At 43.5% G+C, this 72089-nt stretch overlaps 1 protein-coding gene across 1 annotated transcript; it reads right to left on the reverse strand.

Moving 5' to 3' along the window:
* Positions 1 to 3468: 3468 nt before the first annotated feature.
* On the reverse strand, positions 3469 to 10544 carry zfp36l1b (zinc finger protein 36, C3H type-like 1b). Its single transcript, XM_080745376.1, has 2 exons — positions 10387 to 10544; positions 3469 to 7804 (listed from the first exon to the last, which is right to left on the reverse strand). Exons 1-2 carry the CDS (start codon positions 10438 to 10440, stop codon positions 6716 to 6718), a joined length of 1143 nt encoding a protein of 380 aa, XP_080601502.1. The 5' UTR covers positions 10441 to 10544; the 3' UTR covers positions 3469 to 6715.
* Positions 10545 to 72089: the final 61545 nt, after the last annotated feature.

Raw genomic sequence — 72089 nt, forward strand, 5'->3', positions numbered from 1 at the left:
TCATTCGTTGGCCAAATTGTCAAATAATATAAGAGAGGAAAATAATTAGAAAATAGACGATCTACTATACAAGGTCACAAGATCTGAGCTTGTAAATTTGCTATTTTCTCGATATTAGTCAGTGAAACAGAGTCAAACTAAATGTAAAGCCTCAACTCCTACATTCCAAGTGCTTGTCAGAGTGTGTGTAGGGTGGGTCCCACAGTTCATGATTATTTTGGGGGGTCACAGCCTGAAAAGGTTGAGAACCACTGCAGCAGTTGATTAAATATACTTAGTTACGTTCCACCACTAGGAGAGCAGCAGTCATCAGTGAGTGAGAGAGGATTGCTCAACAGTAGGGCTCTCCTCTCCTCTCCTCTCCTCTCTTCTCCTCCCATCCCCTCCCCTCCCCTCTTCTCTCCCTTACGGCTGTACTTAAAGCGACGGCAACCCGCAATAATCCTCCAGTCCCAAATCACTGACGTGCACTCCCTCCCTAAGAGTGGAGACTTTAAACTCTGCCATATCTCACACCCTGCCTCTCAGCAACCTGTAAAAAACCCCACCTGTCAGGACAGGTTTCTTTCTTTCTTTCAGCAGATTTCATTTGGCCTCTGGTGTTTTGTTTTTCCCAAGTCATTACAAGCAGCCCGGGCTTACAGCCTACGGTACCTCCTAAAGCATTCTACCAAGGGGTTAAAGAACGAATAAGCAGGGAGGGAGTCTGGGGGGAAGTAGGGATGGGACGATAAGCGATATTATCATTTATCGTGATTTAAAACACTCACGATAATCGTATCGCGGAGATTTACTTTATCGTGATATCGTCCTCCGTCATGCACTGGGATCAATTCACCTTTTATTTGCCGAGCTGCATATCCGGTACCACATAAACCCTCTATAATTGGTAAAAGGTACTTATAATATATGTTCTTGATACTGTCTTTTTTTTCACTCTACCAAATCTCTTTGACAAAAAAATAGCCGATCTACAAGCTCACAACGCGTCGCAACGTGAGCTTGTAGATCTGCTATTTTTGGCCAATGTTCCGCCCCAGAATATTTGGAGATATTTTGATTATCGTGATAATATTGTAAATCGCGATTTCTTTTGTCACAATAATCGTGATATGAAATGTTCATATCGTCCCACCCCTAGGGGGAAGTGAACCAACATGGTCTTAGCTGGATCATGAGGCAGCCAGTAAAGTGAAGCAAAAGAAGTTGCTCCTTGGTTCAGCGGGCCAACAATGGGAGGAAGAACTCCCCTGCTCTTGAGTTTATGTTTATTTAGCAGTAGAGAACCTCCATTCGGCCTGCTTTTCAAAGAGGAAGTTAAGGGGACTTGAACATTCGGGTCATCATAGGTTGGTTGATTGTCCACCTGTGGGTCGGGTGGATCTTTTGGAGGGGTCCCCAGAATGACAGTAAAGGGACAGTTTAATGACTTTTGAATACCTAAAAAGAAAGAAAGAAATTAAATGAAACGGGAAAAAAGACCATTGCTGGTCAAAAGGTCAAACATTGGCCAAATTGTCAAATAATATAAGAAAGAGTAAAACATTGTGAAAATAGCTGATCTACAAGCTCACAACGACTCGAATTTTTTTTTCGGGGTCGCGGCCTGGTTGAGGTCTACAGCAGTGATTGATTCTCACCTTTTATGAAGGACCCCCAGGCTCATATGCATCAGGACATGGAGACCTCCATTTGATAATCTGTTTTTATCTCTGGGACCCCTGTCAGTGTTTAATTTAAGGGTCCATTTGGTTCCAAATCCTAGCTATCAATCATTAAGATGTGGACCCACTCAAGGGCCCCACGGGGGACCTCACATTGAGAACAAATTATGTTTTAGCAAAAAGGGTGTAGGTTTGATCCCTGCTGGTGACAAGGTGCTTTTCAGCTGGGAGTTGGTGCCCTGAGGGTGGATGGTATTATGTGTTTGTCCGCAATGTTCTCCAGCAGGAAACTGAACCCTGTTGAGCTCCAGGGCCAGTGCACTGTGTTCTGACCTCTGAAGAATGTGTAAGGGGGGCTGTATGGCTCTATCTGTACCTACAGTATGAACATAATCTCATATCTCCATATTTCAACTCTGTATGTATCTTTTTGCAGTGTGTCGCACAAAGAGCAGATCTACATGCTCACAACACATCGCAATTTTCACTATTTAAAATATAAGAAACATAATAAAAAGGAACCATTTGGACATGCAAGGTTTCCACCCGACAGCGACGATAAGACAAATTCCAGGCATCTTACGCAAGTTAAAACCATATTAACCCTGACAGCCTTATTTTGGGCCGATTTTCCAAAACAAAATGCACCATTTCCGTATAACAGTCTCTAGCAGATCTACACACACAGAGCTCACAATGTATTACATGCGGTGGTTTGTGAGATTGTAGATCAGCTATTTATCTCTATTCATCAAATGATATACAGTAGATAGGTTGTGTATTCTTTAGTTTATATCCTGTTTAAGCTGTTATTTTTATTATAGTGGAGCTAATGAGCTTTTCGTGTGTGTACCTGACCAGTGCATCCAATTCAGTGGTGGGGGAAGTACTCACATTTTTAAAGAAAGTAAATGTACCAATACCACAATATATAAATACTCTGTTACAAGTAAAAGTTCTGTATTCACATTTTACTTAAAGTACCAAAAGTATAAGTACTCATTAAGCAGAAAGTACCATTTCAGTTTTCCAGATGTATTAAACATCTTTTGAAAATAGCAGATCTAGGGTGTCCGAGGCTAAATACATATTACCGTAATCTGGGGGTCCTTGACATTTGGGGAAACACTGCTCCAAAGGTGAAATTACAAACGAACAAATTACATTTGATCTTGCATTCATGTGATGAAATCAGGCCCTTCCTCAAAGACAAGTGCAGAGAAAAGGAACAGGGAGAAAGTCAACACTGTAGCCTGGCAGTAACCATGGTGATAGCCTGTGAAGGGTCTAGAATTTCAGGCAAAGGATAAGCAAGTTCCAGTGGCTCTCCTTGACGCGATAGAAAGAGAAGCAGCAAGCCACCCCAGAGGAGAAAGCTACATTTACTCGAGTACTGTACTTAGAGGAAAACTTCACCCTTTTTCAACCCAGATAAGAGTAAAGGCCTATTCCCACTGGGCCAGATAACAGATAAAAAAAAATCTCTTTCTCCAGATATTTTTTCATTCAAAGTGGATGGTAGATACAGATAAAAAAATATATCTGCCAGATATTTCTTTAATCTGTGGCAGATATTTGCTTTAATTTTAGGACCCACTTGCAAGATCCTCCCGGCCTACCAGTGGGTCCCAGCCCACAGGTTTGTAATCGCTGCCCTAGAAATAAATGCTAGCGGTTAATGGGTTGGATGGCAGTTTGACCCTCTGGCTGTTTTCATACAGTTTAGACAGGGATAGCTGAGTCTGCAAAACGGAGCTGATAATCAGCATCCCGCTCTTCGCTAAACAAGAAACCACACGTTCAATAGAAATATGGGTTTTATTGGTTTTAACTGCAATCTGTCATTACAAAAAAACGAAACAAAAAAGTAATTACTGTAGTGAACAGCAACGGCTGCTAGAGGAGAATACATTCAACAGTTGCTTTTTCGTGTGTCAATCCTGTTAACCTTTTAAATTCTGCACTACAAGAATATGCTTTAGGCTTTTATTCTCTGTGTTATACAAAAATATGAAAGGCACTACATTTTTGGGGGTACCTGGAATGTATTGGTAGGCACTTCATGGGAAAAGTGGTCACAAAGGAAAAACAAAATAACCCTAATGCATCATCTACAATAGATGACTAAAAGTGCTAGTAAGTGTGTGCGTGGTCTCGCTGAACAGGCAAGCTTCCATAATCAATTCAAATAAGAGCTTAAAATGTTTTTTTCTTTTTTTTTTAGATTTTGTTTTTTTCCATTTACAGCAAAGAACTGCTATTAAAAAGGTGACTTGGGTGATCAAATAAGGGAGTTAATCCCCGGCAAGAAGGAACCGAAACCAATGAGAACAGGACTGTTACACAAGCCAGTCTACATTCTGGATGGTAGAAACCTGCAGCTTAGAACTGGAACAGGCATTAAGCCCCTGTGTCCATTGGGAACCTCTTTTATTTTAGCTAGCAATGCTAAACAGATGCTTGAGGACAAGAACTGGGTCACGGGCCTCGCTGCCAAACAACCAATCAAAGGCCATTTGAAGCACAGTGCCCTTTTATCTAAAAGCTTAACCACTTAAACCCCTCTTAGACTTTAGTAAACTTGGACCCCGAGTTGGTTCTGTAGTACTTGGGACACCTTTTTTTACCGGCGTCTTAACACCGAATCTCTCCTCTCCTGCAAAAACAGCCAATCTACAAGGCTTGTCGATCGTTTATTTTTGGCTAATGTCCCCTTCCGGGAATATGGATGCTGGGGCTCAAGTGGTTAAATAGACTTCACTTCTAGCATTTGGCACCACTTGACGCTCTAAGGCATGCAACAACAGTGCATTCTTTTCCAATGAAAAGACGAAAAACACAAAAACAGAAGAGAGAGGTTCCCAGTGGAGACACAAACTAACACAGCAACACAGAACCTGAAACCGCTGTCCAACATGAGGGAGAGGAAAAATAAATTAAGAAAAAAGAAAACCCTTTTGCATGTCGTTTTAAATTAAGATTCACTTTCAAAATAAATCAAGTGTAGTTACCAAAAAAAGAAAAAAAAGGAGAAAATGTCATTGCAGTATAATATATTAACTGTGAAAAACAAAACAAAAACAAGGTCTTCACAATCTTGCGATTAATACGGAAGATCATAATTTAACATAAAAGAAAATATATTCTATTGTTTCATTATCCAGATAAATACAAAATAAAAATGCTTAAGATCAGCAATAAATACATTTTGATAAGTTAAATAAGCAGTGACAAGCAAAACCCTTACTTTGAAGAGCTTTTTTTTCTCAAAATAAACTAAACAATAATAATAATAATAATAATAATAATATAACAACAATAATAGAATATTTTAACAAGGTGGAACTGACATGAGAGAACATTTCAGCTCAGTTGACTAAGTAGTCATCTCAGCCAAACAATTAAATTGTGGGAATTTATAGCATGAGTATGGTAAGGGTGGGGGGGCTGGGAATAGCTTACCTATTACCGTATTAATTACCAACATTTTACATACAAACTGGTTCCCCTAAAACTAACCAGCTTAGATATTAACACCAGACAAAAGTCAAATTCTGGCAGATGACTAATAAAAATGTGTCAATTCAACAGCCAAATCAAAATGAGTGGATAACATTTTTAGATGCATCAGCCAGATAAAAATTGAGTGGTGACATTTTTAGATTCACAAACACTGGCAAGTAGACAAAAAAAATCAAGACTTGACTAAATCAGTTTATCACCCTGTTGATATCCAACATAAATGACCAGCAAGCCCCTTAGACTCTTGGGACTGTGATGGTCCAAGGCACATAGCACCAAGGGAAATCTATCACTCATTCCATACCACCCCAACTATAAAGCAAACTGATCCGTGTTATCCCCTTATTTAAAAACAAACCCATAAAAATAAAAAATAAATCCATTCCACAATGGTTGGAGCAGGAATTTCAGTATGATTACAAGTGGAAAAACGAACATTGTGGTCCACCAGTCTTGGCTTCTCGTGGGAAAGACACCAAGGCACTTTACAACTCAACCCCATTGTCCATAATGATTTTATATTGTTCAATTCAAAACATAAAATGGTGGTGACCCTTTTAAAACAGAGCACTGATTTGTCACAAGCCTTTGACATCGCAAAGGCCAAGAGGTGTTAAGGCTGTGGCACGAGGCAAGTAATGAATGGCAGTCTGCTGATGTGCAACACACCAACAAACCAAGCACAGAGTCGTCCTTATTTGGTAGACACTCTTAAACTGCCTGTCCTATTGCCCAGAATAGATAATACTAACTACATTTTCATCTGATACACGAGCTACTTCACAACCTGCCTCTCATTCATTCATTCACCCATGGCACTGGTGCACCGTGACACAGAATACGACTCTGAACTGGTTCTCGTGGTTTAGAGATGGACTGGGAGGAGGAGAAGGAGTCTTATGCCCAAATGCTCCGTCGCATGACGGTGTTGTGTGCCAAACATAGCCGATCAAGCTTATGGATCAGTTATTTTTGGCATCACAGCGTACAGGTTTATGATGTGCAGTGTGGGAAGGTGAGGGTGTTTTAAAGGTTAATCAGCTGATATGGGACCGCATCTGAAGGCCCAGATAGACCCGTCTGAGATGCACTCGGTTACCAGTGATTCAGAGAAGAAAATGTGTGTATTTGACTATGAAACAGGAGAGTGTGGCCACGTCGTATGGAGAGAGATCATCACAATCCTTGAAGTTCACTGAAGACTGACAAAAATAGCCAATCCATAAGCTCACTTATTGAGCTTCTAGATCTGCTATTTTCGGCACTTGACACCGTCGAGCGACAGAGTATAAATTGGGCTTAAGGGGGTAAAGGGAAGAAGGGCTGAAGAAGATCCTCGACAGAGAAACCAATCCGTGTTAATTTTTCTCTTTTCTGATTTGACTCAGTGGCTACAACAATGCACAGAGCTGTCCGCTTCTGTTGTAAACAAGGCCAAGAGAGGAGGATGGTGACATTGGCAGGGGAGGAAGAGTAATCCCTCTTCCTCCCCGTGTCCCTCCATCTGAGGCCCAGGATCCGGCCTTCCCTCAGTCATCGGAGATGGAGAGCCGGCTGAAGATGGGGAGGCGCCGCGAGGCGTCTAGGAGAGGGGACTCCGAGCCACTCTGGCTGCCCAGGCTGCTTTGGTAGCCCTCCTGGTCAGACAGAGAGTCCGGGGGGCTGGACGAGGTCTCAGACGCCGGCCGTAAGAAGCATGGAGGCGGGGCGGGGATGGCAGTCGGAGAAGGAGGAGCCTGGCCCTGCTGGGACTCTGTGATGATGGTGATGCTGCCGCCGAGGCTGGGGCCGAACAGGTTGGCCAGCTCCTGGCTGGAGTAGGTGAAGGGGTTGCTCTGCCACTCTGCCAACTCCTCCTCGGCGCAGAACAGGGGTGGGGGCGTGACCGAGGTGGGGCTGTCCCGCAGGCCCCCAGAGCTTGGGAACCCGGCAAAGCTGAAGCTGTGCTGGAGCCGTGGCCGCTCCAGCTTGTTGAAGGCGGAGAGGGGCAAGGCGTTGGGGGGAGGGGGTCCCCGGCGCTCCTCCGCGTTGTGGATGAAGTGGCAGCGCGGCCCGTACGGGCAGAAGCCGATGGTGTGGAAGGTGCGGCACAGCTCCGTCTTGTACTTGGGGTGGCGGCTGAGGCTGCGCAGCTCATGCATCCCGTGGGCGAACTGACACTTGTCGCCGTACTTGCAGGCGCCATTCTCCTCAAACGGGCGGCACAGCTCCGTCTTGTATCGGCTGGAGTTGACCTGACTCCCTCCACCGCCGCCTCCACCCATGCCGAGCACCGTCTGGCCGCCAGGCCGCAGCCGCTCGCCCGTCTCGGAGTACGAGCGGTCCCGGAAGAAGCGGTTCTCCTTGTTGCTGCTGCCGTTGCCATTCGCCGCCAGCAGGATCGAGGCGTCCGTTTTCAGGCTGTTGATGAATTGGTTCTGGTTGAATTTGGCGTTGGGGAGGGTGACCGAGTGGCGGCGCTGGAAGAGGCCTCCTGCCGAGGGGGCCCCCACCACCTTCCTGTCCAGCAGGGACCCTGTGGGGGGGCAGCAAGAGGAAGAGGGGCTGGCACCGGAGCAGGGGACAACAGACGTGCAGTGAGGTCCACCCAGTATGTTGTTGTAGTTCAACATCTTGTTCTGCGAAAATAGGAGACATTTTTTAACTGTTGAGACACTGCTGAGGGAAAGCAATGCAGTTTGCTGACTACTTCAGGTCTTCCGTGACCACAATGGAAAATGTCCATGTGTTACAAAGTTAAGGGTAGGGTAAGTGATTTAATTAAATTCAAATTATTTCATTAAATTCACATAACAAAATGGGTTAGGGTTAGTCTCTATCCTGATTGGAGGGAAGGCCCCCACTCCATACTGATTGGAGGAAGGCCCCCACTCCATCCTGAATGGAGGAAGGCAGTCACCTACAGGGAAAACTGAAACTGCTTTTATTTCTCCTCACAAGGGATAGGGCGGAAGTCCTTATAAATTATATGGACCAAACACTCTATAGTAACTAGTACTATCAGAACATAGAAACCATTTAGGGTCTAACCTGGTGTCCCCCATTTTGGGCATATGATTATAGGCTAAACTTTTACAAGAGTACAACATTTAGAAAAAGATAGATGCACAAGCTCACAACTTGTCGCAATGTGACACATTGGGAGCTTGCGGATCTACCATTTTCACTAGTACTATGGAAGTACACTACACAGTACAGTACAGAGCTTAAGGGGTTAAACTGTTCAGAGACTTGCTCTGGTTTCCAGCTCAGGGCAGGCCAAAAGTATGAGCAACATCAAAGTGTAAACAACTTGGGAGCCTTTGTGTATCCTAATGCACTGAATGAATGGAATTATTACATTAACCAGTAGCCCAGTACCAGTTTGCGCCGTCGTTGCTTCACAGCACATACAGGTACAAACTGGTACAGGTTCCATGTTACATAAAAGTTAGACCATTTGTAACATGGGTCACTATCAAATTCATCCGTTTCCCTACTCCACCCCCATGCTGAGAGCAATGCACTTGGCAAAACTCCATGGCCTGCGTGAACCCTGGTATCTGCTGGGGGGGAAACTACACATGCTGCATTGCTGCTGCGGATGTGTGATGGCCATCCAGGATGCATTTTTTGCAATGGCAGCAAATATTTAACAATCCAAAACAAAACTGCTACCCACCCCTTCACTTGTTAAAAGTCAGCTCCACATAACATTTTCACACTTTTCTGCGCGAGGCATGCCCGTGCGAGCAGACCATTAAGTTAACCACCACCAACAGATTGTATTCGAAATACCATAGGTCCAGTTTAGACATTACTCTATAAATAGAAACAGGTTCGGAAAAACAAGTTTGCTGAAGTCCTTCAGTAAAGTGTTAGCAGGTGTGACACACCTGACATAATCTGGCTTTTGGCAATAGCTTCTTGCAATATTAAGTATTTTGACTGATCTGGCACTTCAGGTTGCCTGACATCATGGTTAAGCCACTTATACGGTTATACCCTCAATTATCATCTTAATTAGCTTTTGCATAAAGTTATGCTGGCGGAATTAAAAGGGTAAGGGTGCCTAGCCTACCGTTGATTTCACACAAAGATACAACAGCCAAATTATACTCCTTATTGGGGGTTGTTTGTAGATCAGTGCAGATTTTGTTTTCAGCAAGCGACACTATCGTACAACGTTGTAAGTTAACCCAGCTGAAGGTAATGTTGGCGCTTATACTTGGTTGCGTGCTGCTGTGCTGTTACATGCAGTAAATGGCAGATGATCTACAAGTTCAACACGAATGTGATGACCGGTGGTGAGCTTGTAGATCTGCCATTTACCGAGCACGACACCAGCACGCAACTATTGTGCTAGTGCAGTGCTACACGTCAAGTTCTGGCAGGCGAGGTTGTAGTCGCTGCATCGCGTCGTTGGACAAGGACTGTCACTTTACACAGAAAAAGTGGCGACGTCACTCACGTCGACACTCATTTCAGCAGAAGAAACGTACTTTTCGAGAGAGACGCGTTCTAAATTAAAGGTATTAGCCCACGAGAAGCAGCAACTTAACAGCAGCGCCTTTTATTGCATGTTATCAAAACGTGCCACGTGAGATCCAACAGCAGTGTGTCGTGTTTTCTTTTCTTTTTTTTTAATCAACGGCGACTTTTTGAATCGATGCATGCTGGTATTGCTTTAGAACATCTTAACGGCTTCGATCAGAAGTTTTATTATATGGATATTAGATGGACCGTTGTTGGGTCGGTCCACAAGTGGCCGAAATCATAGCACTTTTTTTCCGCCACCAGCGTGTCGGTCTAGGGGGGTTGGATCAACAGTTAGCCAAAGAAGTGAACACAGTTGCAGCTGAACGTTAGCAGTTTCAAAAAAAAAAAAAAACCTAAACATTCTCATTAAAAAAAGACGATATACGTCACTTTCTGTTCTTTCTTTACGCAAAAACCCATGGTCGGCCAAGTTGTGTAAAAACAAGCAAGCAATCCACGGGGTTAAAAACTAAAACCCCAGACGAGCTCAAACGTGATTTGAATGAAAAACAGCAAGACTTGCTCCTGCTTAGTAGGTCTAACTGTCAGCAGCAGATCCATTTGAAAATAACAACGCGTTGTGAGCTTGTAGTTGTAGATCAGCTAATTTCAGCAGCAGCAGCAGCAGCATATCCATTTTATAACCAAAAGAGAAAAATAAAGTTTGGTCGTTTTCTTTTACCTTGTTGGAGATTTCACTGTATTCGAAGAAAGGAGAGAGGACGGTCGCCGTCATGTCTGTAGGTTGGCTTGTAGAAGCTGTGTGTGATTGTTTCAGTTATTATGGTTTATAGAATCCAGATCCCTCCTGACTCGGTGTTGTGTTCTGTGCCCTGCAGAGCCCCCTCTGTCCCGCGGCGCGTGTGCGCACTTCCTTTTCACCACGCAGAAGACGCGCGCGCACGCACGCACGCACTGTTCGGTCGGGGGCGGCGACGCGCACAGCGTGCGCGAAAGGCGTGCGTGTGGGAGGAGCTCTCTCTCTCTCTCTTCAGATAACCTCGCCTCACCAGGCTTTCTCTTCAGAAGCCCGCGCGTCTAAATACTTCGCCACACGACGGTGTCGCTTGCAAAAGAAAAAGGGAAAAAAGAACAGATCTACAAGCTCACAGCGCGTCGCGATTGGACGCCTTGTGAGCTTGTAGATCTGTCCTTTTTTCTTACTTTTTTTCACTAGCTAATGTACACTGGTGGTGGTGTATAAATGATTGACTGAAATGACGTGAATCCCCTTGTGCATGGCCCAGGACTCTGCAATCTGACAGATACCACATATCTGTGCAAGCAAAAACATCAAAGTAGTAGGCTAGTAGTGTAGCGTTATGTTGTGACTGACTCACTGTATATATGGGTATTGACCGTCTTGTTACTCTTGTATAGATTACGTGGTTGTATATTGACTAATTTGACTCACTCCAACTACACTTTCAGGCGCAGAAAGTCACAGACAGTAGGCCTATACTATTTTAGGCAGTGGTGAAAAGCAACAAGTACATTTAGAAAGTAGGCCTTAGAAAACTAGCCCTAGGCTAGTTTTAGGGTTAGTATGCTAACCCTAACCCTAACCCTGAAAAGGTAGCCTGATTTCAGACTCTGCGCTGAGCTTGAGTCTGACATTGTCCCATTGACAAGAGATTTCAAACGGAGGGGATTTGAAATTCCCAATCACAAGAGATCTGGTGGGAGGGGTTGGGTTTGACTTGTGTGTACACAAAAAACATTCCCCCCTCCCTCACCCCTCTATGACAGGCATCAGACAGGTCGTTGTCTTTGATGCTAACGAGGTGTGCACAACCCCCCTTTGAAGTTCAAAGGGAGCAATTAAGAGCTTTGGCTGAGCTCCCCCCTCCACTGTTTCTGTTGATTTTCAAAAGTTAGACCCACCCCCTCCTCCGTCTTGCATTGATTTCATTGGCTGGTACGCCAAGATACCATGTATATCAAGTTAAGCGTCATATGACAACACCAGACCAAGAGAACCAGTCCGCTCAGAGAGTGGGCGGGTCTATGGGCTGGAGCCAGGCAAGGCCTACGGTACTTAAGCAAATTTTGAGCAGTGCTCCTGGAAAAGGAGCTATAGCTCTAACATCTGGCTTTGTCCGGCCAAAAACAGGGGGAAAGCGTTTTAAAAAATGTCCGGGGCTTAGTAAACTGAATCGTAGCCAGTAGCCTACATGTGGCATAGATGTGGCCTACATCTTGCCTCAAACGGCTCATTGGCCCTGTGATTGGCTAGTGGGACACTTGATGAAATTAACTCACTTCACACTGGGTGTGATCTTTTTTTCTTTCTTTAATAGAGTATTTCCATTTTTCAATACTTTTACTTCTACTCGACTACATCTCAGAGGAAAATATTGTACTTTCACTCCACTACAATTAATCTGAAACTTGTAGATTCGTATTATTACAAAACAAGTAACCACTTCATCCATATATATATATATATATATATATATATATATATATATATATATATATGCCATGCCTATTTGAAAATAGCTGATCTACTACATCGTGCTTTGTGACACGCTGTGAGCGTGTGGATCTGTTATTTCTAATTTCTAACATATCTAATATTTTTTAGCGTTGGTCACTCCATCTCCTAAGAGTGACTTTGTCATTATGTTACTGTTTGTTTGTTTGTCCGTAGCATGAGCTGCAATACCGCTGGTGACCAGTGGCAGGTCTGGGTGACCAAGGGGCGCTGTTGAGCAGGTCAGCACACTCTCTCTCTCTGGCCGGCTACAGACCTAAAGGCACAAAAACGAGTGCGTTTCGTGGGGGGGAGGTGGGGGGCAGACACAGCACAATGCATTCCAGATGGAAGTCGAGTGGTTTGAAGTCGAGTGCGAGTCGTGTGGTGTTGTGTGGTTGCGTCCAACTTGCTCACGACTCGCACTAGACTTCAAACCACTCGACTTCCATCCGCAATGCATTGTGCTGTCTCTGCCCCCCGCCTCCCCCACACAACTCTCACTCAACTTGTGCGTTCCAGTCTGAGTGCAGCCTCTCACACACACACACACACACACACACACACACACACACACACACACACACACACACACACACACACACACACACACACACACACACAGGAAAGGTAACTTCTAAATGAACTGCTCACATCCACCACCGCTCACTTCAAACATGGATTAACATTTTCATACATTTTGAAAACATTTGAAATGGGACATTCTGCACATGTGTCTACTTTTACTTTTGGTACTCTAAGTATATATTGTTTAATGCCAATATATTTGTTCTTTTATGCAAGTAAATTCTGAATACCAGACTTTTACTTGTAACAGAGTATTTCCACATAGCGGCATTGATACAGTATGTGAGTAATTCTTCCATCATTGCTTTTATTAAGCCAGAATGTCTCCACCAGGGGGGATAACAGTCTGCAAGTGCCATGGCTGAGCCCTGATGCTTATTATTAGTGTCATGTCACTGATATACAACTGCTTGTTTTTTCTTCTCTGAAATTGGGTGCCGCTTTAATTAACCGACTGAAGATTGTTGTAGTTTGGAAAGGATCGATACAAATATGGTTTGCACTCTGTACACTTTACAAGGAAACACACTCAATGACATTCTCTAGGTGATGTCATTAAACAAACATTTCTGTTGCAGCCCCATTAACAAGATAGGCCTATCTGACTTTATGGATATAGCAGATTACACATGTAGGTTAATGCGATAATGCTATGACACTAACTTAAAAAAGTTGGAGAACAGCATCCTACTGTTGTTTTACCAAGTCCACTGATTGTTGAAAGAGTCTTGTATGTAATATCCTAAGAATTATTTCTCCTCTCTCCCTCTTGCTCTTTCTCATTGTTTGTCTTCAGTCATTGGGTTATTGGTTTGCGTCTTTGTATTATGCTGTGCAGTATGTACGAGAGGGCCATACTCTCCATGGTTCCCATAGTTCCGCTGACCAACTTCATTAAATTTACCGGAATATGGTTTTCTCTTGGATAGAGTTATTGCGTTATTCTGGTTATGAGGTTTGTTTCTATCCCTGTATTATCACCACCACATAACAATATCAGCTCATTTTTGAAATACTCTTGGAGAATATGCCTTGCAAACCTCAGCTGTTTTTGTGCACCCTGTATAATTAGTATTATTCAAGCTTTTGTATGATTGGTTGATTTGGTGCATGCATTTACATAGTGCCTTTATCCTGAAAGCACTTTATAATGTGCATCACATCATTCACCCATTCACACACACATTCACACACTGATTTCGGAGGAAACCATGCAGGGCACCAACCTGCTCATCGATCGGGAGCGTTTTGGGCTTCAGTGCCTTGCTGAAGGACACATCGACACTGCGCTTTGGATTAAAAGCGCTATATAAATGCACCATTTACCATTTACACTAACGGGGATCGAAACGAGGATCGAGCCACTATGGGATTTCATGCAAATCAGTCATAACGGTGCATGCATTTGCTGATGTTTGCATGGTATATTCTCCTATATACTGTGGGTATATACTATCTTGTTTGTCTGAACATATTTACTAAATTACTACTGTCTCTGTTGGCAACATAATATAGTATAAACCGATAACCAAAGAGACCAGCATCCCACAATGTCCCACCCACCAAACCCCTCTTTAGTTCAGTGAGGCTCTCCAAAGTGGTCATCATGTTTTCTTCATGAGAGAGATTTTCTCTTTCCTTGTGCTTCATTTATACTCTGTCACAATACACCAAAAAAATAGCAGATCTACAGGCTCACAACGAGTCCCATTGCAGCTTGTATACCTGCAATTTTCCGTACACGCTGCGTCGTATGATGAAGTATAAATCTGGCTTTCCGAGAGAAATGGGGTTCAAAGCGAACACAACCACTTGTATGCTTCCTTTGACCGGTGTCCCCCATGCAGGGGCCTATACCTGGTCCCCTCCTTTTTTCCCTGCTAGTCTACACAAAATCTCTTTGCGAAAAATTGCTGAGGGTGGGCTTGTAGATCTAATATTATTGCCGAATGTTTGCCTATTTTCACAGAATGTTCATGCCCAGAAATGGGACACTATAGGGTAATTTCATGTGGTTAAATCGATGATTGCGCCGCACTGATACTTACCTCCAAACTAAGTAATTGAGAACAATACATCATCAAAGAAATCCACTGAAGTGAAACTAGAATCAGGCTGATTGTACAATGTACCCCAAACGATAGTACTAGTGGACTAGTCAGTTCCCTACCACAAGCAATGGAGGAAGCTGTGTGTGGCTGTGTTTTTGCTTGAGGCCTACGGAAATATCTCATATAACATGTCCCTTCCTTTTTCCACTGACATTTGTCTCTCTCTCTCTCTCTCTCTCTCTCTCTCTCTCTCTCTCTCTCTCTCTCTCTCTCTCTCTCTCTCTCTGGGTAACTTCAGAGCGAGAGAGCTATGTGTGGTAATTTAGTGGAGGGTGGGACAGTGGGAAATTAATGCCAAGCCACAGGCCAAATGCCGCCAAATGTCGTCTGTGGCTGCTAGGTTGAGACCATTGGTTTTCAAAACTTTTTGGTCCCAAGCCACACCAAGTCAAAATCTCAAGGCACACCTGTATTCATAGTGAAAATAGCCGATTCACAAGCTGATGTTTTAGTTGGTTTTGAAAAAAGTAAGTGGTTAAAATATATTTGTAAAGGTATGGAATTGGTCTTTGTATTTGGAAATGTGTGTATATACTGTAGTAAATATAATTCTAATTCAAAACGTTTTGTCACACCAGCAGGGACGTGCAGAGAATGTTAGAGAGGCAGGGCCTGAAATTTCTAAAAGGGCCTCGAAAATAGCAGACCTCCAAGCTCACAACGGGTCGCACGGCTACTGTATGTTCCATGCTTGATACCACTCTGTACTAAGCAGAATCAAGTGAATACTGTAGTACAGCATGGATTTCTACACAGAGAGGACAATTATTTCTACATATGATGCTGCATTCAAGTTTAGGAGAGTTTGGACAATGCAATTCTCTTGAATGCTGCCTTCAGTAAAGGCAATGGGGGCATTTGCCTTTCTTTCACCATAGTGAAAACTGCATTCATGGAGGGCACTTTTTACAGACGGATAAAAGGCAGGGGCTCAAGCCCCCTTTGATATCTACTGTATGTTGCACGTGCCTGCACACCAATGTGCCTCACCTGTCTGTCGCCACACTGTTTGAGAACCACTGGTTAAGATACTTCGGCAGGTAAACCACCGCCATTATTTGGAGTTCAGATTCTGTTAATATAATCAGTAATATATAATAACGGAGTGTGATTCTTACCGTATGTTCAAGAGTCAGAAGAACTATACTCAGATGTGCTGCTCTCTGTACTATAGTATCTTATTAAGGTAATTCATACATTTTAGATATATGCTACCAAAGCTTTGCTTGGATGTGCATGAGGACCATATTAAATATTTTAAAATATTCAATATGATATTTCACACTGCTAACAATGATATCTAACTTTTTCCCCCGGTTTCTTTCTTTATCTCTTCCCACCTTTCTTGTGAGTGCAACGGTGGAGCTTTTTTTGTACACCTGTAAACCTGTGATGTGACAATAAAGCTGAGCTGAGCTGAGCTGAGCTGATTTAGCTACGGCAGCACTTAAACTCCCAGCACAATCACGCTGGTAGCCAGACTAAATAGTTTCATGTTTGTTCTTTGGGTGGACAGCCTATGGGGCTTGTTATGCTAGTGACTGTAGTTGCTGGCAGAGTGGGGCCTCTGCTTAGAACAACAGGCTGTCACAAAGGGAACTATTACCCAGCATGAGCTCCCAGGATTAATTGCACAAATTATGTTATTATGGTGTAAGAGCAGAACTTTCACCTTTTTGTGAGACTGGGGAAGGAGGACATTGTAGCAATTAGAGCGTTTACAGCCCTGGGATCCGTGATTCTTATCAAGAGACAACGACCAGCGGTAGCCTGAGATTATAAAAGTCATCCAGTTTGTTGTATTCAGTTAAATGCACTATTCAGTCATAATGAATAATAATGATAGGTTGTGAACATTGGTCGCCATAAAAGCTAAATTTAGATCCCCGGACCGCATTGTGATATTCGGGTTGTTTTTCATTTCCAGGGAGCCAGTAATTCAATCTTATAAAACCACATTGAGCGCCTCACTCAGCCCCCTCCCCTCTTTTACTGCTTATCCAGTCCCTGCTTCTTCCCTCACTCCTCCAATCTCCATGGATAGAGTCAATGTATAGGTACTCCTGCCAAATACTACTCAACTACAGCTGAAATAAGTTCTGTGAAATGTGTACTTTTTAAGGTCAATGCATTGCTATGCATTGCTGTATTCAGATTTAGACATTTTCCAAAAGAATGTTTAGCCTTAAAGGGATATTTCACTTTCAAAAAAACTTTTGGTCATTTTATTGTCTAATCAGGCTTTTATGAACAACCAGGACAGTTTTTAATTTGCTTGATTCAATATTTAGATATTTGATGTAAATGTTATCAGACCTCCTCCTCCTGGGCTTCTCCCCATACACACCCATTGTAACTTCAAACTCCATTTTAACCATAATAGATTCATTAAAAACACCCATTCTTTTTTCTGGTGACTCATACTACCGCGAGCAGGCCATGTTTTTTTGATAACTTTTTTCATTTACTTTTAATAATTATTTATTGTAATTTCTTTTTTTCATTTCCCCAAATTCAAAATAAATGAAAAAATATATTGAAAAAAACGGCCTGCTCACATATTAGGAGGGTAGTATGAGTCACCAGAAAAAAATAATGGGTGTTTTTAATGAATCTATCATCTATCTATAAATGCGAGAAGTCTCTGCGTGCGTGTGTGTGTGTTTGTAATCCGCGTATCTCGAGAACCGTTCGTCCCACCGGCTTCAGATTCGGCACGCGCGTTCCCCGCCGCGGCACGGAGTGCAGTGCCGGGTCTCGACCCGACCCGACGCGCGGTTTTCCCAACCGGCGCGAAACGTTCGGAATCTCCTTATGCGGAAATCGGCGCAAAATCGGCGCAAGCGCTGACTCATTGTGACATCACTGCAGTGCCGGGCGCAAGCGCTGAGTCATTGTGACATCACTGCAGGCAGATACAGGGGCCTAGCCTCAACCCGACAGACTGAGATCTCCATATATGGGCATATGGGCAGATACAGAGATCTCCATATATGGGCAATACAGGGGCCTTGCCTCGACCCGACAGATATCTCCGTATATGGGCATAAAAGGGACACAGACAGATATATCTCCGTATATGGGCATAAAAGGGACACAGACAGATATATGGGCATAAAAGGGACACAGACTGAGATCTCCATGACAGATATCTCCGTATATGGGCATAAAAGGGACACAGACTGATACAGAGAATGGGCATATGGGCAGATACAGAGATCTCCATATATGGGCATAAAAGGGACACAGACTGAGATCTCCATATATGGGCATATGGGCAGATACAGAGATCTCCATATATGGGCATATGGGCATAAAAGATGGACACAGATAGAGTATATGGGCATAAAAGGGACACAGACAGATACAGAGATCTCCATATAATGGGGTTTGCATCCGTATATGGGCATAAAAGGGACACAGACAGATATATGGGCATAAAAGGGACACAGACTGAGATCTCCATGACAGATATCTCCGTATATGGGCATAAAAGGGACACAGACTGATACAGAGAATGGGCATATGGGCAGATACAGAGATCTCCATATATGGGCATATGGGCATAAAATGGACGCAGATATTTGGGCATAAAAGGGACAGACTGAGATCTCCATATATGGGCATATGGGCAGATACAGAGATCTCCATATATGGGCATAAAAGATGGACACAGATAGAGTATATGGGCATAAAAGGGACACAGACAGATACAGAGATCTCCATAATAATGGGGTTTGCATTAAAGGGTGGGGCATTCATTCCCTATTTACATCGTTCCCGAGTTGGCCAGGTCGCAAACTCCATATATGGGCATAAATGGGCACAGGCAAACAGATGGTCAAACCAGGTCCTACAGAGATCTCCATATATGGGCAGAAAATAGACGTAGACAGACATATCTCTCCATATATGGGCATAAATGGACACACGCAAACAGATGGTCAAAACGGATCCTATGACAACAGGTATAATGGGGTTTGCATTAAAGGGCGGGGCATTCATTCCCTATTTACATTGTTCCCGAGTTGGCCAGGTCGCCGACTAGACGCTCGGCCGCCCGAAGGGCGGCCGAGCTTCTAGTGGTTAAAATGGAGTTTGAATTTACAATGGGTGTGTATGAGGAGAGGCCCTGGGCCGGGCCTGGAGGGCCTGATAACATTTACATCAAATATCTAAATGTTGAATCAAGCAAATTAAAAACTGTTCAAGGTGTTGAATTAGACGTTGAGTTAGATGATAAAATTACCAAAAGTTTTTTTGAAAGTGAAAGTATCCCTTTGACATTACTTTTTCCTTCCTAGAAATGTTGACTATCCAAATAATACGAATACTCAAGTAAAGTTACTGTCCACCACTGCCAATCTCCCACGGCGATCTCTACAACCCTGGGCTCTCTCACTCTCCAAGAGAGAGAAGCTGAGAATCCTCAGGCGTAGAATGTCGGACGCCCAACTGTCGACATGGCTTCGTTTTGCAACACAAAGTAGACCTGGGGTTTATTTTCTTTTTTAAATCTCTTTTTCTACCCATGCTGCTGCAACTTTATTTTTTCCCCTGGTCTGTTTGTTATTGTAATGCGGCAAGCTTAAGGCCTGTACGGGCCTTTTGATGGGGGGGGGGGGGGGGGGCAAAGGAGGCAGAAAGAGAGAGAGAGGACAGAGAGTGTGAGAGTGGAGGGGGTTATCTGTTAGAAGAGGCTCGTGTATGATTTATTTGAGTTCATACACTATGGTATGTTATTTCACAAGGGGCCCGTGGCAAGATAAGCCCCCCTCCGCTCAATTGCATGATTGATTGAGGCACTTGGCTGGTGTTTACTGAATTGGATGCAATCTTTTTTCCTTGTCTTTTTTAGCTCGGTCCTCCTTTGCGTGCAGGGTGTTTTCTCTTTTCCCATAAATGAAGGGGAGATGATTGAAAGGCAGGAAAGAGGCTTTTAAGTTATTATGCAAGGAAGTTTTTCTTGGTGTTGGATCCCGAGAAGGCGCCAAGATATCTTCCAGTGTCAGTCGAATAACATTGAAAAAGGGCCCAGTTACAAGTGCCATGTCAAGTCAAGTCAAGTCATGGAGTCTGACTTATTTATGAATCATATGAACCCACGCATCCTTATTCTGGGGTGAACATTTTTCGAAACTAGCCGATTTACACACTTAACAACGTGACACTGTGAGCTTGAGTAGATAGGAAAAAAGTAGGGGGCCTAGTATAGACCCCTGGGGTATTTATTATTTGTCAATCAAGTACAGTATATAGGGTTTAAGTTAACAAACGGGCTTGAAGCATTTGTTTTGCAGAGAAATAGCACACAGATTCGATGTCAGGGTGGCCAAGAGGTTAGAAAGAACATGCCTCAGCCAAATGGTCACAAGATTGAGCCCCAGCGCGACTGCGTGTCCTTTTGAGCTCCAATGTTATTGTAAGCCGCTGTCTGCTAAATGTCTGTGACTATAGTGATGGATTCAAGCACAAGAAAGAACAAGCACATAAAAAAAGAAATTGCACAATATGGGGACTAGAGGTTGTGTGTTTGTGCAGGAACAGAGAGCTCCCACCACACACACGCATGCGCGCACACACACACGCACAGTCGCACACACACACACACACACACACACACACACACACACACACACACACACACACACACACACACACACACACACACACACACACACACACTCACGCATGCAGAACTGACAGAGACAGAGTGACGAGTGGAGACATCTGGAGATGTGTGGTCCATATCACTGCTAGTTCTGTTTGCTTTAGCTCAGACCACTCAACCAGAAACACAGACCCCCCATACCACCCCCCCCCCCCCCCACACACACACACACACACGCACGCACACACACACACGCACGCACGCACGCGCGCACGCACGCACGCACGCACGCACGCACGCACACGCACACACACACACACACACACACACACACACACACACACACACACACACACACACACACACAACCCCCGAGACTCATGCAACCATTCAAAGGACTTTGGGTACCAAAACTTCATTCTAACCAGCGCTATTAGTTCCATACAACAGGTTGTATATTTTCCACTGAGGAAGGTGTTTTTTTGTGGAGGCTAAATATGCGTGGCATGTCTTTTGACCGCTAATGTTTAGATACGCCTGCTACGCACACCACCCTGCGCCCCTATACACAAGCGCGCGCACAGTCACACACACACACACACACACACACACACACACACACACACACACACACACACACACACACACACACACACACACACACACACACACACACACACATACACACACACACATACACATACACGCGCACCATCAAGACCCATTCGTTCCAGTCAGTTCCACCGAACTACAGATGTTTCCCCTCTACACACACACACACACACACGCACGCGCACACACACACACACACACACACACACACACACACACACACACACACACACACACACACACACACACACACACACAATGGGGTATAATAAGGACTTACACACTGCAAGATCATGAGTCATAACTTAACCCTGAGAGTGTAAAAATGCACCCATAAACTCAGGATTTTGCAGTGCACGTACACACACACACACACACACACACACACAGACACACATAAGGACTTGTGTGCTCAAGCACAAACGCTTGAACACACAAGCCCTTGCACACACACACACACACACACACACACACACACACACACACACACACACACACACACACACACACACACACACACACACACACACACACACACACACACACACTGAGGCAGTGGGAGACAGGAGCAGTTGCATGAGGGCGTTTCATAACTTTGCCTAGAGGAATGTTAGTGATTTGGAGATATGAAACATATGACTAAAGCCAGAGGAGGAAACACAGCAGGAAAAGCCAGGGAGGTTTTTGTCCGAGTTCTGTAGAACAGACAGAAAGAAAACATTTTTAACAATCTGGTCGCTAGAGAGGTATTATAAGTATTTCATTTACAATCCAGTATTAAACTTATTATCTTGTGTATCGTCGTTGTCGGGTGGAAACCTTGTATGTCCAAAACCGTTCGTTTTGTATTTATCATTTTGAAAACAATTTAAACTTGTGAAAACAGCCGATCTACAAGCACACGCTTGTAGATCTGCTGTTTTCACTAGTCTTGTGTGACAGTCTTGTATGATGGAGCAGGGCTTTACTTTATTTTACACAGTCTTGAGGACCATGTCATATGTAAATTTCACAACTTCTACCAGTATGAGTGACAAATAAACCTGTTGATTCTTAATTGTCACTTAAATCCTACTTCATCATAAACAGTACAACAAATAACAAAAAATAGCTGATAGCTACAAGCTCACAGTACGTTGTGTTGTGTTATTTTCACTCGTTTTGAAAATGTTTGAACATTTTCGCCTGTAATAGCATGCCCAAAATTGGGGCGCCAGGGTTAATGTGATTAGATGAACACTCTGGATTTGTCTTCATAGGAAGGAAATTGTATGGAAAATTGCATTGAGGTGTGAGTTTGTGAGAAAGAGAGAGAGAGAGAGTTGGACGGGATTTCTTTTTTAAATACACTTGGCTCTGACTTTGGAACACCATTTGCAGAGAGAGCTGGAAAGAGTGGTAGTGAAACGGGCATAGAAAGACAGAAAGAATCGCGGAGGGAGGGAAGTGTACAGACACAGACTTGTATAGGAAGCAGAGAGGGAGAGAGAGAACGTGTGAGAGTTATGTGGAAAGAGAAAGAGCCGGAAAAAAATCAGTGACAGAGAGAGAATTGTGCAGACTAAGGAGAGAGAGAGAGAACTGCATGGAAAGAGACACAAATAAGGCCAAAGTAGAAAGAGAATGAAAGAAGTCGAAAAGAAGTAAGAGACAGGGCCCGGGAATGAGGGAGAGAGCCGTCCAGAGCTCTGGTGAAGGACTTGCAAACTTGCGTCCGCTGTGTACAGGATGTGGGGCAGAGAAAGTGCGCTGTCACGCCTGAGGAATGTTGAGGGGGCGCTCAGCTCACCCGGTGTGACTACACTGTTTTTCACTGCTGTAATCTGAGGAAGCTGTCCGTGTGTGTTGGCCGCATATCATGCTGGCCGGGGCCAGGGACAGGCCAGACTGGGCCAGGCCAGGCCACGAGGGAGAGAGAGGAGGGAGAGAGAATGGTGGAAGAAGTACTCTGATTTATTTCTTACTTAAATAAAAGTAGCAACACCACCACAATGTAAAAAAATACTCTTTTGCAATCTAAAAGGCCTCTATTCAAAATTCATAAAAGTACGAAAGTATATTGGCATCAAAATATGCTTAAAGTTCTAAAGTAAAAGTACTAAATGTTTTCAAAAAGGCTCATAGATCGGCATAATAATAATGATGATAATAATCTAAGGCCCAGTCTCTATAGAAAACGGCTGTAGTAGCAATAATCGCTGTAGTAGTTTAGTAAAAGTTTTAGTAATAGTAAAAAAGTACAATATTGGAGATACAGGTGAGCGAAGGTATTGAAAAATGGACACACTCTTACATACTTACGTAAAGGTGCCTCAAAACTGTACTTAAGTACAGTACTTAAGTAAAAGTACTTTGTTACTTTCCACCACTGGCCAGGCCAGACCAAAAGGGAGAGAGGGAGAGAGAGAGAGAGGGGAAGAGGAGAAGGGAGGGGTCATACTGTCACATAGTGTAGAGAGACAGACCTAGATTTCATTACTCCATCACTCCGAGGCGGAATTGTAAACAAGCCCCCTCAGCTCCTTAGAGGATTTACGGAGCTGCTGAAATGGAGCCCTGACCCCTGCATTCCACCAAGCGGTGCATTCTGGGTAGGGCTGCCCCTCAGGACTCTTGAGATTTACGTCCCCTCTGGCCAGCGATCTGTCTGCTTGTCTGGACTTTTCAGCCTCGCTAAGCCTGGTTTGTACTTTGCCATGCGAGTGTGTCACGCGCGTAAAATAGCCGATCCGCAAGCTTGTGGACTGGCGATTTTGTGGTGCACGACATTGTCGTACGACGGAGTGTGACTTAGGCATTCACCTGCAGGGTGGCAAAGTTACTGTACAATCAGTTATAAGGCATCAGGTTGTAGCTATGGGGGTGCCAGAGGGACCTTTCACCCTCATTTGCAAATCCTTCCCCCCTCAGTTTAAGTTTTATATATATACATTCTCTTACTATATATGAAAATTAGACGCCATTTTCAATTGCCCCCTCAGCCATTTCATCCTGCAGCCGAGCCTGCTATGGCCAGTTGTTTTGTCTGCACTTCAAGACACTTTAACCCAGGTGATTGTGGAGGTGCCATTCTATTCCAAACCTATGCTATGGGATGTACCGGTAGCAGCCAATGTATCAAAAAGTTAGATTTTAGGCTGGTCAAAACTAGCCCAAATTGCAAGCCCAACTTGTTCTCTTGATTTATTTTTAGTCTGAGTTATTTGTAATCTTATCTCTTTTTCACACTAGCTGTTGAACAAAGCTTGGCACAATAATGTGATCATGGATACCTGTTGACAATAAAGCACCTTGAACCCAAATGACATGGTAAAGGGGAGAAATGTACCAACCACAGCTCAGAATTCACCACCATATGTCTGGTGGCTGGCGTTAACTTCCAGGTTTGACAGTGATCATTACTTTGTACATTTCTAGCCCTGCTGCAACCCCGGTTAAGCAAACACTCCACGGCTGGGAACTGACGCAACTAGAGAGAGAGAGAGAGAGAGAGAGAGAGAGAGAGAGAGAGAGAGAGAGAGAAAAAACATATAGACGATGTAATGAAAATGAAAAACATTTAAACAATACCAGGGTCCTGGCCCTCTCCTTGCTCATTTTTTAGCAGCTAGCGCTAATAAATGTCTCTCAGACCCGCTGCGAGGGCAAATATCCAATAACCACAAATAGCCCTGGGTCAGGCAATAACCCTTTCCTGCATCACATTCTCCCGCGTTGCCTCAGATACCGAGCGGCGAGCAGTTTCATGGGGGTCAAAGGTTTTCAGGTCAGATACTTATGAAGGACTTGCTTGTGTGTACACGCGCACACATATGCTGATAAGGTATTTATAGAGCTGTTGAAAGTTAACAATTCCCCTTCGGAGCACACTGTCCCTCTCCTGCTGACAAAATTATTTTTACTTTGCACCGCAGCCGCCGTTCCCCCCTCCTCCATTTGTCAGAACTGCAGACTCAGTCCCCCCCATTGTTCGCCACTGTCTGAAAATTCACCTTGCACCTTGCCTCCCAAGCACTCTTGTATCCCTTCTTGTCACATGTTTTGATAGATTCTAGGTATACTATGCAGATACATTGGTTACTTGTTCACATCTGTGAACAAGTAATCAAGTAATTCTATCTCCATAGTTTGTGTTGAGAATTTTACATAGCATGTTGTTCAGAAAATATAGGTTTGATGTTTGACTGGCATCCTAGTTGACTTTGAATCACTACATTGCCCTCTTTGCGCTCTACTTATGTAACTATTTACCCTGGCATTTCTTGACATAGGGTTCATGCTCAGTGTGCTTACTGTGATTTTGCACTTGTAGTAAGTCACTCTGGATAGGAGTGCCCGCTAAAGGCCTCAATTGTAAATTGTAGAGCACCTTGAAAACTAAGTTATTTAATGTAGTCATCAGGTCATAGGTCACAAGTCTGGTTCACGGTTAACTTGCCTTGAATAGATGAATGTTAGGCTACGGACGGTATAGTATACAGTATTCATCAACACCATTCTAACTAAACATATTCCCTCATTTGGTGTTCTGATGATGGTGGTGGAAAGCGCTGTCTAACATGTTAGTCCAAAATCTAGTTCTCCAGCTGGGTTGAGATCGTTGACCGCGAAAGCCAACGCATATCGTTGCTGTCGGGCAGAAAACACCATCTCCATATTCTAACTTTTTGTGTTAATCGTAAATGAACGCCCTACTTGATCATACAAAAGCATCAAAGGTAGCAGATGTACAAAGCTCGAAACCGCGACGGGTTTTGAGCTTGTAGATCAGCTACTTTTTCTACATTTGATCCTGAAAAGTACGAATTTTGGACATGCAGGTATGTGGGTTTCCACCCGACAGCGACGATATGATTCACATTATGTTCATGCTTGTCGAACCATTCAGTGGCGCCTCGTGCCCTGTGGATGGGGGGCATTGTTATCCTGGAAGAGACCACTCCCACCAAGAGAAATGTTTCATCATACATAGGATAAAGATGACCACTCACAATAACTTTGTATTGTTTTGCAGTGACCCTTCCCTTCCTTCTAAGGGGACAAGTGGACCCAAGAGAGAATGCCCCCCCCCCCACCACCACATTAGTAGAGCCATGCACCTGACCCCTTCACTGTCGGGGTCAAGCATTCAGGTCTGTAGTACTGTTCTCTTGGTGTAAAACACACATGCACTCACCCACTTATATGGTGAAAGATGACTCAACTGCCCATCACTTCTTTCCTCATTTTTCTGTACGCGAGTGTCTATGGTTTTTGCAACACTAAACTCTCAACTGTGCATTTGTCTCTGTAATGAGGGGTTTATGCTCTGCAGCCCTACTATAACATCCATCTCTATGTAGTTGTCGAAAGACCGTTCCCGCTGACGCAGTCCGATCAGTCACCTGAGGAAGTCACTCTTCTGTTTTTTCTTTAAATATGTTACTAATGCACAAGCTTCACAGACAGTCATCGAAAGTGAGCTTCCGACCACAATTTCCAACCCTATTTATTTATTGATGTCTTTCCCATGGATTGAAATGCAGAAGTCATTTTTGCTATCGAAACGCTATCCAGTTGAGCGGTTTTGGTGGCTGAAGCAACTGCCATTCGTGCCAATAATAATGAACCCTTTTTCAGTCAACTGAGATCTTGAGCTATATTTTAGTCCATGCTTTACCCCTTATCCCTAAACTTCTTTAGAGATAAGGGGTCTTTGCCCTTTTTTTTACTATTAAAAAAAAGAAGAAAAAAAAGTTGTTCTAAAATAGCCTACTTCAAATAGATGATCTACATCGATACATTGTGAGCTTGTAGATCAGCTATTTGAAATATTTAAAACCCTTTTAAAAATAGTAAAAAAAAAAAAAATAGTTTAGGGATAATGGGTAAGGCATGGATGAAAATACGGCCCCTTACTCCCTATACCAGTAGTTCTCAAACTTCTTTATGCCAAGGACAACACTTTGAGAACCAATGCCAAAATTGAGGTCAACTGGGCCTGCAGAGTTTTTCTACATGCCACTGAGCAGTGGCGGAGTACGTACTTCAGTACTACAGAGGTACTTTAGTTTATTTTACATATCGTCGTTGTCGGGTGGAAAGCTTGTATGTCCAAAACTGTTTGTTTTGTATTTATCATTTTTAAAATGATTTAAACTAGTGAAAACAGCTGATCAACAACACCTCGCACCGCGAGGCGTTGTGTGCTTGTAGATCGGCCGTTTTCACTACTTTTGTGCGATGGCCTTGTATGATGAAGCAGTGCTTTGCTTTGCGAAAAGGTGTACAAATTTGAAACTTGGAGATACGAGGTTTAGGTTTCCATCCGACAGTTCCATTTTACAATACTTTATACTTCTACTCCCTTTGCATCTCTGAGGTAAATCGTGTACCTTTTACTCCACTACAATTATTTTACAGCTTTAATGACTAGTGACTTTGTATATTTAGATTATTTATACTATAACCAATTAAAAGTCGTATTCTATACTCAGGCTATTCGAAAATAGCTGATCTATAAGCTCAAGGCGGTCGCATTGCGACATGTCGTGTGCTTGTAGATCAGCCGCTTACTTGAGTAAAATGTTTGAATACAGGCCTTTTACTTGTAACAGCGTATTTTTATATTGTACTGTTACTTTTACTTGAGTAAAACGAAAATCTGAGTAGTTCTTCCACCACTGCCACAGAGCATGATGATGAGGTGTTAATTGCGTAATAGACGGCTAGCACGCAATGTTTGTACAGCCCTCTTTTCCTCCAGCATGGCTGACTAACCATTTTTCAAAAGAATATGCCTAATGTCTTTGCAGTGGTGGAGCAATTAAAGCATGGAAATGACTGTCCCACTGGGACTTGTTTACAAGATCCAGTAATCAGACACCAAATTATTATGTTTATGTTGATATATTATATGTCACACATCAACACTGAGCCACTGTTGTTCTCTTCTGACACGGAGGATGAATGGCCTTCGGAGCATTCGGTGTACAGTAAGGACTCTCCATTCCAGTGACTCAAAGGTGATGACACGAAGGAATGAGCGGACACAGGGGTGTCGCACCAAATTCTGGGTCCTTGGTACAAGGATTCACTGTGGGGCCCCTGTGCTTTAACTATTGAAAAATAGCAGATATTCAAGCTCACAGCGCGGCACCGAGTGCCGTGCTGCGAGCTTGTAGATCTGCTATTTTTGAAAAATCATGAAAATCTTTGAATGTTTCAAATCCTTCTAAGGTTTTTTTGAAAAACCTATGTTTCAATGTCAGTGGAGCTCAAACCTTTTTCATGTGCAGGACCCCCAAAATGGTATGTATTTGGCCACGGACCCCCATCTCAAAATATTTAGTTCCAGGGACCCCCCAGAAGCAAAATTTGAGTTACAAATGTTCGCTTAAAAAATACATATATTCAAAGATTTGCACACATTTTCACGACTTTTCAAAAATAGCAGATCTACAAGCTTGTATATCTGCTATTTTTCAATTGCTAAAGTATAAAATAATTAAGGCCCCTCCAACACCTTGGGCCCTAGTAACTCAGTCCCACTTTCTTACCCCTTGTGACGCCCCTGAGCGGACAAAATTGGCACCGCTCTCCTGATTGGCCGAAAGTTTGCCACCCACCTGAAAATGTATTTTCTGTTTATTAAAGAGCTGGTGAGACAGGGATAGCCGTGTTACTGAACAAACTATTGCAATGATTACGAGGTCGCAAAATTAAAACGAAAAAAAGGTTTTGATTATTTCACTGCATGCGCAGTGTATCTAGAATATATGAAAGTTAAAGTTTATATTTGAACTTTTACGCAATATGTCTTTAGATGGATCTGTATATGGAAGCATCTGTTGTCCATATGTTCCTCCACTCGTTTGTGCTTTAAGTTGAACCACTTTCAACCAGTCGTCGCTATTTTGAGCGTGTCATTATAAGCAATACTTTTCAGCAACGTACAAAAATGGCAGATCTTCATGTTCTCTCCACACATCTTGATGCAACACGTTGGCTTTTGGATGTTGGCTGTTTCTGAAAACGCTTGAATAGGGCTTAAGTGATTAATTCATCATCCACTTGTATGCGTGTGTGCGTGTGTGCGTGCGTTCGTGCGTGCGTGTATCTGTGTGTGTGTGTGTGTGTGTGTGTGTGTGTGTGTGTGTGTGTGTGTGTGTGTGTGTGTGTGTGTGTGTGTGTGTGTGTGTGTGCGTGTGTGGTGCATGCGTACATGCATGCATGCGTGCATGTGCATGTGTGTGCATGCGTGTGGGTGTAAGCCACCTTTTTCACCTCTGAGTACTTGGCATGAAATGGTTTCCTGGGCACACAGATGTGAAAGAATTCCTTCCATTGAATTCACCATGAGCTCAAAACCCCTCACTGAGCGCACGCACACACACACTACCAAGTAGGCTACTAGAGTAAGTACAAAAGTATTGGCATCAAAATGTACTTAAAGTACTGTCCCAAGTTGAAAATAGCCAAAGTAGGGCTGAAGTGGTATGTTTTCTAATAATCCAAATCTACCAAGTAACTATCAACTCAAAAAGCGGTGTAAAAAGTACAATATTTGCCTCTGAGATGTATTGGTGGAGTATAAGTAAAAGTATTGAAAATTGAAAATAAGTAAAAAGAAATACCTAAAAATTGTTCTTAAGTACAGTACCTGCGTACATGTACTTACTACTAGTTACTTTCCACCACTGATTTGGTGTATACACATTATGTATATAAGCAAAGTGCTTTCATTCAGGGTCTTTAAGGAAGTGAGGACTGATTTGTTTTCTAAGCCCTGTGGGCTAGTGATGATGATATCATAGTTGGCTCAGTTCCTCACTCGTTTCCTGTCATGTATGATATAATATAGTCGACCGCTATCAGATATCACTGTGTTTTGACTCAGCGCTGACCTTGGAACGCTGTGCAATTTCTTTATTTGTTCAAGATACACACGGTTGGAGCCATACAGTGTATTTTCTTAACGTTTCATTAGTCACCACCTTTAGTCACCACTAGCCTTCCTTTGTCCTCTGACTGAATGGGGATATGTGTGTGTTTTCTTTGAATTAATTTCACTTCTTTCTTTTCATTTGAGATATGAAGTTTATTATTTTTAAAAATAAGTTCTCAAATAAGTCCATGCGGGCGCGGCCAGTCGGTTCCACTATAGGCACCGCGCTTTATGAAGACACCTGTTTTTATCGTCGCGTTGGTTAAGTGATAGTTCAGCTAGGGGTTTTAAGCTCTGGGTGAATTCTATGGAAGGAATTCTGTCACATCTGTGTCTGTGTGTGTGCCCAGGAAATCATTTCGTGCCAAGTAAGAGTTTGAAAAAGGTGGCTTTGTCCGTTGCGTGATTCATCCGTTTCAGTGGTTTTCACTTTTTTTTGTCCAAGGTACACCAAAGGGCAAGTAAAAAATCTCAAGGCACACCTGTGTTCATATCAGTGCAAAATATAGTCTCTCTATAGATACAAGATTCAGGTTTTAACTCGCCAAACACATTTAACACGTGTAGCACGATAACACGTCTGATCACGTGTTTATCACTCTTATCACTCTGTAAATGTTCTTTATTTACCGATGCCAAATATAAAAGTTTAAACGTTTAAGCCCTTTTCCTGCTCAAACCCATAGTGAGAAACATGTAAAAGAGCTGATCAACAGCAAGTTGCCTCTCACCCACTAATTTGCCTACCAACAAAACAGATAAAATAGATGATGCCAAAGCCAACTTTAACCTTTAAATGTCTGAAAATACACATGAACAAAAATACATAATTCACACAAAACTGATGATAGTGGTGCCAGGATATCTATGAAATCTATAACACACTTTTATACAAAGTCCCTGCTTCATCTCTCTCTTTCTCTCTCTCTCTCAGCTAAGGGGTCCTTGGCCTGAAAAGCTCAGTAGACTATGGCACCATATAATACACTCCAGACTTGACACTGAGCTTAGAAACCCAGGGCTCAACCCCAGCCTGTGCAGCCCGATTCTGGACTTTCCGCCAGAATGACAAAGTGGTGAGGATGGGATCTTTATCCTCCTGAGCCCCCTTCTCTACCCCAGAACGGGTACACATTATTGTGTATCATTATTTTATTCTCTAACTGTTGAAAAATAGCAGATATACAAGCTCACAGCGCGGCACCGAGTGCCGCGCTGCGAGCTTGTAGATCTGCTATTTTTGAAAAATCGTGAAAATTTGAATTTTGACCCAATTCTATAAGTGTCTTTTGAATCCTTCTAAGACTTTTTTAAAAACCTGTTTCTATGTCAGCAATCTGGCTAGCCATCGTCAAAGAAAAGGTCCTTTTCACTTAAATGGAGCTCAGTTAGTCTGTTCTTGAGAGACTACTATGTCAGTCGTTCTCAAACCTTTTCATGTGAAGGACCCCCAAAATTATATTTATTGGCCACGGACCCGCATCTCAAAATATTTAGTTCCAGGGACCCCCCAGAAGCAAAATTTGAGTTACAAACGTTCGCTTTGAAAATACATATAGTCAAAGATTTGCACACATTTTCCCGACTTTTTCAAAAATTGCAGATCTACAAGCTTGCAGCGCGGCACTCAGTGCCGCGCTGTGAGCTTGTATATCTGCTATTTTTCACTGGTTAAAGCATTCAATAATTCTAGGCCTAAATGGGTTAAGCCTCATTCCCACCGGACGTGATAAAGATAACGATAACGATATGTCGGCGTTCACATCAATTATGACGGCTTTATCGTTGTGGTGTGGACGCTGCCATCCACTTCAATTGAAAACAATATTTTTTATCGTTATCTTTATCATTATGGCACCCAGTGGGAAAGGGCCTTAGCACCTATACGACTGCATGGCCATACACAGTTCCAACGAGTGATGAAGTTCGCTGACGACGCGACAGGCCTGATGATGAGACAGCCTACAGGACAGAGGGTGGAGAACTTGACACACTGGTGCCAGGAGGACAACCTGGCTCTCAACAACGACGAAACCAAAGAGCTGATTGTGGACTATACAGGATATAGAGCACAATCCCATGTACTGTAGACGGCATTGCAGCGGGGAGAGTCAGCGACGTCACATTCCTGTGACTCCTCATCACTGAGAAACGACTGGGATGTGCACCTTCAACGGCTGTGAAGAAGCCACAACAATGCCTCTACTTTCTCTCAGGTGACTGAAAAGGGTTTGGCATAGGTCAGCGGTTCCCAAACTTTTGGGAAATGTTAACACTGCCTCCTTTGCTATTGTTTTTATTAATATTACTATTACTAATGCTGCTGCAATGTCTGAGGAGCTGAAGAAAAACAAGACTGACATGAAATGTCATTTACAGCTTGGCTACCAATGTAAAGAAAACAAGTGCATCTGTGTCTGTCTGTGTCTGTGTGCTTTTGTGTGTGTGTGTGTGTGTGTGTGTGTGTGTGTGTGTGTGTGTGTGTGTGTGTGTGTGTGTGTGTGTGTGTGTGCTAGGCGGGGCACACTACGTAGGGTTTCAGGTGATAGAAGCACGTGCACTGGTGTTATAAAAGCGGAAGTCTTGCAATCCCAGATTTGACCACCAGGCAGCTTCACCGTTCTATCGCGGTTCTGGGGACTTGGTTCAGACTATGGGAAGCCTTTGGCAATAGGGATAACCAATAGGGAGAAAAGGGGGAAAGTGACGACTAGTTTTTAACCCATTTTTTCACCCAGTGCCAATTGCTAAGTGTAATCCTGGGCACAACAAACTGTGCTCATGCTTCCTTCAATGCACGAGGAGTCCAAGCCGCTTCTTTTCACCTGACAGGGGGTAGTTTCCCTGGTGGGATGGCATGCAGTATAGATCACTGTGGCCCCACTGGGTCTGTTTATTAACAGCGTTGCCAAGCTGTATTTTTTTATTATTTTTTTACTCTTGTGTGCCTGTACACAAGATGTAACAATAAAAAACTAATTGTGACCCCCACCCCCGACCCCACTTAAGAACCAATGCTTTATATCACAATTTTGTCCCAAACAAGACGTGTTTTTATTGTAATGGTGGGTGGCATTGTGGTGGGCATGGTACAAAGGGAGCAGCACATATGACAGAGGATGACGACTCTTCAGTCTGGAGGCACTTGAGGATTAATTAATGTGTCAAGTCTCTCCTCCTCTCTCTGATCCTGTCTTTTTGTGTTCTCTCTATAGTCTGTGTGTGTACAGACTAGAAATACCGGTATGTCTCTCCCTATGCCTCAGTCGGACCTGGTGGTCGGTGTTGCGTCCACCTCAGCAATCCATCTCCCAGGGGTCTAACTTACTGCAAAGCAAAACGGGTAGATAGACTCCCGTGCTCCGGGTGATACCGTGTGGAGAGTGGACATTGTGTGTTAGTTAGAGTAGTTGTGTGGAGAGTGGACATTGTGTGATAGTTGTGTGGAGAGGGGACATTGTGTGTTAGTTAGAGTAGTTGTGTGGAGAGTGGACATTGTGTGTTAGTTAGAGTAGTTGTGTGGAGAGTGGACATTGTGTGTTAGTTAGAGTAGTTGTGTGGAGAGTGGACATTGTGTGTTAGTTAGAGTAGTTGTGTGGAGAGTGGACATTGTGTGTTAGTTAGAGTAGTTGTGTGGAGAGTGGACATTGTGTGTTAGTTAGAGTAGTTGTGTGGAGAGTGGACATTGTGTGTTAGTTAGAGTAGTTGTGTGGAGAGTGGACATTGTGTGTTAGTTAGAGTAGTTGTGTGGAGAGTGGACATTGTGTGTTAGTTAGAGTAGTTGTGTGGAGAGTGGACATTGTGTGTTAGTTAGAGTAGTTGTGTGGAGAGTGGACATTGTGTGTTAGTTAGAGTAGTTGTGTGGAGAGTGGACATAATGTGTGTTAGTTAGAGTAGTTGTTTGGAGAGTGGACATTGTGTGATAGTTAGAGTTGTTTGGAGAGTGGACATTGTGTGTTAGTTAGAGTTGTGTGGATAGTGGACATTGTGTGTTAGTTAGAGTAGTTGTGTGGAGAGTGGACATTGTCCTCTTGTCCAGAGAGGCCAAACAGTACGTCCACCCCAACATTTCACAACAGTTTGCCTCTCTTTCCTTTCTGTTAGCTGATAAAACACAACCGCTCACTATCACAACTCTTAACAAGAGTGTGAATTGGAATTGAAAGAATGTTGTTATAATACTCCTCATGGCTCCAGTGCTGTCGTAGTGTCTTTGGTGCTCTGTTGAATGGCTGTGTGTGTGTGTGTGTGTGTGTGTGTGTGTGTGTGTGTGTGTGTGTGTGTGTGTGTGTGTGTGTGTGTGTGTGTGTGGCGCGTGCGTGCGTGCGTGCGTGCGTGCGTGCGTGCGTGCGTGCGTGCGTGCGTGCGTGCGTGCGTGCGCGTGCGTGCGTGGATCACACTCAAATCCAGTTATTCGACTTTATACTTTACTTTCAAATAGGCTACCAGTAAGACGCCTAAGGGCTGATGTATATCGGACCAGTTACCCATATATGGAGATATATATGGAGACCCTGGTCTGACATCTGACATCATCCTTTTGTCTTGGCCATCTTTCTTGACCATATATGGATTCTGTTAATGTGGTATGTGGCCGGTGTAGCCTCCATATATGGGCATTCCCATATGAAGTCCTGTTATATATGGGCTTAACTCATTTTGTGCTCCAGAAATGAACGGATTAAAATGTCCAGCGTGCCTCTCGCTGGCTCCATAAGCGGCCAGTCTCTTATTTTGAAGCCCAGAAGTCGATTGCGTAAAGCCGTAAACACTTCCGGTTTGACGTCATCACGTCATTCACCGGAATCGCTCGTCGTCAACATGCCGTTGTGTAATGGCGGATCGTTGCTTTTCAACATGTGTTTTATTAGCGAGAATCTACTGCCATCCTCCCCTTTGAAAGTGTTCTTTGGAGATAATGGACATTAAAGATGAGATTCCCCGTCTGCCTCCATGTTATGGGATTACTATTTTGTGCACGTGGATCCGTGATGATGATGAATCGGCGAGGGCGATTGTGCCAGGACCTTCCGCGCAGCTACAGGGTAGGAGAACCTCCGTTACAGTAATAGAGTACTTTTCACGAGTATACTCGGGATCTGCACCATATGATACTCAAGTATTTTTCACGAGTATTCTCGGGATTGGCTACAAATGAGTTAATATTGATGACATCAGGGATCTCCATAAATGGGCATAAAAGGAATTCTGTTAGTGTGGTTCCCCTGACATCACAGTGATGTCAGAGCGTGATGTAATCACATATACTGAGTTAGTTGCACATGCTATAGTTAATTGTATACACTGAGTTGCACATGGTATAGTTAATTGTATACACTGTTAGTTGCACATGCTGACTGGGGTCAGTGTGGATGGTGTTCCTTCCACCTCCAGCTTGCATGACAGAATCAGTGCATATTCTTCCCTTCACTGTGGAACGAGGTCACAGCTCTACCCCAGGCAAGACAAACAGCATGGGCCTGCTTTGTTTGTTTTAAAAAGTTCAAGTTCTAATGTCAACAATGGGGGGGGGGGGGGGGGGGGGTTGATTTCATATCGCAAAGAAATTACACATGTTATACTGTACCGACTTCACTGCTTCTCTCTGCCAGCAACATTTCTGCAGGGACAGGAGATAAACGTTAGTTCTGCTGGTCATGCACTTACTCTGCACACCGTGCTCTGAGTCAGTGGTTCTCTATCTGTGGGTCGGGGTTAGGGTTAGGGTTAGTTAGAGTAGTTGTGTGGAGAGTGGACATTGTGTGTTAGTTAGAGTAGTTGTGTGGAGAGTGGACATTGTGTGTTAGTTAGAGTAGTTGTGTGGAGAGTGGACATTGTGTGTTAGTTAGAGTAGTTGTGTGGAGAGTGGACATTGTGTGTTAGTTAGAGTAGTTGTGTGGAGAGTGGACATAATGTGTGTTAGTTAGAGTAGTTGTTTGGAGAGTGGACATTGTGTGATAGTTAGAGTTGTTTGGAGAGTGGACATTGTGTGTTAGTTAGAGTTGTGTGGATAGTGGACATTGTGTGTTAGTTAGAGTAGTTGTGTGGAGAGTGGACATTGTCCTCTTGTCCAGAGAGGCCAAACAGTACGTCCACCCCAACATTTCACAACAGTTTGCCTCTCTTTCCTTTCTGTTAGCTGATAAAACACAACCGCTCACTATCACAACTCTTAACAAGAGTGTGAATTGGAATTGAAAGAATGTTGTTATAATACTCCTCATGGCTCCAGTGCTGTCGTAGTGTCTTTGGTGCTCTGTTGAATGGCTGTGTGTGTGTGTGTGTGTGTGTGTGTGTGTGTGTGTGTGTGTGTGTGTGTGTGTGTGTGTGTGTGTGTGTGTGTGTGCGCGTGCGTGCGTGCGTGCGTGCGTGCGTGCGTGCGTGCGTGCGTGCGTGCGTGCGTGCGTGCGTGCGCGTGCGTGCGTGGATCACACTCAAATCCAGTTATTCGACTTTATACTTTACTTTCAAATAGGCTACCAGTAAGACGCCTAAGGGCTGATGTATATCGGACCAGTTACCCATATATGGAGATATATATGGAGACCCTGGTCTGACATCTGACATCATCCTTTTGTCTTGGCCATCTTTCTTGACCATATATGGATTCTGTTAATGTGGTATGTGGCCGGTGTAGCCTCCATATATGGGCATTCCCATATGAAGTCCTGTTATATATGGGCTTAACTCATTTTGTGCTCCAGAAATGAACGGATTAAAATGTCCAGCGTGCCTCTCGCTGGCTCCATAAGCGGCCAGTCTCTTATTTTGAAGCCCAGAAGTCGATTGCGTAAAGCCGTAAACACTTCCGGTTTGACGTCATCACGTCATTCACCGGAATCGCTCGTCGTCAACATGCCGTTGTGTAATGGCGGATCGTTGCTTTTCAACATGTGTTTTATTAGCGAGAATCTACTGCCATCCTCCCCTTTGAAAGTGTTCTTTGGAGATAATGGACATTAAAGATGAGATTCCCCGTCTGCCTCCATGTTATGGGATTACTATTTTGTGCACGTGGATCCGTGATGATGATGAATCGGCGAGGGCGATTGTGCCAGGACCTTCCGCGCAGCTACAGGGTAGGAGAACCTCCGTTACAGTAATAGAGTACTTTTCACGAGTATACTCGGGATCTGCACCATATGATACTCAAGTATTTTTCACGAGTATTCTCGGGATTGGCTACAAATGAGTTAATATTGATGACATCAGGGATCTCCATAAATGGGCATAAAAGGAATTCTGTTAGTGTGGTTCCCCTGACATCACAGTGATGTCAGAGCGTGATGTAATCACATATACTGAGTTAGTTGCACATGCTATAGTTAATTGTATACACTGAGTTGCACATGGTATAGTTAATTGTATACACTGTTAGTTGCACATGCTGACTGGGGTCAGTGTGGATGGTGTTCCTTCCACCTCCAGCTTGCATGACAGAATCAGTGCATATTCTTCCCTTCACTGTGGAACGAGGTCACAGCTCTACCCCAGGCAAGACAAACAGCATGGGCCTGCTTTGTTTGTTTTAAAAAGTTCAAGTTCTAATGTCAACAATGGGGGGGGGGGGGGGGGGGGTTGATTTCATATCGCAAAGAAATTACACATGTTATACTGTACCGACTTCACTGCTTCTCTCTGCCAGCAACATTTCTGCAGGGACAGGAGATAAACGTTAGTTCTGCTGGTCATGCACTTACTCTGCACACCGTGCTCTGAGTCAGTGGTTCTCTATCTGTGGGTCGGGACCCCGAGGCGCGTCCCCCACATCATGATTTTAGGTGGGGCTCCAGATAGTGAAGTGACAATTTATGGACTTTCAAGACCTTTTTAATACCTAAAAAAAAGTGCCATTAGTATTACGGGCGAGTAACTTACGGGCGTCCTTGAAATCCAAACGTTTGATAACCACGGCTGTATGGGAATGAAGGCATGAGAGGATAAAGCAACCAAATGGTTTCCCCTCCCTTCTCCCGCTTCCTTGTGACTGGCTGGCTGGCTGGCTGTGCATGGGTGCGTGCGTGCATGCGTGCGTGCGTAGTGTACGTGTGTTAGTGTGTGTGTTATCAGTGGGGAGGACAGGGGGAGTTTTGCTGGGAATGCTTGTTGCTCTAAATCACATTGCAGACTATTTCTCTAAGGGCATTACAGAGACATGTGTTTCACTGTCTGGGTGTCGGAGTGTTTCCTGCTCTGCTCTGTGTGTCCACTCACTGTGTGAATAATGACCACTGCCTGACTGCTTAACGTTCAGCCCTGGCTCTGCATTAAGTGTGTCAGGCGAACCCTTAGCAGTGTTTAAACCGTGTGTGTGCGACTGTGCGTGTGTGTGTGCGTGCGTGCGTGCGTGGGAGAGAGCATAGGTGAACCTTGGACTATAATAAGCTAGCAGATCTATGAACTCACAATGCGTTGCAGCATGACTTGTAGATCTTCTGTTTTCTGCAAAGGGATTTGGTGTTGAGGTGTACTGTAAGTGGTTTAGTCTCTCTCTGTGTGTGTGTGTGTGTGTGTGTGTGTGTGTGTGTGTGTGTGTGTGTGTGTGTGTGTGTGTGTGTGTGTGTGTGTGTGTGTGTGTGTGTGTGTGTGTGTGTGTGTGTGTGTGTGTGTGTGTGTGTGTGTGCGTGCGTGCGTGCGTGCATGTACCGTATGTGTGTGTGTGTGTGTGTGTGTGTGTGTGTGTGTGTGTGTGTGTGTGTGTGTGTGTGTGTGTGTGTGTGTGTGTGTGTGTGTGCGTTCGCCTATTGTACTGTACCTGTGAGTACTAGTGCAATCCCATTAACAGCAAACACAGTTTTATCACTGATTCAGTTGTTGCTCTGTCTGTGTACCTTTGTGCACTTCTGTTATACCTTTGCATTAGTACCCATGCATGGACACACACATACACACACATGCACATGACGTCAACATTTTCAGACAGCATTGAAAATAGTAAAAAACTAATATATATATATATATATATATATATATATTATAGACGATCGATGTGTTGTGAGCTTTTGGAATGTGTATTTTTGGTGAATGCTTGTGTATGTTGTGGCGTGCAACTAAGTATGAATCAGGCATAACTCTAACCCTATAATAGGTTTGGTGTAGAGGTAAAAAAAGAGCAGACCAAGTACAGAGTGAAAGGTCAAGTTTACTAAGTATCGACAATTTAAGATTTCAAGTGGTTAAGTGTCAAACAAGTCTATGAATCTATCTGTGAAATCGATGAGAATCTCCATCACAACATTTTTGTGTCTCACAATGTCTATTTCTCAAATTATACTACTTTCGGGGACATTTGGCCGTCACATAGTAGTAGAAGCACACACACACACACACACACACACACACACACACACACACACACACACACACACACACACACACACACACACACACACACACACACACACACACACACACACACATGCTCAGCCCGTCCATGAGAAAAAAGAAAAGATTTAAATAGTTATCTTGGCGGTGGCGGGCTTCCAGGTTACGCAAACACGTGAAGATTACGAGCCAACAACACAACAAACTGTGGGAAAGGATGATAAATCGCTGCGCTTGTTACCACACCTCAGACACACACACACACACACACACACACACACACACACACACACACACACACACACACACACACACACACACACACACTCCCCTGATTACAAAGGGCTGTAAATGATAGTGGGAGAGTGGCTGCTAAAAGCACAGCTCCCTGCAATAACACACAACGGCGCTACATGGCTTCTCATTTACTCGTTTACCTCCATAGCCCATAGGGCTGGGGATGCAATCACTGCGGGAAGAAGTACTCGGATTTCTTTATACTTAAGTAGAAGTAGCGATACCTACTGTACCACAAGTAAAAGGCCTGTGTTCAAAAATGTTAGTTGAGTAAATGTACTAAAGTGTTGGTGTCAAAATGTAGTTACAGTACCAAAGTAAAGTTTCTGAATTTGTCAGATATAGCAGATCTACAAGCTCACAACGCAACACATTGTGGATCGGCTATTTTTGCAAAGTATAACATATGGCGTATGGGCTAAATGCTAATGTTTTGTATACATTTGCAAAGTAATTAGATACTAAAGCTGCCAAATTATTGAAGTAAATGAGTACAATATTTGCATCTGAGAGGTAGAAGTTTAGAAGTACTGACAAATGGTAACAATCTGAACAACATCAAAACTGTACGGTAATTGAGTAAATGTACTTTAGATTACGTCCCGCCACTGCACACAATGGCGCTACACCGGCTTCTCATTTACCTCCTTAGCACCAGGCTGAGCTGCAATTAACCTCCCCTCTATGGCTTCGCTGACATCCTAGTGCATTATTCTGAGAACTGGGACAGCGAGAAGAATCATTAGCCTTGGCCTGGGGTAGGGCTATACTGTAGCCTTATCCAAAAAAGAACGGGGCTGAAGAGAGAAAAGGCATTGAGTGTCACGTAGCATTCGAGGAGTCTTAAACGGCCCGATTACAGTGAAGCCTGAGTCTCACCAGAGGCTGTGACCTGGTTGCCTTTGTTATAAGCGTGGGTCTCGTTTACCTGCCTCTCGCTGCAGAGCTTATGGCTTTTATGCCTGATTTGTAATGAAAATAGTAGACCTACAAGCCCGCAACATGCCGTGGTGTGACACGTCGCAAGCTTTGTAGATCAGCTATTTCCGGGGGCGCGGCACGGCCAGGTCTATCTGGTCTATACCAGATAGACCTGGTATAGACCCGATATGAATGTTTGTAAACAAACGTGTAGGGCGGTATTTCCGGGAAGAATGTCTATGGATGGCCTAGCGGTCCAGGCGCATATGTACCACATAGGCTCTGATGCGTGACAGCATGTCGAGGGTTTGAGTCCCGTTCCCGACGACCTTTGCTGCGTGTTACTCCCCATTTCCTGTCAGTCTACTACTGTCCTATCAATAAAGGCATGAAAGCCCAAAAACTAATCTTAAAAAAGGAATGTCTATGGATGGATATACGGCGACACAATATAAAATAAAGTGTCCGGGACATTAGCTATGTCTAGTTTGTCAACCATTTTAACAAAAATAATGCATGTTGCAAGTGTCCTGTTCTACCTGAAATTAGGTTAATTACCGTTCTCTATACATTTTAGTTGTGGTGATGTCATGGTGATTTGGTCTACTGTATGAATCACGGTGTTCAAATTATCAGGGAGTCACAACGCTACAGTATACGAAATGGTGAACTGTGGCCACTGTCCAGCTACACTGCCGTCGAGCCACCATTAATGACGTTTTGCTCAAGCACTCGTCAACGAAAAGGGTTAAATAGCACAGAGAAGGGGCTAATGGCAAGAATACGATTTTCTTCCGTTTACGGAACAAAATTGCGGGAAGTTAGAAGGAGAGTGGAAATGGTTTGACAATGTCATTGGAATACTGAAAAACTTTACTGTAATTTGTAGCATGTGAGCTAAAGATGCTGTGGTTTAGGCCTGGTATCTGATTGATTGATTTATTCATATATTGATTTTGGTGATAGCACAGAAAAGAGCACATCGTGACATATGCTGTCACAACACCAAAGACTTATATCCATTGTGGTCCTCTGGACATATTGTTTTGAGTTTCAGCGTGGTCCCTGTGACACAGCAGCTTTGATACAGAATGTGGTCATCACCTAATGTACTTCTCTCTATCAAACATTTACATTTCAAGGACCTCCAGTTTGATATGCATCATGGACCCTCATTTCGTACAATGTTCTATTTCTGGGACCCCAGTCTACATTGTAAAATCCTAACTCTGAGAGTGTAGAAAATGGAACCAAGTACACTCTCAGAGTTACAGACCTGTGACTTCTCAAGGACCCCTGGTGGTCCACTTTGAGAACCGCTGATATAATGTATTAACCACCACCTTTAAATAAGAGACTGACTCCCTTTGCCTCTTCAATTTCCTTTTTAATACAGTATCTGGCTTAAAGTCCTGTTCGCAATTTGGTGTTAGGGGAGTTTCTCACCTGAACTGAGTCAGTGGGTCCCTAGACATGGAAAATCACCGAGGTGCTCGTCCGCCATAGTGCCACGAATGGCGCAATGGCCAAATCAAATATGGCTGCCATCGGCTATGATGAAAATCCAACTTTTCTGTTTCTGGGTGTATATGCACATGTAATACCTTCATTTGGACTAATTTGGCTATGGGGAATTCATTTCTGATATTGTTTTGACCATTTTGGGTGATTTGGACCTCAAAAGGTCATGGTCAAGGTCATTTTGCTATTCCGAAGACCGTGGGCCATAACTTGGCCATTGTTAGGAGTAAAAACAGGTGCAGTAGCTCTAAATCAACTAATGCTGACTTGTATAATTCATTTCTGACATTGTTTTGACCATTAAGGATCATCTTGTCTTTGAAATATCAATGTCAATGCCATTTTTCAAAAACGATTTTGTTCATTACTTGCACTTTTATAGTATTTTTTGTAAGTTTGTTACTATTTTATAGTAAGTTTGTTTTGTTTATAACAAAATACATACTAGTGAGAAATACAACAAGTAAACATCCACATTTAACTTTAAAGGGGGGTTTTAAATGGGTGTTTAAATGAGCAGATAAGACTATTTACGAATAAAAGTGACAAATAAAATTACACAACAAAATCACACACAACATTAAATAACAATTTCCCTCAAAGTGCACCATATTGTGATTGTGTGCATGCAAGTTAGTATGAGGTGTTTTTACAGGATGGATTTGTCATTGTTCCATGGCAAAATATGATGCACAGAACTCCATCAGTGTCGAGTGTCTTGCTTCAGACATGGCAGGAGTGTACTAAAGTCAAAGTGCTCCTTCCATCCATCAGAGCTTGACATTGACTTTTTGAGGCAGTTATCCTTTGGACAAGTATATTTCCCATTCACTTGTCCGGGGACAAAAGTCACTTGTCCGGATAAAAATGTCATACATTGAAATAATAACAAAAGGACGGCTAATGACCCCCCTTGCTCCCTCCACTCCATAGTATGGGCACTTGTCCTGGACAACAGGACAAGCCTTTATGTCATGCCCTGTTCCATTTTCCATTGGCTCTAGTCTTTCCTCAGGTTCCTTGGCTGTTGCAAGCAGGTGGCAAGAAACGCGCTAGAAAGGTGCCTTGTTGGTCTCAGCAGTTGTACTTCTCTGCTACCAATACTGTGTCTTGTTCTGTCAAGGTCTTTGCCTCTCCAAAGTTTGTTAGATATTGTACTCGGTCAGAAGCCATAACTACATGTTTAATCCTCACCTGGCCCATGCAGTCATCTCCTGTCTCCAAGGCATATGTGCCTTGATCACTGTCTTGGCTAGTGGTGCTCCAAGATGAGACTGCTTGATGCAGTAGAAGTGAGTCTCACCAGAGCCATGCTGCTGCCAGATCTCCTTCATCCCCAGTGCTTGGAAATATTGGGTGTAATATAGCAGTAATGTGAAGGAGACAACAACTCTCTGGGGTCCGCTCATAGTTCCGACATCCCATTATTCTGACCATTAAGGTTAGTGAAGGTTAGGGATAGGCTTAGTTATAATGGAGGCTGAACATGCACCAGGTGTCAGCCTCCTCAATCCTATTCAAGATGTCTGGGATCTCTTCTCCACTAGCGACATCATCAACAGAGACAACAGAGCTGATAATGGTAAATGGACTGCATTTACAGTATATAGCGCTCTTCTCCAAAGCACTGTACAATGTATTTCACATTCGCCCATTAACACACACATTCACACATACATTCACACCATGAAACCATGCAAGGTGCTCACCGGGAGCAGTTAGGGGTTCAGTGTCTTGCTTAAGGACACTTCGACAAATAAGCAGGAGGAGCCAGAAATCAACCCTGGAACCTTCAGATTCCAAGGCAGCCGTTCTACTTACATCGCCACAAGCTTGAATGGACACCATATTCCGAACACACAGCTGGAGAGCTGTGTGTTCTCCTCAGACACCCAGAATTTGTAAAGTTGATGAGGGATGGGTGCGTCTGTTATCTCTGATGATGATGAGTGGCTCCATGCAAAAGGGGCTGGAGGTGAAGAGATCCCAAAGATTGAACTAGATTGAGGAGGCTGTCACCAAGCTGCTGGTACATGTGGAGTCAACTGGCCCTATTATAACTAAACCTACCCATAACCCTAACCTAATGGAGGGAATAATGGGTCGCCAGGATTATGAGTGGACCCCAGAGAGTTGTCGTAGTGATACTTCCAAGCACTGGGGATTAAGTAGATCTGGTAGCAGTATGGCACTAGGTGTGCAGCGGGCCATGCTTCTACAGCATCAAGCAGTCTCTCCTCTTGGAGCACCACTAGCCAAGACAGTGATCAGGAGACATATGCCTTGGAAACTGGAGATGACTGCATGGGCCAGGTGGGGACTAAGCATGCAGCTATGGCTTCTGACCGAATACAATATCTACAGTAACAAACTTTGGAGAGGCAAAGACCTTGACAGAACAAGACACAAGCATTGGTAGCAGAGAAGTACAACTGCTGATACCAACAAGGCACCTTTCTAGTGCATGTCTTGCCACCTGCTTGCAACAGCCAAGGAACCTGAGGAAAGACTAGAACCAATGGAACATGGATGGATGCAAGGAACACTTCGACTCTCGAGGATATGGCTGCCTTGCTGATGGATATCGGTGCATCATATTTTGCCATGGAACAATGGCAAATCCATCCTGTAACAACACATCATACTAACTTGGATGCACACAATCACAATATGGTGCACTTTGAGGGAAATTGTTATTTAATTTTGTGTGTGCTTTTGTTGTGTGATTTTATGTGTCACTTTTATTCGTAAATAGTCTTATTTGCTCATTTAAACACCCATTTAAAACCCCCCTTTAAAGTTAAATGTGGATGTTTACTTGTTGTATTTCTCACTAGTATGTATTTTGTTATAAACAAAACAAACTTACTATAAAATAGTAACAAACTTACAAAAAATACTATAAAAGTGAAAGTAATGAACAAAATCGTTTTAAAAAAATGGCATTGACATTGATATTTCAAAGACAAGATGATCCTTAATGGTCAAAACAATGTCAGAAATGAATTATACATGTCAGCATTAGTTGATTTAGACTTACTGCACCTGTATTTACTCCTAACAATGGCCAAGTTATGGCCCACGGTCTTCGGAATAGCAATGACCTTGACCATAACCTTTTGAGGTCCAAATCACCCAAAATGGTCAAAACAATATCGGAAATGAATTCCCCACACCACAATTAGTCCAAATAGAGGTATTACATGTGCATATACTACCCAGAAACAGAAAAGTTGGATTTTCATCATAGCCGATGGCAGCCATATTTGATTTGGCCATTGCGCCATTCGTGGCACTATGGCGGACGAGCACCTCGGTGATTTTTCATGTCTAGGGACCCACTGACTCAGTTCAGGTGAGAAACTCCCCTAACACCAAATTGCGAACAGGACTTATTAGGATTTTTAGGGGCGGCATAGCTGAATGGTTAGGGAGCCCGCCTGGCAAACCAGAGCCCCTGGTTGTCCCAGGTTCGATTCCAGGCCAGGGTAGCAATGTCGTTGTGTGTCCCTGAGCAAGACTCTTAACCCCTAATTGCTCACGCGCCCCTTGTGGGCAGCGAATCAGCTGGGTTGGGCTGAAAATACATAATTTCCCTTGCGGGAGGAAATAGGTATCTATTATAATTATTTTATTATTCATTTGATTCAGCAATTCCTCGCGTCACACCCGCCACGCAAGCGACAAATGGCGGGCGTCATTCTGAACCCTTGTGTCACCAGCTTCCATTGAAAATCACCTGTAGACTGCCCTGTTGCTTTGTTGCCATTGCGTGTTAGATGTTCTCTGCACACACGCAAGAGTGAGCTGACAGAGCCTCTGCATCTTGCTCAAGGACACGTTGGCTGTTGATGGTCACAGCTACTGTATAACAGAACTAAAAACGTTGCACAGACCCAGGGCGGCGTCTAGCCGAGGCCTACGGCAAGGGTCTAGCAGATTGATTGATTGATTGATTGAAGACTTTATTAGAAGTTTGCATAGGAAAAGGTACAGTTTCATGACGGTACAGTTCACTGGTACAAGGTCTACTAAAAGGAGATCCATGAAAAGACTAAGCTTATTTCCACTGGAAACCATTGAAGTATCTCATATAACATTGAATGACAGACAAATAGAACACAGTACTATGCAGTAGATATGTAAAGAAAAACAAAATAGAAGACAGTAAGTCAAAACAAACAGTATATACAAAGAAGGGGCAGGGGAGGGTAGGGTTGGGCTAGATTCTTTTTTACCAGTTGCGAACGGCTGCTGCCTGTAAGTGGTTTTTCAGGGCAATTTTAAAGGATGCTAGTGATCCACACTCAGAGGTCTGCTTTGGTGCCAAAGGCACCACGTTATCTTTTTTTCTTTCAAAGACCGACAGAAGCCATTGAGGAAGTATTTGCGGAATAGTTTTGAAGGAACGAATTCGGCCAGGGCGAGGAGGTACAACATACAGTAATGTGAAAACATCCTGTATGTTGTGGTGCCGTTATTTTGCATCCTTCCTACTCATGCTATTTGACGTCACATAACACAATAGGGCTTTCATATTCAATGTTTGTCCCTTCATAGGGAGGGAAAGTCTGCGTTTGTCTCGAAATGTCAAATTGATAAAAAAAATTAAATAAAGGAAATCAGGGAGAGGATGTTATGGGGATATAAATCTGTGTGTGTGTGTGTGTGTGTGTGTGTGTGTGTGTGTGTGTGTGTGTGTGTGTGTGTGTGTGTGTGTGTGTGTGTGTGTGTGTGTGTGTGTGTGTGTGTGTGTGTGTGTGTGTGTGTGTGTGCGCGCGCGCGCGCGCGTGCGCATGCACCCATCCACATGTATCTGTGTGTATGTGGTTTAGCACATCCTTCTGCGTCATAGGTGCTCTAAATCAACTTACTACATTTGTTGACAGTTTTGTGAATGACTAGGGTTATGTTGTATGCAACTTGTTGTGTCTTGTTGTGACTGCAAGTTATACAGAGAGGGAGAAAGAATCAGGGGTAGTTTGTAATTGCCCTACATGGGACTGTGTGGTGCACTCCAACTCACTGAGTCACCGTACAAGCCGCTGGGTTTACCATCTGGTCCAGCATAAGTCAGTCATTTTCTTTTATTGAGCATATCTTGTTTTTCAAAGAAGCACAGCATTACACAACCCACCCACCCGTGCACATCAGACCACCCTCCTGAACCCTCTCCACCTTTTCACTTCGGTTTCACTCCGACTCCTTTTGGGGCTTTCCTTTTGGGGCTTTGAGCTGAATTTATCTATCTATCAGTCCGTTTTTGTAAGTAAACGTCATGGCAGATTTTGACCAGGACTTCTTCAATTCAAATCAAATGAATCACCAAAGCCCTCTAGCTAGACTTGAGTTGTCTCTGTACTTGGAGCACTTGTTTCCCTCTACATCTCTTCTGCCGTTGTGAGCTTGTAGATCGTATTATTTTTGTTGTTGTTGTTGCGAATTTTCTCCACCAAATAAGGATGCTGGCAGGGTGTCCTTATTAATCAGAGCATTAACCCTGAAGGCTGAAGTCTTAGGGGGTGGCAGTGTCTCAGGTTCTAAGAGTTGCCGTCTTAGAACACGGAGGGTTCCTGAAGGGTTCCCAGTTCGATTCTAGGCTCCCCCAGAGTTAGTGTTGAAGAGTCCTTAAGCAAGGCTCTGAACCCCTAGTTGTTCCTGGTGAGCAGGTTCGTGCCTTGCATGGTTTCCTCCGCCATCGGTGTATGAATGTGTGTGTGAATGGGTGAATGTAATGCACAATCTCTGTAAAGCGTTTGGTTGAGGTTTGGGTTGTCTTGCCTCATATAACTCAAAAGGTGTGCGAGAAATAAGAAGAATATTGCTCCATTTTGATTGAATTCCTCATTGTTTCTCATTGACTTACGGGTGAAACAGCTGTCAAAGTCACTCTTTTAGCCTGTAAACGTATGCAAACAAAGCTGATTCTGACAGTATAGATGGAACATCACACAACTGTTTGTTTTTTAAATAAAATGTCAACTTCCTGGTTGATTTTGGCATTTTTATTGGAAAGAAAACCTGGACTGGATCTGTGGATCTGGTTCCACAACTTCAAATTGTAAAATCAATCTTTTTTTCTTTTTCTTTTTTTTTACCGAAGCTTTTTGATGACAAAAATCTCAGGTTACCATGCCGTCCTTAAAAAAGAAGCCATAATGCGTTTGAATTCTGCTCTTGTAAGAGCACATGTCACATTTCTAAATTGGCTGATATGGAAGACATACATTGACCTCACTCCATTTTCTCTGGGTCTTACAATACAAGCATTAGTTATTTTGTAATAACTAAAACTGTTTTATTTGGTGGATGTGTGTAATTCTACTACACCTTACAGTTGGTAGGCAATACCCGGATTGGATCTGGATTAGGATCCATTTATCAATAACTTTGTCAGAGTAGGAGTAGCCTCGTTTGAAATGGCCGGAATTATTTTGGAATTAAACTTTATTTTTGTTATTTCTATCATTAATATTATTGATTTATTCATTCATTTATTTGTTCTTTACAAGACATGTACAACAGGTCACACTCCCAGAAGTCTTTTGTTTTGAGTACATTTCACTTAGGGAATTTGATCCATCCAAATATACTGCATGTACTGTACTTCCAGCCAGAGCGAGCTGTTCAGTCTATTTAGAATGTATTGGCAAACAAGAGAGAGAGAGAGAGAGAGAAAGCGTGAGAGAGAACGAACAGAGAGTCTGAGCGAGAGCAGCGAGAATACACAGATAAAGAGAGAAAATAGGGCAAAGTGGGAAGAGAGAGAGAAAGAGCAGAGAGGAAAAAGGGAAAGGCAGAGTGAAAGAAAGCAGAAAACAGAGAGAGAGTTGGGTGGACAGCCAGAACACTCCCCATTACGCTGTTGAGAAGCGCCGACCGATCAGTTCATCATGAAGCATTGATGTTGGGATGTGTGGTTCCTGGAACCGACAGTCTCCCCCCTGCTTCCCAATCACCGGCCTGTTAAAGTAGGGGTACGGGAATGTGGGGGCGTTTTACTGTAACACACACGGCCCTCTGGCGAGCTCTGAAGCAACGCAATGCTGGAAGACCTGGCCATTTGCTCGACTGTAGACACGCACAGCTATTCAAAAAGTACCGCACACACACAGACACACACACACACGCACACGCACACGCACGCACGCACGCACGCACGCACGCACGCACGCACGCACGCACGCACGCACGCACGCACGCACGCACGCACGCACGCACACACACACACACACACACACACACACACACACACACACACACACACACACACTCACATGCATGCACACACCCTCTAAAACCCCAAAGACGCACATTGAAACCAGTGCTGACACCAATCGGAAACACACAGACACATGCACGCACTCACGCACGCATGCATGTACACGCACACCCTCTCAAATCCCAAAGACGCACGTGAAAAAACGGCACGCACACCGATCGGAAAAACACTATGGCCTCACACTCACTGCCCTTGTCCTAACCTTGCCGGAGGTCCAGTCGCATCACCTGAAACCCAGAATTAAGCTCACAACGTGACGCGGATGCAACACGTTCGTGAGGCTGCAGCTCGTGGCGCCATCGTCATACACGACGAAGTACAATTGGGGGCTTCATCCTCCTGGCCTGCGATGGTTTCCACATGTGGCCAGGAGACACGCCTGGGTGATCAGCCCGCACTCAGGGACGTCCAGCACGGGAAGCCACATGCCAAGAGTGACATTTCCTAATTGTACGTTGATCCCTTAAAAAAACACAGCGGAACACGTTATGCCCCGTGTCTCCCTTCGTCTCCGCTATTTGGCCAGGCCGGTGACACGCCAGCACTGATTGAATATAATTGCACGGTGACCCTCTAAAAACAGGAAAAGTGAAAGCCACGCAGGTTATGCAACAAGTTATTCTTAAGTTATACTACGTCGCATGGCGGCGGTCGCTCCTGGAAAATAGCAGATCTACGGCCAGGTATGTACACTTGCAACACAGCCATTTCCGGCGAGTGATGCCTTAACTAATTAAATGGGTTAAGACAAGATTTCTCGTCGTTTAAATCCAAGGCTCAGACCGCTAAAGGCGAGAGTTCCTCGTCATTTCGGTTTTCAGTGGTTTACGATAGAGGGAGCTCTTCCGCAGCCTGTGAACGATCCCAGGAACGTCGAAGAAGATTAGGGCTACTGTCTGGCCCCCACCAACCCCAGTAATAATGGTGATATACTGTAAGAGCAGCAACAACACTAGTATATCGTCGTTTTCGGGGGGAAACCTCGTATCTCCAAATTTGTACGTTCTTTCCCAAAGTAAAGCCCTGCTTCATCATACAAGGCTGTCGCACAAAAGTAGTGAAAACAGCAGATCTACAAGCACACAACGCCTCGCGATGCGAGGCGTTGTGTGCTTGTAGATCGGCTGTTTTCACTAGTTTAAATCATTTTTAGAATGATAAATGCAAAACAAACAGGTTTTGGACATACAAGATTTTCAGCCGACAACAACGATATCTGAACTGTCGCTGGAGTAGCGGGAACGCCACAGTCTCCCCCTGCAATGTTGTGGCCCTCGGCTTGGTACCCAAGACATAATTCGGCCCTTGGGGAAAACTAATTGGGGAACCCTGTGTTAAGCATTCCGACGACATCCCACCGTGAGTGAGTTTTAATAATGCCACACTGTAGCCCTTTTAAAAAGACCAATGGAATCGGTAATGCTCGGTAAAGGACAGACTGCAGCCACGGCCAAACTCCACCCATCCGTGCTGTTACCAGTTTATAAAGCAGGGCTTGAGTCAGAGGAGGATTTGTGATTTGTTTCCAATTAGAACGTCTGTGAGTCAGTGTCGGGAGGCACGCCAGATTAGACAGAGGGCCATTTGAATGTTTCTCTTTAGGGATGGATGGGGGCCGTGCAAAAATAAATTGCACCACTCTAACGGCCGCCTTTCCATTCGATTTTTGCACCAACATGTTGGAGTGTAAGGTAAATACATGTCACCCTACATCACCCTCTGGCTTCCTGTTGCCTGAGTACACAGCACCTCTCCACATACACACGAAGCCCCCACATGTTGGCATCATGACAACAGCACGTCACTAATGACACGACGAGTCAAAATGTTGACTCCATTAGTCATAACCGGCATGTGAAGTAAACTAACTTCAAACACCCCTCGTTCTCTCTAGTTCTCTCTCCGTCTCGTTGCTTTTTTGCCTTTCCCTTGTTTTTTTCTTTTGTTAATTCCTTTGTTCTTTCGTTCTTTGTGTTACTTCTGTCTTCCTCTTTCCCTCTATCGTTCTTGCATTCGGGGCCTGAGATTTGACCAATTAACAAGCAGGCCACATCAGAGCTTAGCGGCAGCGACTAATCAGTGGAGAGCAGAGAGCAGAGGAGGAGGGGAGGGGGGGATGGTGGCAGTCTGTCATTTACTTTACTTCTTTTTTTCCCAGGGAGCCTGTGGCTAATCTCCCCCCGAGAACCAAAGTATAACCAAAACACACAAGAAAAATCCTTTTCTTTTTTCACTCCCAGGCCACATCTCCCAACCCCAGAATGAATTGAATGAGGGGCAAAACCTCTACAGTCATGCCAGCAGCTCTTTAGCAATATTGAATAAGGTGACCTCTCGCTGGAGGTTAAATGGATGGCTGTTGGAGTTCAGCCGGTTCACCAGATGACCTATTTTTCTGATTCTCTGTGGGGACCCTTCAAAAATGAAGTCTCTGGTTCCACTTGCCCCGAGGGCTTGAATCCAGGACGCGCCCCGACCACGTCCAGAACTCCTTTATGCAATCATTAGAAAAAAGAGATCTAATCATGTGAATCACGGATCCACATGGGAACGACATCGCTCCAATGTGGATATCGGACTTCATGTAACATACTCTGATGTATGACTCAAGATTTGTGCAAGGTTTCAACCCAACCATGCAGAGCCATGCTTGGTTTTCAAGATTAGCACACAGACACACAGATGCACACACACACACGCGTGCGCACAGTCGCACGCGCACACATGCACGCACAGTCGCACACAAACACACACATCCTTTTATAGCCTCCTGCAGAGCCTAACCGTAATACATAATTTATGTACATTTAAAAAATATATATATTTCACGTCAGAGTTTATAAAGGAGCTCAGATGTTATTTCCCCATCACTGTGGTTCTCATTTATTGCTGATACGTACAGTCTATCACCTTGTAAAGGCTTATGACCTGATTCTGAAAGTCTCTGTTTAACGTCATGTATAAGATGGCGGTCATGTTAAATTTGTAATTCTTTTTACTCAAATGTATTCCTGAAATTGTTGGCTGTTGTTCTTGATGGCGAGTGCTGAATTGTGAAAGTACTCAAGTTCAAACTCGAAAATTCCCACGAGTGGGAGTGAGCGGTGCCGTATTCTATACAGTAGTACACAGTATCATTTCAAACACTTCAAGGCTTCTCAACAGCGCCATTTGAAGGTTGGTCACCCAGCGGTATTGCAGCTTTACTGATACGGACAGACAATTTGGGGGGGGGGGGGGCTTTATTATTATTGATAGGACAGTAGGCTGACAGGAAAAGGGGACAGAGATGGGGAGTGACACACAACAAAGGCAGGACTCGAACCTGCAACATGCTGTCAGGTTACATTGCAGTGTATAGGTGCCTGGACCTGAAAAGGGTTGAGAACCACCGTTATATAGGATTGAAATGGTCTATGTTCCATCTCAAATTAGCTTTCAGTGTCTCACCTGGACCCAATGAGCTGGCCAGGGTTCTAGCTCACCTCCTCTACCCAGTGTACAGGTGCAGCCACTAGGCCGTGCTGTTATCAAAACCACAAGTTCAAGTTCAATAGAGTTGATAGGAATGTGTACGCTTGGTAACAAACAACAACGTCAATACACAATAACAACATAAAACAAATAGTAGAACATTCTAATTAGTCCAAATGTTTACAGGATCCCTGCATGTATGAAATTGTAGAGTGGTAGTGAAGATTAAGGTACCTAATGGTTTGGAGGTAACCTCTGTTCCCGAAACATCATGTTCTGCTTTTATGTTTCTGCAACAGTGAACACATTTGTTTAGTTTTTGGTGGTGCCTCTATTGGTCTAAAATGAATATCTCTTGTCTTAACACACCTGGTCAGTGGAAAAGTCGACTCGGAGAAATGAATTGCTTTCGAGCTTCAGTTTATACTTGTACACTTGCAATGATTTTTGCTGCTATCTCCACAATATGGCAGATTCCAGATGCAACCAGTTATGAATGGAGCTGCAGTCAAAGGGGAGAAGGAAGGGGGAGGCTGTGCGCCTGTGGAGGTTTTCTGCTGTCATAATTGAGCTTGACACGGTTTTCATCAGCATGACAAAACCAAGCTGGAGGTATTGGATTCTAGACTAGGGGTTCCCAAACTCTTCCATAGCAAGGACCCCCAAATAGACATAATCCTCTGGCTGCAGCCTGGCAGTCCCCCTCTGGGCCGCGGCCCCCACATTGAAACCACTAGGCCATGGGGAGACATGAGAGAGAGCTTGGGATGATTTGGAGAGCGAGCAAACATTGGGAAGGGAAAGGAAGGCCGGGGGTCTGAATGGGGTTCACTGCAGCGTAGCTGGAACCCATCTCATTTCCAGTTTTCAGTGAAAAACCGAGCGATGGGGGATTCTCTTCCAGCTTCTTAAGTGCTCTCTCTCTCTTTCTCTGACAGAGTGTCTCTTATGTGGCTTCCTCTCACAAGACATGCCTGGAGTGAGACTCGGCAGGCCGCAGGCCTCAACCCTGGCGTGGCTTTGTTGTTCTCCTAGGGACGTGGGGAGGAACTGAGGGGGCGCTGAGGCTTTTTAGGAGGAAGGGGGATCATAGGAGGTCTCTGGTGGGAGAGGGATGGAGGGAGGGAGGGAGGGGTACGCAGACAGCTATCCTCCTCTAGGTTTTTGCGGGAGGGTTTCTTTGGAGAGGTTTTGTGTGTGTGCGGAGGGGAACTATGAAGACAGATATCCTGGGCTGTTGGAGATAGCCCAGGCCTGGATTCAATAACAGAGAGAATGGGAGAAGGACTGGTGGTTCCCATAATGTCACCACTCCACCACAGACCCCAGACCCAGCCAAGACCTGTCATTATGGTGTTCTGGGAGTGGGGAGAGGGGCTGAGGCTCTGCTCTGACAGACCCGCTGTTATGTAGATGCAGTCGCACGCATAGGCGCGCACGCGCACTCACACATGGTGTATGCTGTGCTCGCACTTGATCTTTCACTTTATGTATGCATAATCGTGTTTGCACATAAATGAGTGCGCTAACATATACATAACGGTGGTGAAAGTATTCCACTCCCAATTTTTCAAAATGTTTTAAACCTTTTCAAAAATAGCTGATCTGCAAGCTCACATCGCAACGCGTGTGAGCTATTTTTGAAGAGCCAAAGTATAAAATAGTACTTGAGTGGTTAATGTACAGCATGTTTTTGTATTAATAATCGAAATCTGCAAAGTCACTATAGTAACTTAAACCGTCAAAATATTGTAGTGGGGTAGGAAGTACCATATTTGTCTCTGAGATATAGTGGAGTAGAAATATAAATGCATAAATCAAAGTATAAATCAAGAAATAGAAGTAAGACTAAAGTAAATGTAGCTCATCATTGTCCTTAAGTACAGTACTTGAGCAAATGTACTTTCTACCAGTGACTCACACTAAACAAGCAAGCATTGACTTTTAAGTACACATGCATTGTATGCTTGTGTACACGCACGCACGCACGCACGCACGCATGCACGCACAGACACACAAACACGCACGCACGCACGCACGCACGCACACACACACACACACACACACACACACTTTGTCAATTAGAAATATGATCTGAAACACTATTCCATGCATAGTACTCGCCTTACCAGGGCTCAATTAAAATTCCGGTCATTTCATAAGTCAGTTTATGTCCTCCACTTATGTAATAACATTACCGTACTTTCACTGTAGGCTACTGTAGGCTATATTGCAGGGCAAAGTACAACGGAGAGTAAACAAGGCAAATTGTTATCAATAAAACATTCAGAAGGAGAGGTCAGTGAAGACATTTCACTTAATCTTACAAGTGAAGCATTATTGTCACTCTCCATTGACAGATGCAGGAAATCCCCATATGTTCAGCTCAGACACACACAAACAAACACACACGCACGCACACACGCACACACGCCACACACACACACACACACACACACACACACACACACACACACACACACACACACACACACACACACACACACTCACACACTGCGACACACCCACACACACACACACACACACACACACACACACACACACACACACACACACACACACACACACACACACACACACACTAACAACTGTGTGTGCTTCATTTCCATTCTGTGACACAGGATGAAAATCCTATACTGCTGTGATTTCTAGCTCTCGGGGAGAGTTGTCCGTGTTCACAAATTACTGACCGATAACCGTCCAAACACATAATCATCCTAGTATTAACATTGCAGTCCAATATTCTGTCGCAGGACACACTAAACTGCATAGGGCATCAATGTGGGGCCCAGATCGAGTCCCCTACGGGCCCTTGGGGGGGTTCCAGGGGGCCCCCAGTTAAGTGATTGATAGTCAGGAGCCAAATGGACCCTTACACATCTGTAAATGGGATCTGCAAGGTTCAAATGAACCCGTGGTTCCATTTGTACACTCCCAGTGTTATGGCGGTCTGTAGCCTAATGCAAAACTGGGGGTCCTTGAAAGTACAAAGTATTGGCATACTGTATAGGGTCTACCAACCAAAAAATTTGACCTAAAGCAAAAACAGAAAAGATAATAGCCTCTCGTCATCTCTACACAATGATTTAGCCAAAGGCAGTGCAATCGTAGTTCCAAGCTATGGGATGTATTTAATCTTCTTAACACATAATTATAAGTATAATTCGCTGCTTTGGACTGTCATCAGGTGTGGTTCTAGTGACTCTGGCCTTGACTACTGGTAGTTGCATTGGATGTCTGAACATAACCATAACTTTGCCATGCCAATTGCCAAACTTGGACACATACAGAAACAAATGCTTTTCATACATCAATCAATGTGGTGGATGATTTTGTCATGGTTGAGACTTTATGACACTTTGTGCCTCATTCATTGACATTGTCTTGTCTATGTTTTGTAATGTTATATGTATTAAGTTCCCTGGTCTAGTTTCATTGGTTCTATGTTCTTGTTTGTCCCCAGCTTTATCTAATTTGCAATCATGTCCATATGAGTCTTCTTCTCCAGTTAGTTCTGGTTGGACTGTTTGACTTCCTGTTAGTGTCTGTGTCTTTGTTACCGGTGTGTCACCTCTCCTGTACTTACCATATCTTACAGGTTGAGATGGGGACATTCAAAATGCAGCCGTGGGCCTATTCAAGTCTGTCCATGCGCTACATTTTAGAGGAGAACTAATGAAGGATATCGGTAAGTGCCCTTATTCCTTGTATCTGATATGGGAGCGTACTTATGTTCCCTATTGTTAAACCCAAACCTTAACCGCATCACCAACCCTAAACACCCTCCAGTGTTTCATACACAGCCATTTTAAAAAATATATATATTCTTGTTTTTACCATGATGGTTATGGACACAATAATGTCTTCCCATAATGACAAATTAAGTGAGTTGTTGCTAAAAAGGCATGAGAAGAAAAATAAATACTGTACATGGATAGAGAATAGCAGTTGTAGTAGTGGTAAATGGTAAGGAAATTGTTCCTTGCATGTCCACTAGATGGCAGCTTTGGCTCCGGTATCAACGATAGTAAAACAGCTGATGTAATAACTTTTGTAGAGGGCTGGTTGCTAGTAGACAGCAGATGTGACTTGCAGTGTAAGGCTTATCTCAAAGGTTTTAGAAAAGCAGAGGAAGAGAGTGTGAGAGTAAGGCATGTGGTACGAAGAGCACTGGTTCATGGTAAGGTCAAGGTCAAGGACCTCCAAATGTACTGTATATATATTTTGCCAGAGACCATCTGCAAAGAGAAGATTTCCCAACCTTTGCATTCAAATAGCCCAAGGATAAAATCGGGTTCAAGCAGAAAACATTGATGCTATATTAACTCATTTTGTTCGGGCTCCTTCAAGGACCCCTGGGGGTCCCAGGACCCCACTTTGAGAGCAACTGACATGGATAAATCTGGAGAGACAGAGAGACATTGATAAAGAACAACAGAACAGAGAGGGGGATCGGAGAAAGAGAAGACTACAGCATTTCTTCATTTACGTTCTGAAATTGAGTGCACACTTCCCAGTGTGAGTTCAACACACTTTTACTCAATTGTAACAGAGTAATTTTCTACATTGCAGTATTGATACTTTTACGTAAGTAAAACATTTGAGTACTTTTCCCACCACTGCTTGTGCTGTGGAAGAGCCTATAAAACACCATACCTGTCTGACATCACAGACATGCGTTTGGACTCTGACCATTCAGAGAATTGACTGTGCTGTTTCACCAGAGCTTCATAGAACTGTTTGCAAACACGTCAATCAATACTGTGTGTTGATACTTGGATACTATAGGGCTCTATTTTGATTGTCGTGCGTACCAGTACTTATGCCTTAAATTAAAGGCCTGTCTATACTATCTCCGACTCCGACCACCAAACCTTTCGTCTGAAAGGTCCAGTTCAAATACAAAATGATGTCCCTCGCATCTTCTGAAAAGCATTAACCCGAATTCGGAAAGCTGCACATCGGAAAGTCTGAACTTTCTGACGAAAAGTGTGGTGGTCGGAGACAGTATGGACAGGCCTTTAAGTTAAGGCATAAGAGCTGGTACTTATAAGACAATCAAAATACAGCCCTGTGTGTGTTTATAGGCTATTGTAATGCTCTCTATTCCAGTGGTTCTCAAGGGGTCCTTGGAGGGTTCCAGGGGGTCCCCAGTAAATGATTCATAGTTAGGATCTGAACCGAGTGGACCCTTACAAGTCTGTACAAATGGAACCAAAAGGACCTGTATGTACCCTGTCAGAGTTATGGAGTTATGGGCACTTATAGTTCTACATACAGTATTCTAGGCTACCATTGCACTGTTGTTATTATATTTAGTCTGCTCTGCTTTTGTTTGCGTACATAATTGTGTACTGGACAGCTCACAGGTGTGAATCTACCTGCGAGTATGCGACACAGCTGGGTGACTTGACTTGAGTTACAGTACGGTAGGCCTACGTATACCTGTATACAGTATCGTCGTACAAGTGTGCCACATGTGACAACACGTCGATCAGCATGCAACACCAGCGTACGTTGGAGTTAACAAAGACCATGTGTGGTCAATAAACATTCCCTGGAAGAATGTTTCTGTGAGTTGATTGGATAAAGTTGTGGGTTGTGTCGGTTGTATTATGGCATTGAAGCGCTATTGCATGGTGTTCTTAGCTAAGCTTAGATTGACTGCATGTGTTATTAAGATAAGGTGAAAAGATTCAAATCAAGGTAGAAAGGTTGTGTGAGTTAGGTTTCAACTTGAAACTTTCAAGTATAAATTACAATAGGGTTTTGCATTTTTTTTGCCACCCTGTAGAGATGGTGAGGTGTTTAGTGAGACATAGCAGAAACAAATCGTTGTCGGGTGGAAACCTTGTATGTCCAAAACCGTTTGTGCTGTATTTATCATTTTAAAAAATGATTTAAACTAGTGAAAACAGCCGATCTACAAGCACACAACGCCTCGCACCGCAAGGCGCTGTGTGCTTGTAGATCTGCTGTTTTCACTACTTTTGTGCGACGGCCTTGTACGATGATGAAGCAGGGCTTTGCTTTGCGAAAAAATTTACAAATTTGAAACTTGGAGATACAAGGTTTCTGCCTGACAGTGATGAAATGTAAAATAAGTTTGGTGATGCAAGTGTAACGCCCAGGATTAGAACCCATGCAGGAAGAGATCAGAGCCTATGCCTGAAGACCAAAAGTCTGATATCTCCCCGGGCAAGGTGCTGGAGGTGGATTCCCCCGATGTGTGACTTTAATGTCCCTTCTTGCGCGGTAGAATCAGGTTCATTAATTGTGCTTCAAGTATGCAAGCCTTTCCCATGTGGCCTATCTGTTCAAAACATCACCTTCAAACTTTTTCGTTGCTCACTGTTGAATTGGCCAGAGTACCTGAGCAACATCTAGACGGACGGTGTACAGTAGGTGTGAAAACATGCTCACAGGCAGTCAGGCACTACTGCCTGTGACATGTGTGACACATTTCTCAGTATACCATGAGAAATGTTGCAGCTTGTCTCATGTAAAAGTCCATATATGGGTATCCCTTTTATGCCCATATATGAAGATCCCTGATGTCAAGTTCAGTAGTATTTGGTTCCATTTGCACACTCTCTCACAGTTATGGGGGTCTATCGCCTAAATGCATCCCAAATTGGGTATCCACGAAATGTAAAAGTTTGAGAACCACTGCGCTAGAGTATGCCCGCCTGGTAAATGTGCTGTTGTGGGGCCATGACACCGGCACACATCCAAGTATAAATCACCCTTCAGGGGTTATCCGTGCGTAGCCCCGTAGTGGAGACAGACTGCAGGGAGTCCTAGACAAAAGGCCAGGCTTGAGGCTTACGTAACAGCTGTGGTGGAGCTACTCCCCCATAGGTCTGGATGTGTGTGTGTGTGTGTGTGTGTGTGTGTGTGTGTGTGTGTGTGGTGTGTGTAGCAGCCAAGCCCTCATTAGTTCACGCTCAGCACTTCATCATCCTCATCTGGAAATGGAGATGTTTGGACATTCGTGGCCGTAGGAGTGGTTTTGTGTGAGTGTGCACGCTCGCACACGCACACGCACACGCACACACACTGTCAGTGAGAAAGAGTGCTGTACAGTTACAGTACAGTGCGTGAGAGAGTTTTTTGGAGTGTGGTGTTCATGCAGGTGAATTGTAGGCTACAGGTGAAATAGTAGTTAGTTACATAAAAGGATTATGTGCATTATGCATATAAACATTCACACATAGTGTATAGTCTGGCACAAACAGTACAGACACACACACACACACACACACACACACACACACACACACACACACACACACACACACACACACACACACACACACACACATGCACAGTTTACAGTACATGGACACACATACGTATAGACTATAAACACATTTATGTCCATGCATGCACTCCAGGCATTGAACGTGTATTATTTCTGCCCCGCTTTCTGGCAGTTGAATAAATCACGGCCGTAATCCCAGCACTTGACTTTTCTTTTTCTTTTCAATCCACTCCTCCCGTTTCACCCGAGTCTACCTCCATGAATAGACAGAGACAGGGTGTGTGGTGTGGTGGTGGAGAGGAGGTGGTGGTGGGGTTGCTAAAGAGGGACCGTTTTGTGTGTGTGTGTGTGTGTGTGTGTGTGTGTGTGTGTGTGTGTGTGCGTGTGCGTGTGCGTGTGCGTGCGTGGTTGCGAATACAAAGAGTAGAAAAGGAATGGTGGCGGAACAAAAGTGAGAGAGAAAGAGAGAGAGAGATCTGGTGGAGAGATTTGATGTCGATGACAAAGGGGCACCGAGTTCATCGGGAGAGGTTCCTAGGGCTGTGGTTCTCAAAGTGTGGTCCTCGCACTGTGAGGCGGTGTGAGCTTGTAGATCGGCTATTTTCGACAAAGATGTTTGGTGTATTGGGCGAAAGAGCAGACAAAGTACAGAGTGAAAGGTCAAGTTTACAAATTATTGACTGTTTTAAGTGGTTAAATGTCTGAAAAGACACATTAATATGAATCCAACATACACTGTCAAACAAGTCTATAAAGCTATCTATGAAGAAGTTTAATCTGCAACATAATAGTTTGCAATTTGTAGTGGGAGTCCCTGTTTCATCTCTCTCTCAGCTAAGGGGTCTCTTGGCCTGAAAGACCTTGAAGGGGTCTTCAAGGTCTTTCAGGCCAAGAGACTGAGGTACTATAGCCTGTGGTTGTTATCAGTGGAACAGTCATGGCCTCCTCCTGAGCTCATCTTCCACTTGTGACATTTGAATCTGGTGGCTGCAGGGCTATGGGGACAGTGGTTGTAAAAGTATTCCCATGTAAATGTATCAATACTGCATTGTAAATATACGCTGTTACAAGTAGGGTTAGGGTTAGTCCCGTATTCAAAATGTACTTGAGTAAAAGCACCAAAGTATCAGAAAAGGCTGAAATATATCAAATTAAATCAAACATGCAATGTCTTTAGGCTTGGGCCACTGGTGGAATGGTTCGACCACCTAGGTTGGTGTTCCGACCTCACAGCGTGTTGTGGGTTTGAGTCCTGATCCCGATAACCTTTGCTGCGTGGCACCCCCCCCCCCCCCCCCCATCTCTCTCCCCATTTCTTGTCAACCTATTGTATACCTATATCAATAAAGGCATGAAAAGCCCCCAAAAATAAAAGAAATCAATAATAAAAGTGACATTTATTGTTATCCTTAAAATTAATGTTTGTATCACAGGTCAATCAAAGGTTGCCAATTGAAATGTAGGCCTGTGTTCACTGCTCCACACTCACTTCATAGGTCCTTCACAAGAGAACGTGTGGGCTCTGTAATGTCATCGACATTACCACTAAAAAGGGTTAACTGTAAATTGTACGTGAAACTTTGCCGTATGGCTGTATGAAGTGTCTGTGTGTGTGTGTGTGCGTGCATGCTTGCGTGCGTGTGTTAGAAAAACAGGGCTGTATTGTGGTTGTGTTACTACAGCAGCCATCCATTGTGTGTGACACACATGCAGTAGCTGGTCAGGTTCTGAGCCCCTGGCAGCATCATTACCACTCGCACAGCACAGCCGACCTCAATGGGACCATGTATGCAGGATTTGATGTCCAACACAACAGGTCTCGGTTTCAAACACGCTTCTTTATGATGTCACAGAGGTTTTAGACCTGGCAGTTCAGCTTGCGTATGGGTGCGATTGTGTTGCGATGCGTAGGAGCATTGTAATTTGATAGCGGGTCATAACAGGAGAACCGCGAAAATATGTAAGACTACTGTAATATGATGACGATATTGTACCACGGTGTAATTTACCCCGTGCCTTCATTCAGCTTCGGATTTACTTCCTGTCCCCTATTTTCTCAGCAACTAAGCACTTTGCTGCCATAGACACGTTTACGGGAATATTTGTTACTTCTATTGTCTGAGCATTGTGGTTCTGACCCTTCCAATACTCACCCACTTTAGACCTGGTGAGCCTATTGGGAATGTCATCGTGAGAGAAAATGTTCAATAGATGTTCAAAAGTCTTACCCCTCTCCTCTGTACCAGGGACGTGCTGGGCAGCCCGGGCAGCCTGGGCAGCCCGGGAAAAAGAGTTGTAGAGGCCCTCATTGCGCGCTATAGAGAGAGATCTCTCTCTATAGCGCTGCTGCTACTCAAAGATTTGCCATTTCAGATCATGACAAGTGACAAGCCAGTGGGCCAATTACATGAGTTATATTTCGTCGTTGTCGGGTTGAAACCTTGTATGTCCAAAACCGTTTGTTTTGTATTTGTCATTTTAAAAAATGATTTAAACTAGTGAAAACAGCCAATCTACAAGCACACAACGCCTCGCGGTGCGAGGCGTTATGTGCTTGTAGATCTGCTGTTTTCACTACTTTTGTGCAACGGCCTTGGATGATGAAGCAGGGCTTTGCTTTGCAACAAAAAAAAATTAAAAAACTTAAATTTCACTCAAATTTGAAACTTGGAGATACAAGGTTTCTGCCCGACAGTGACGATTTACTTTGTTGGCCGCCCAGCCCCCAAAATGGAACGAAGGCCGACATTTTATTTGTATTTTCTTCCTAATGGCCGGGAATGAGCCGGCCGTTCGGGAGTTGTCCCGCTTTTCCCAATGGCCAGCACGTCCCTGCTCTGTACACTTGACCCCTATGTGGTGGTCACATGCAGGTTGTAGGGTTAGGTTGTATAAGGTCAGTCTTGTGATAGACTGGAGGTCATTCAGTCTCAAGAGGTCAGCCTCACAATCTAGGAGCTTACGATTACAGGGTCAGTAGGTTCTACGATCACTGTTTTTTATTCATTGTTTTCTTTCATGGTCCTTTGTTTTATTGTTTTTGTTTAGAACCATGTTATTTTGGGTAGGTCATAATAGGTGAAATGTCATAAAGATGGTAGATCTACCGGTACAAGCTCACAACGCATCAAATCGCAACATGTTGTGAGCTTGTAGATTGTATTTTATATTTGTTGTTTGATAGGGCTTAAGTGGTTAAGACCTTTAGAGTTAAAGTGATCCCTGACTAATACGACAAATATTTCTTAAAACATTATAATTGTCCTCTATAACTACAATGTAAAATTAAAAACACCTTAAATATTTTATTTCTTCTAGAAATAGCTAATCTTTCACTCAGTAGGGGAAATGCCTGTCGCAAGTTGATGATGTCATAAATGTCACGTGTCATTTTTATGGCATGCATGTGCAAAAAAACAAAACACAAACACATTTGAAATATTGATTTGATGCTCATATTAACCATAGGAAGTATTAAGTTTGTTTTTATTTTCACATGCATGCCATTAATTCCATAGGGATAGATCACACTTGACATTTATGACATCATCAACTTGCGACGGGCATTTCCCCTATTGAGTGAAAGATTAGCTATTTCTAGAAGAAATAAAATAATTGAGGTGTTTTTAATTTTACATTGTAGTTATAAAGGACAATTATAATGTATTAAGGCATATTTGTCGTATTAGTCAGGGATCACTTTAAAGGTTTTGTTAACTGATTTGTCAACTTTTTATATTTTGAAAACATTTTATCACTTTTCTTATGTCACATTATTATTTTATTGATTTATTCTACTTTTATTGTTGACATGAAAGCTAAATGAGCTTGTCATTATTAGAGAATAACCTAACATATCATCAATCAATAAAATCAAACTAAACCAAACTATAGCAAATCAAACAAACTAATCCAAACAACAGTCCATTGAACTGCACTAAACCTGAGCTGCTGCTCAACATTGTGCTGCTAGTTTAAGGCAGACCAGTAAAACATTGGGATATTGCAGCTTGACAGTTGATGATTGGTCTTGTGGTCCTCTTACCGTTGAGGCTCCCTGACCAGTTCAGGGGGGTTCATGACAGTTCTCCAGCAGAGCTGTGGCCACTGTGGTCCACTGTGCAACACTGGCTGAACCCACTGACCTGGAATGAGAGTGGAGTGGAGGACAGTTGATCTGGTACATACTGGTTGACTAACCAGTGGTTCTCAACCCCCCCCCCCCCCTTTTTTTTTTGCTATGGACCACTAGGATATTTTGATCAATCTTCGACATATTTAGTATATTTATGGGCTGGGGTGGCACTTGTCAGCAGGGAGTGTTGGAGGCAGGAGGAGTAGGACGAAGGTGTCTTCCCGGTGGGGGCTCCTCACTGGCAGGTGAGACAGTATAGGGCAACTGGGGAGGAATCAATTGGCATAATGATTGTGGGAAAAATAGTTAAAAAGCAACAAAAAAGAAAGAAAATACATAATTTATTTGTATTTTTTATTAACACATTGACCGCCATTTTAACATACCTCCGTACTCCCACCTGCCATTCGTCTCCATAGACTTCCATGTAATTCATAGTGCACGGATCATGCACACCCATGCCTAGATAATGCACCACGTGTGTCCACCTTGCTCACAGCTTTCAAACAAAAAAATCCGAATGGAAATCCGTTCAGGCATTCCTGAGATAACAGCCACTATGTTTAACAAAGATGGCTGCCAAAATGGCTGCCATGCTTGAAAGATGGGGTTGCTATGGGGGTTAAACATGAAATTTCGCGATTGCTATCATGCCTACTCCATTTTTTGGGTTCAAAATTTAAAAAAAAAAAAAAAAAAAAATTGAATTTTTTTTTTTTTTTTTTTTTTAATTCTCGGGACTATCGGGCCTGGCGGGGAAAGACATTGGAATAATCTCGGGACTATCGGGCCTGGCAGGGAATGAGTTAATACATAATATTAAGGATCTCAAAGCCAGATTTATACTGTATGTCGATTTTGTGCAAAGAGATAGCGGATATAAGCTCTTGTACATAGATGTTGTGCAAAAAGATAGCTCACAACGTGTTGCAGTGGACTTTTTAAATCATATTTTCGGGGGTCAGTGACAGAAATCTTGACATTACTGCCTGTCTCCAAATCTTTATACCAAGTTATCCTTGCTTGTGTATACAGTATAACAATTTTTGACAACAAATGCTCGATTTTCATGGTTTCGTAGCCTACTGTTTCTAAGTTTCAGTTTGACACTAGCCTGGCTAATGTGACGTACACAGCTCTGTTTACACATTACTTTGTTTCAAGACACTTTTTTTTTGTTTTGAGACACTTTTCTGTGTCACACTTTCTTTGGTAAAGTAAAGGTATGTTTTCTCATGCCAATAAATCTCCTTTGAGTTGGGGAGAGAGCAGTGTTGATTTCATCAACTAAAACTATGACTAAAAATGTTTGTCGACTGCGTTTTTTTCACTGACGAAAACTAAATAAAAACGAAATAAAAACTAAGCTGTGATGACTAAAACTAAGACTAAATATATTGACAATTTCGTCAACAAAATAAAAACTAGACTAAAACGTTAGGGAGGGACTAGTGGAGAAGAGAGCAATTTTATATTTGGTAGCTTTCAGGTTGCGCTGCGACGCGTCGTGAGCTTGTAGATTGGCTATTTTCACCACGCAACCAAGTGTAAAATCAGTCATTACGATGCCATCAAGGCCTGCCAAAATACATTTCAGTTGACCAAATCAACTGTAGATTTTGTCGACTAAAATCGTATGATATTTAATCGACTAAAATTAGACTAAAACTAATACTTTTCAGGTGACTAAATCATGACTAAAACTAAAAGACATTTTATTCAGAAGACTATGACTAAAACTAAATCAAAATTTGCTGTCAAAAACAACACTGGGAGAGAGAGAGAGAGAGAGAGATGAGGGCAACAGCAACTCAAGCAGGACAACAATGGGTGGACAGAGCAGGAAGAGGTAGAGCGAAAGAGAGAGAGGGAGAAAGAAAAATAGGCAGGGAGGGGTGAGAGAGAGGCTGGGAGGTCTGGTGTCATGGCGGCCGGTGGCTGGACCTGGCAGCCGTGGTGTCTTTAGAAAAAACAATCTGTTTGTTTTAGGATATCAAGCTGCTGCTTTTCCAAGGGGGCCAGAGTGCACGTGGTCACGGTTCTGTTCCCAAACCCCTGAGTTCATCATCCGCTTCAGTGGCTATTTTCATTGTTGGCGAGCACGTAGGGGAGTGTACACAGCAACTGCAGCAAAAAAAAAAAGGCTGTTATTTTCCAACACTAAACATTTCTTGAGTTTTGTTTACTATTGTCAGTGATGGAAAAGGTACTACATATTTTTACTTAAGTAAAAGTATCACTGCAACGTAGAAATACTTTGTTACAAGTAAAAGTCCGGAATTCAAAATGTACTATGAACTATGAACTATGAGTATAAGTACAAAAGTATTGGTGTCACAATGTACTTAAAGAACCAAAGGTAGAAAGTACTCATTATGTAGAATGTCCCTTTTCAATGTATAAAAATCTTTTGAAAATGGCCGATCTACAAGCTCATTGTAGATCTGCTATTTTCAAATGGCCAGAATGTATATAGGTCTGAAGTGGGTAATGTATGTTTTGTAATGAAAATCAAAACCTACAAAATAACTAGTAACTAGTTTTCAAATAAAATTAGTGGTGTAAAAGTAAAATATTTGGATCTGAGATGTAGTGGAGTAGAAGTAAAAGTATTGAAAATTTGAAATACTCAAGTACAAATGACTCAAAAGTGTACTTAAAGGGAAGTTCACCTCTGGGACAACCTGATCTTATTTTATTGTTGTTTGGGACAAGATCAACACAATCCTGAGTTATTTTTTGTGTTCAATCTGTGTTTTGAGATATTTTAGTATTTCAGCATGAATGATGATGCATTTTGCATCATATGATGCATCATGCTGCATACAACATACAACAATAAAATAAGATCAGGGTGTCCCAGAGGTGAACTTGCCCTTTAAGTACAGTACTTAAGTAAATGTATACTTAGTTACTTTACACCACTGGCTGTGCAGAAGGTGGGGTGTATGCATAATGCGTTCATTACAAGAATTTAGGGAAAGGGAGAATTTGCTGGTCGCTTGGTGGAGGGAAATTGCTTTTACACCTTCAGCTAGCTGATCGCTGCTCAGATGGCGTCGATGAGCCCCAGGGGAGAGGGAGCTGTTTGGGGCTAAAAGTGTCTTGCTCAGGGACACTTGGACACGCACACTGAGCGAGCCCAGGATTGAACCGGTGACCCTCCGATTCCTGCTCTCTATCCACTCACCGATGGACACCAGATGTATCCTGAATCATATATGCATCAAATGGAAAGTTTAGGGCAGTGTTTCTCAAACTTTCAAATTTCAAGGTCTCCCATTAACTCTGACAGTGTGGGTCAATTTAGACCCCCCCCTAAAGGAACCGACAGTCCCTGGAATAAACTTTGAGAATCACTGGTTTAGGGTTCAGTGCCTTGCCCAAGGACACTTGCAGATCTGCAGTGGGGTTGAATCTATAGTGTTACGCGGTGTTGGGCAATATTACTTAGTTATTATATTACTTTTATTTTTATAATTTTGTATTGTACAAGTTGGGACAATAAATACCAACTTTCAAGAGATTTATGATGTATGACGAGTACATGCACTGTGAAATTATAAAACACAATAACGATACTAAACACAATATCTTGGTCAGAAATAAAATGAAATTTAATTGGATATGTAATATGTAATATACTGTACATGTAAGAGTATTATGTAATAATATTACAGTTTTGGCAGAGTAATACGTTACCTGGTAAAGTAATATTTTAGTAACTAGTTACTGCCCAGCACTGGTGTTAAGTTTGCATAGTAAATTAAAAAGTAACTTTTTGTATAGTTGTAGATCGCAATAATAACGTGTGGTTGTCAAACTAAATCCCAAGACACAGCGGTACTTGTTTGGAAACCGCTGGCATACATTATGTAGCGTGCATGTGAAGCTAGAGTATGAGTGATACTTTAGGTTTATTTGTGAAAGAGGTAGGCTTTGTAAATACCAGTTATTTTGGCATGAAGAAGGGCCCTGCTTTCCATTCACAGAATGAGCTTGATGGCCACGCTCTCGCCCACTTAACATAGCACAGAGTAATTACATAACCACATGCAATCATCGCAGTGGAACAACATGACCCCGAGGCCCGGACAATGTTCTATGTTGGTCAACTATGGAAGTGGAGGGAGGCCATTTTGGATATTGTACACAATGTTCTTCACGTGATATTTCTTAGTTGGTTTATTCTGTACACGTTGTATATACAAGTTATCATGTTTTATGCTTTTGTGATTCAGAGTAGTTGTGGGTGCTTTTCTTTCAAAGGTGAACTTGTTTTGGCAGGAAAGCCTTAATTTGGTTTTAATTGCTGCGTGTGAATGTTTTATTCTGGATGCATCATTTCACCAGGCTCCAGTGTTTTTACAGCCACCCACAAAGCTTTAACCACATGCATGAACCCTATCATCCCTATCCCAGCATGTCATAATGAGCGCACATTCTGCAACAATAAGCTAATATTCTGTGAAACTAGCAGATAATTCCATTTGTATACTGTCAGAGTTTTAAGGGGAGACCTTTAAATGTAAAAGTTTGAGAAACACTGCTCTACTAAACAACTGCCCATCTGGCCCTGCTGCTTTGCGTGTGTTAATCCGTTGAAACACCTTGCCACCACTGATTCAGCAATGTGGTGAAGAGACGTCACTCTCGTCGGCACCCATATCCAGCTTTTGGTATAGCTGTTTCCACGCTTTCCGAGTCCCAGAGGGTGACGACGTCATGCTTGTCGCGCATGCACCAATCCAATCGATGGCCGTCTCAACTCCTCCCGTTGTGCTGTGGGTAATATGATGTCACCCTCGTCCTGCCTGTAGGGATTCGCCGTGATGACAGCTCTAGGAGGTGGGGTTGTTTTTTGTCTTGATCTGTTATCTCAAATCTGGCATAGAAACAGTTTAGCTCATCATCAGTTCCCGCAACCTTTTCTGGATCAGGGCCCAAGGGAAAATCTCCAAAGTGTTTGCGCCCCACCCATTTGACCAAGATGATGAATAATGATAAATCAATTGATTGATTCCGGCTTGGATCAATGGAAATACGATTCTCCTATAGAATAATTTTGTATTTATTTATCGGTATCATGATGACTTTTTATACTAGTAAAAAGGGCCCTAAGGGCAAGAAGCGTGCACATGGGCACATGCATATGAGCGTGCATGCATCCACCCTTACTGGAGGGTGACGGCAGACTGCTGAGCGAGCACTGGTGCTATTGGCATGGGATCAACTTTGACCAAAAAATGCACAGACCTGGTTGGTTGTTTAAGTTGGACAAAATGTGTCCATATTTCCCCAAATATGGAGAAGACTGATGTCTGACATCATAGATGTCTGACGTCATAGACCACATGAGACTGAAACAATATGTCCATATATGGGCATTCCCAGATATGGGCTTAATATTGATGACATCAGGGAGCTCAGGTCTTGCCCATATATGGAGCGTAACATGGCCGTGACTGACGCACAGGTTCTGCAGGTTTTCATACTGAGGCGTGCTGATGCAACTATGAGAACCGGCACATCTTGTCAGTTCTGTAACGCTCTGTTGTTGACATTGACAACCCTAATAGAATCCCTTTTAAGCCCATAAAAGGGGACAAGGACTGAGAGACAGATGCTGACACGCACAGACGCATGTCACGGTTGGTAATACAGACTCCAACTTTTGCACACGGATAGCTCAGATGTTCTTAGCTTCTTCCCCTGCCGTTACTGTACTTGCACAATGTACAGTTGTACGTCTTCTTCTTTCGTGTATCATCGTGCTTGATGATTGTTTGGCGACATTGTATTTCACAAGATTTCTTGTTACTTAGGGGAAGCCATGAGGTCGCTGTCATCTTCTCCCCCTTGCTGATGTCGGCCTAGGCATGGTGAAAAAAAGAACTTCTGGGAACATAGATTAGCCTAGGCAGGGTTTGAACTACTTACTCGTAACAACATTTCTTTGTAGAACCGCTGATCCAACCAATATGCCCATATCCCCATATAAATGGATCTCCATATATGGGTATCTGGGATCTCCATATATGGGTAACTGGTCCGATATACTGTATATTAATAATGAAATCCGTCCTGTGCGAATTCCGTCCTGCGCGACCTCGCCCTCTGCTTTTCGCCCTTAGTCGTCTTACTGGTATTATCATTAAAATCGTTGCATTTTGACAGTTGTTTGGGGGCCCACTTGAAATATCCTCACGACCCACCAGTGGACCGAGGCCCACAGGTTGGAAATCATCGTTTCCTCCTCTGGAAGGAGGAGGAAACGTGCACGCATAACACATTTATTGAGACCCGTCGTTATCAATTAAGCTTTGGGCTTGTCGAGATTGGCATCAAATTAAGTGAAAGTACTCATTATGCAGAATGTCCCATTACCCGGGTTTCAATGTATAAAATGTATACAAATATTTTGAAAATAGCAGATCTGCAATCTCACAACGTGTCCGCCATGCTTTGTGAGCTTGTAGATTGTCTATTTTCAACTAGCCAATGTTTAAATAAATGTACTTATAGGGCATGTCCTCTTGAACTTCCTGTACTGGTGTGGCCTGCTAATAGGCAGCCAGAGTGTGTTGATGATGTGATCACACAGAGAGGCTCCTGTGTTGATTGTTGCTGCTGCTCTCCACAATGAAGAGAGTGACGCTGGAACTGGCTGAAGAGCACAGATTCACATCGCTGCTGTCCCTCTTAATGAACTGCCACCCCGAACCCCATCCCTCTCTCTCCTTATCTGAACTCCCCCTATCCCTTTCATCTCTACTCCTTCCCGTATCCCAGTCAAAGTGGTCTCCGGGGGACCCCCAAGGGTCCTTGTGGAAGTTCCAGGGGGTCCCCAGCTAAATAACTGACAATAAAGTGGATTCTTTGGTGACTGTAACTCTGAGAGTGTAGGCACCAAATGGACCCGTTATGTGGGTCTGTAATGCAGTGTTCCTCAAAGTGGGGTCCATGCAGGGACTCTCTGGGTTCCCTTTAGGAGGTCTAAATGTGACCCTTACAAGTATGTAACTCTGACAGTATACAAATGAAACCAAATGGACCCGTCAAATGGGTCCATTTGGAAGGGGAGACATTGTAAAGTTTGAGAACCACTGGTTTAATGCATGCCAAAACGGGTGCATCTCTCCACTCCGACATGTCTCCTTTCCGACATGTCTCCATTCCGACACTAACCCTATCTCTAACCCTAAACCTAACCCCTATGGGAGTGTCGCCACTCCGACAATAAGAAGTCAATTTCGGAGTGGTGACATGTCGGAATGGAGAGAGCCTCCCTGCCAAAACATGGGGTTCCTTGAAATGATCATTTTTTGAGAACCATTGCCTTCTCCGCTCTGGTCTTTCCTCGACCCCTCTCTCCTTTCCCTCCATCCATCCCTACCACATCTGTCTCTCTCCTCTTCTCTCCTCTTCTCTCACCGACCCTATCCCCTCTAACCCCATCTCCCCCTTCCACCACCACCAACCCTCTGAGGTACTTTAATTGCTGTGAAATTACATGGCTTCTGTTTGGGGATGAGTGCAAGCCACTTAGAAGAGCATTCATTCACACAATGATTGCTACTCTGCTTGCAGTGATGCCGTGGCCGGAATTTGGGGGGGTGGGGGGCTCCCTAAGATCTGCGGTGGGACATCCTTGTGGTCATAAGCAAAGCAGCATTGTAGTGCTGGGGGGCCGCACGGCTCACGGGAGAAAGAGGATTGATGAAAGTCAGAACTATAGACAGAAAAGAACTATCAATTGTTTTAACCCCAGAATCCCTGTTCTGTCCATAGGTGAATAGCTTGAATTGCGTCCTATCACACA

Source organism: Nannobrachium achirus (genome assembly GCF_963921795.1).
Source record: "Nannobrachium achirus genome assembly, chromosome: 16".
Classification (NCBI taxonomy): Eukaryota; Metazoa; Chordata; class Actinopteri; order Myctophiformes; family Myctophidae; genus Nannobrachium; species Nannobrachium achirus.

Bases quoted from the DNA above. Each gene is read 5' to 3' on its own strand.
- zfp36l1b (XM_080745376.1), bottom strand. From the start codon at position 10,440: ATGACGGCGACCGTCCTCTCTCCTTTCTTCGAATACAGTGAAATCTCC. The intron at 7,805-10,386 runs GTAAAAGAAAAC...CTATTTTCGCAG, and splicing joins ACAGTGAAATCTCCAACAAG to AACAAGATGTTGAACTACAA.